The 62,145-nt window shown below is 51.3% G+C and overlaps 2 protein-coding genes across 5 annotated transcripts; both read left to right on the top strand.

Moving 5' to 3' along the window:
* Nucleotides 1-2,864: 2,864 nt before the first annotated feature.
* Nucleotides 2,865-27,047, top strand: LOC138821962 (FAD-dependent oxidoreductase domain-containing protein 2). 3 transcript variants are annotated; one of them, XM_070014431.1, is made up of 8 exons: nt 2,866-3,703; nt 5,740-5,991; nt 7,260-7,529; nt 8,784-8,950; nt 10,010-10,175; nt 12,299-12,540; nt 13,561-13,731; nt 26,094-27,047. In XM_070014431.1, exons 1-8 carry the CDS (start codon nt 3,165-3,167, stop codon nt 26,141-26,143), a joined length of 1,857 nt encoding a protein of 618 aa, XP_069870532.1. In that variant the 5' UTR covers nt 2,866-3,164; the 3' UTR covers nt 26,144-27,047. The 3 variants fall into 3 exon arrangements, with proteins under 3 accessions (XP_069870531.1, XP_069870532.1, XP_069870530.1); XM_070014429.1 differs by lacking the exon at nt 26,094-27,047 and adding an exon at nt 19,293-21,509; XM_070014430.1 differs by lacking the exons at nt 13,561-13,731; nt 26,094-27,047 and having other exon boundaries at nt 2,865-3,703; nt 11,510-12,332.
* A 6,767-nt stretch (nt 27,048-33,814) lies between these two features.
* LOC138821963 (thioredoxin, mitochondrial) lies at nt 33,815-44,297 on the top strand. Of its 2 annotated transcripts, XM_070014433.1 has the most exons (5): nt 33,815-33,912; nt 34,524-34,783; nt 37,337-37,460; nt 43,509-43,625; nt 43,840-44,297. In XM_070014433.1, exons 2-4 carry the CDS (start codon nt 34,524-34,526, stop codon nt 43,620-43,622), a joined length of 498 nt encoding a protein of 165 aa, XP_069870534.1. In that variant the 5' UTR covers nt 33,815-33,912; the 3' UTR covers nt 43,623-43,625; nt 43,840-44,297. The 2 variants fall into 2 exon arrangements, with proteins under 2 accessions (XP_069870534.1, XP_069870533.1); XM_070014432.1 differs by having other exon boundaries at nt 43,509-44,297.
* The last annotated feature ends 17,848 nt before the right edge of the window (nt 44,298-62,145 follow it).

Genomic DNA, 62,145 nt, shown 5'->3' with positions numbered 1-62,145 from the left:
GTGGTTTTGTTGTTTTTTTTCCAGTCCTGGGGCTTGAACACAGCCTGGGCACTGTCCTTGAGCTTCTTTTGCTCAAGACTAGCATTCTATCCCTTGAGCCACAGCACCACTTCTGGCTTTTTATGCTTATGTGGTACTGAGGAATCAAACCCAGGGCTCCATGCATGCTAGGCAAGCGCTCAACCACTAAGCCATATTTCCAGCCCAGTAGTGTCAAGTTTGAAGTAACTTACAGAGGTCCCCACAAGGAGTCCACTTGCACAAGCACAAAGGTACCCCAAGACCTGGCTGTTTCCTGGGGGTGTTCACTATGAGAAACACAGGCACAAGTCTCAGAAAATCAGCTACTCAGAAGATGGATTTTGCAGATGAGGTTCAAAGCCAGCCAAGGCAGAAAAACCCATGAAACACTATCTCCAATTGAACAGCAAAATGATAGTCTTGTGGTTCAAGTGGGAGGGTGCCAGCCAAGTAAGAGCTTGAGGAACTGAGTTTAAGGCCTGGTGCTGGCATAGAAATGAAGTAGGAAAGGCAGGTGCAAACCCAGGAGGCTGAAATCTAAGGATCTCCAATTAACCACAAGAAAACCAGAAGTGTAACTAGCTCAAAATGGTAGGCACAAATCTAGAGCAAAGAGCACAGGAACAGTGCCCAGGCCCTGAATTCAAGCCCCACGATTTGGGGGGGAAAAAATGTAGGAGGGTGAGTGTGGTTCTAATCCCAATTAGGACCAGAAGGTTGTGGTTTAAAACCAACTCAGGCAAAAAGTGTTGGGGTATAGTTCACATGGTGGAGAACCTACCTAGCAAATGCAAGGCTCTGAATTCAAGCCCCAGTACTGGGACAAAAAGGCTTGAAGCTGGACCCTGTATTTCATTCCTGTAATCCTAGCTACTTGTGTTGAGTTATAAGGATCACGGTTCAAAGCCAGCCAGGAAAGGAAAGTCTGTGAAGCCTACCTCCAATTAACCGCCAAAAATCAGAAGTGGTGCCATGGCTCAAAGTCATAGAGTTGCTAGCCTCGAGCAAAAGAGCTCAGGGACAACATCCAGACCCTGAGTTCAAGCCCTACCACCAACAAAACAAAAAGGCATGGATGGGGAAGGATTACTGCCCTTGAAGCCACTTCAGAAGGGTTTGGTGTATGTTCATCAGGGAGGTGTTTGTAATGGTTTTTAAGCTTGGATTGAGCTGGTGACAAAGTCCCAAACTACCCCCCAACAAAGGTGTCACAGCTGTGCTGTTGTGGACACTGGATCAATCCCCTGCCACATAAATCACTAAGCTTCCTGAGCCTTCTACAAATTATTGCCAGTGTATAGTCAACAGACTCAGCTATGCAATTGAGTTCCTAGTCATTTAAATAAGCCGCAGAGCAAGCAAAAGTTTACTGAACTTTGTCAGGGTATTAAGATTGAGCAAAAAGGTGCTTAATGAGTTTTCAATGTGGAGCACAAAACCTAGACCTTTAAATGTGACGTGCCATTGGGGGCCAGAATTCAGATCACTTCTTGCCAGCCAGTCCAACAGCATTAGCTGAAGCAGGCAAGTAGAAATGACTGTTAACATGCTTTCTCTACTTTGTTCTGTGTGAAAACTACTCAAACCCTTAGCAACATTCACCTGCAGCCTAGTTTGGGGGCCTGGCCACCTGTTTCCCATGTCTTACCCTGTAAGATCAGCAACTGTTTTAGCTTCTTCCCAGCAACCAGTCACCACAACCACTGAGAAAGGCATTTTGACCTTCCTTTTGGGGGAGCATTTTGCGGGGTCTGACTGGCTCCAAACAAGTGCTCGCTGCTGCTGTGTGCCAGATGCCAGAGGAAGCAGTGAGTGGCTTCGTTTCTGCTCCCGTGGGGCTTTCCCGAGGTTGACAGGAAGACTGACATTTAGCATTGGGTACTTTTGGCCTAAGAGGTAAAGGCTTTTTCTACAGAGGGAAGCCTCCAGCCATGGAAAAGGCCGGCGCCCCGCGGAGTTTGGTCTTTGCAGGCTGCCTCCCCACAAGAGCTCAGCTCCTTTGAGTATGCGGTGCCCTTCCAAGGTGAGATCTTCCCTCGCACAGGGGCGGCCTGCCACCCTGGGAGGCACCTCCTGATCATGGCAGTCACATGCCGTGGGTTTCGATGCCAGCGTCTTCAGCACGCGGCATCACCCCCGAGGCGGACACCGGCCGTTCGGCCCTGAAGGACACCGCATCCTCGCCCGCCTCACCTGGCGGCGGGAGGTCGAGTTGGCGCTCCCCGGCGCTCACTCAGCACACAGCGCACCGAGTCTCGGTCCCGGCCCGGCTTCCAGCTCCACCGACCGGCTGTACTGAGTCCGGCGTGGGCCGCTCCTCCCCACGCACGTGGAGAGCTGCACCTGACAAGCGAGAGCCGGCTCTGCCTCCGCCGCTCCCGCCCGCCGGGGCGCCGGGCTCCCGGGCTCCAGGCCTGCAGCCCTCGGCCCCGCCGTGGTGCCGAGCGCGCGGCCTGTGCGCGCCACCGACCCAGCGTGCCGCGCGCGCCACGCACGTGATTCCGCCCCCTGCTATTGGCCGGGGGGGGGGTGGATGGTGAGGTGGGGAGCCGCGCCGCGCCGCGGGATCCCCACAGGCCTCGCTCACGACAGCCTTCGGTCGGGTCAGCCCCGAGGTCTGAGCGACGCCGGGCTGTACTCTGGCTGCGTGACGGGAACGGCGGCCTGGGCACTGCGCACGCGCAGACCGCTGCTTCCGGAAGCGCGCGGTTGCGGCAGGTGTGCTGGGCATCCCTCTCACGTGATCCACTGGAGGGGCGGGGCTCTGCGTGGCACGCCCCCTCCTGGCTCTGGCCCGAGGGTGGGGGCGCGGCCGGGGAGGTTAGTGCCTTCGGCGCGGCCGGCCCGGTCAGCTCCACCTGGGGAGCGGCTCCTGTCCTTCCCCGGGTCGCGATTGCCGTGGCATCCAGGGGGCTGTTCCCCCACGGGAAAGGAGCCCCCGAGGATGAGATGTAGGGGTTCCGAACTCCTGCGCGCCCCAGATGCCGTCCCGAAAAGACAGAGTCGGGGCCGATGAGCTGTCCCGTGCCGGGGTTCCAGCCCTGGTTCTGCCCGCGGAGCTGTGAGGCCCGCGCGCCGCGCCTCCCCCGCGCCGCGGTCCCTCGCACCTCCCGAGGCGCGCGGCGTCCCCCCGGGCCCTCGGCATGGCCGGCGAGACGCGCCTCGCCGCCGCGGCCACGCTCTGGGCGCCCCTGGGGCTGCTCCTGACGCTGGCCCCGCACCCGGCCCGGGGCGCCCGTCCGCACCGCGACTACTGCGTGCTGGGCGCGGGGCCCGCGGGCCTGCAGATGGCCTCCTTCCTGCAGCGCGCCGGCAGGGACTACGCCGTGTTCGAGCGGGCGCCCGCGCCCGGCAGCTTCTTCACGCGCTACCCGCGGCACCGCAAGCTCATCAGCATCAACAAGCGCTTCACCGGCAAGGCCAACGCCGAGTTCAACCTCCGCCACGACTGGAACTCCCTGCTCAGCCACGACCCCCGGCTGCTCTTCAGACACTACTCGCGGGCCTACTTCCCCGATGCCGGCGACATGGTGCGCTACCTGCGCGACTTTGCCGACCTGCTGGGGCTCCACGTGCTGTACAACACCACCATTGCCCACGTCACCCTGGACAAGGACTCCCGGGCCTGGAATGGCCACTACTTCATCCTGACCGACCAGAAGGGCCAAGCATATCAGTGCAGGTAAAAAAGAATCGGGCCGGGCAAACCCACTGAAGCTGGGCAAGATCCCAAGAAGACACCCCTCCATTGGCAGGGAAAGGGAAGAGGGGTGGGGGGACGAGAGAAAAGGGCCACTAAGGCCACTCCTCACTCCTACTAGAAATTCAGTGCTAAGAGGTTCAACTCAGTCCCCGTTTTCTCAGGTGTCTCAGAAAGTTGAGGCTGTGTAGCTCCAGAAGATACTATCCATTTCTTTCCTCCACGATTTATGTCTTTAGTCATATTCGCTCTGCTGCTTTGATGTCTAGTACCGGGCATAAGCACCGCTTATGTGCCCACCAAACTCTTCTAGAACACCTCTTGAACTGGTGTTTTCCAAAGTACCTGCTGGGAAATGCTGGGTCAGGTAGCCAGTGGGCCTTAGACAGTCCAGTGGGACTGACCAGAGCTGGAGGCCCAAGAGATAGCATCTCCAGTGACCAGTGTTGACTTGCTTTGCCTTCAGAGACAGCTTCAGCTTCTGTGCACTTCAAACATGTTCAGTCTTCTCAAGGACCCTAAAGGGGAGGTTCCTGATCCCCATTTGGCAGGTGAAGAACCTGAGTTTCAGAGAACTTGAATATGCAGAAGATACTTGGTAGAGATGCTACTTAAGCTTGTGTGTTTCTGGTCATCTTTATGCTACAGCAGACTGCCTCTTCCCTCCTTGTCCTTAACCTCAGATCTGGCTCCAGGAAGGTGCTTGGCAAGCCAGGGTTCATCTCCTGTAATGGAGGTACAGCATGGCTTCTTGCCTCTTAGAGCCCATGGCAAAAGGGTCAGGCTGAATTGCACTCCTGGATGTTAGGTGGCTGTGATAGTATGGAGAGCATTCATGTAGGACCTGAGCAGGCAAAGGTCAGAAAGGATCTGTGTGTGCCCTTTTATAGGCCAATGGGTTCCACTTAGAAACCACCTTGCGGTCAGCCCAGGATCTCACCAGTGGATTGTAGTCCCTACCAGGCTAAAGAGCAGGTCTTTAGAATCAGACTCCTCTATGCTCAGATCTGGTTCTGTTTCCATCCATTGCTCTGGGACTACTCTGGCTCCTCACATGTAAAGTGGCCATGGAACACCTAATTCAAGGTTGCTTTGGGGCAGTAATTAAGATGACACACAGCCAGGCACCTTTGGCTCAGACCTATAATCATAGCTATTCAGGAGGCTGAGACCTAAAGGTCTAGATTTGAAGAAGCCAGCCCAGGCAACAAACTCCATGAGACTCTTAGTTTCAATAAGTCAACAAAATGCCAGAAATGGAATTGTGCTCAAGCACTTTCCTTGACTGAAAAAGCTAAGCAACAGCTCCCAGATCCTGAATTCAAGCTGTAGCGCGCGCGCGCGCGCGCGTGCGCGCGCGCGCGCGCACACACACACACACACACACACACACACACACACACACACACACACACACACACACACACACACACACACACACACACACACACACACACACACACACACACACACACACACACACACACAGGTACACAGACATACTAGCCCAGGGCCTGGTACCCAAGTATTACTCACAGATTGGTCCACATGGAAAGCAAGTCAGAAAAAGATAGAAAGGCACCAGGCTCTCTTCGTATCACTGAGGTGTTTAATGGCCACATTTGGTAGAATGTGTGGTGAAATGTGAAGGAAAGTGTATCTACGGGACTGCGCCTTGGGTATACTGGGCAAGGCCAGTAAATAGATGAGTGAAAGGGCTGGGAAGTTGGCTGGGGTAGAGCAATTGTCTCGCATGCATGAGGCCCTGGGTTCAATTCCTCAGCACCACATAAGCAGAAAAAAGCTGGAAGTGGCGTTGTGGCTCAAGTGGTAGAGCACTAGCCTTGAGCTGAATTGCTGAGGGACAGCGCCCAGGCTAAGAGTTCAGTCCCCACGACCAACTCCCCCCCCTCAAAAAAAATATGAGTGAAGGAATGAATGAATGAATGGTGTTTTCTTTCCGAAGGGATTTTTACAGCTGAGAGACTGAGCCGTTTTTCCTCTGTGTCCTCCTGCAGTGTCCTCCTTGTAGCCACGGGGTTGTCAGTTCCCAACCAGGTGGACTTCCCTGGCTCTGAACTCGTGGAAGGTTATGAGTCCGTGTCCACAGACCCTGAGGACTTTGTGGGTCAGAACGTGCTGATCCTGGGCCACGGGAACTCCGCCTTCGAGACAGCAGAGAACATCTTGGGTGTCACAAACTTTGTCCACATGCTGAGCCGCTCCCGGGTGCGGCTCTCCTGGGCCACCCACTATGTTGGAGATGTCAGGTATGCTACATCCCTGCTTGTGCGTGCTGTGCCATCAGCTCTGTAGAGTTTGTTTTCTGTTACCCTAAGAAAATGCCTGAGACCAGGTAACGTAAAAAGAAAGCAGGTTTATTAACACACAGTTTCAGAAGCTGAGAAGTCCATGGTACTGGCTTGAGTAAGCACCCCCTGCCCATATTACTTCATGGCAGATGTCACCACAGTCCGTCCCGGTGACAACAGCGCATGTCAGGGGACTGGTCACATGGCAAGACAGGAAGCTAAAACAAGAGGGGAGATTAGACACCCTTCTTTCATGGCACCCCTCTAGCTAGAACTAATCAGGGGTCTCAGAACAGCGATGTGCTTTAATTGCTTCCAAGGGTCATGACTCTCCCACTAGATTTCAGTTTTGTTTCTGTTTTTGTTTTTTTTCAGTTTGGGGCATAAACTCAGGGTCTGGGCACTGTCCCTGAGCTTTTTCACTCAAGGCAAGCATTCTACCACTTTGAACTACAGCTCTACTTGCAGTTTTCTGGTGGATAATTAGAGTTAAGAGTCTCACGGACTTTCCTACCCAGGCTAACTTTGAACTGTGATCCTCAGATCTTGGCCTCCTGGGTAGCTAGGATTACAGGCATGAGTCACCAGCACCCGACCTTTTTTGTGTGTGTGCCAGTCCTGAGACTTGAACTCAGAGCCTGGGCATTGTTCCCGAGCTTTTATGCTCAAAGCTAGCACTCTACCACTTGAGCCATAGCTCTACTTCCAGTTCTCTGGTCGTTAATTGGAGATAAGACTCTGCCTGGACTGACTTTGAACTGTGATCCTCAGCCCTTAGCCTCCTGAGTAACTAGGATTACAGGCATGAGCCACCAGTGCCCAGCATAGGCTGTACCTCTTAAAGATCCATTTCCAGGGACTGGGAAGGTGGCTCAGTGGTAGAGCGCTTGCCTTGAATGCATGAGGCCCTGGGTTCCATTCCTCAGCACCACATAAGCAGGAAAAAAAAAAAAGCCGGAATGGCACTATGGCTCAAGTGGTAGAGCGCTAGCCTTGAGCTGAAGAGCTGAGGGACAGCACCCAGGCCCAGAGTTCAGGCCCACAACCGGACCCAAAAAAAAAAATCCATTTCCACCCTGGAGACCAGGCTTTCAGCACACTGATGAAGATACCATGTCCAAACCCAAGCCAGCTACGCCTCCTCTAATGCCTTTCTAGATGTTTCCCGCTGGACTCACCAGCCCTGCTCTGCCCCCCTCTCCCTCTCTGTGCTCTTGGGAACCCAGGGCCATCAATAATGGCCTGCTGGACACCTACCAGCTGAAATCCCTGGACGGGCTTCTCGAGTCAGACCTGACGGACCTGGCCTTTGTGAAGGACCGCCAGGGAAAGTTCCACATCACCCTGAAGTTCTTCCTGGAGGAAGCCAATGCCAGCCAGAGTGCCGACTCCATCACCCTCCCCCAGGACGACAACGACAACTTCGCCATGCGTGTGGCCTACGACCGAGTCATCCGCTGCCTGGGCTGGAAATTTGACTTCTCCATTTTCAACCAGTGAGTCGAGGAGGTGGGGTGGGGGAGCAGGGTTTCCTAGCAAACCCCTTCTGGCCCTCCCTGGGGGTCAGGGCAGCCCTTTGGCTTTCAGGTCAACACCCAAAGAAGTGCTGCTGCCTGGCCTTCCTCCCGGGACAGGAATTCCCCATCCACGTCAGGTCCCAGCTGGTCCTGTGCAGCTGAAGTTGCTCTAAGGCTGACTGGCTACCACAGGCTCCAGGGCACCTCAGAGTCTGGGGACACCAAATCCATGAGCTATGGAAGGTTCCTCTCCATGCTAGGCTGACTTCTGCATCTCTGCTGTGGAAATAATTGTTCCTTTCTCGTGTGATTATTGTAAGAACTGATAGAAGAAACTTGGAGGGCTGGGGTGTAGCTGAGGTGGTAGAGGGCCTGCCCAGCAGACACAGAACCCCAAGTTCAACCCCTAGTGCTGGGGGGCAGGGGAAGTGCCTGTGGCTCACACCTGTAATCCTAGCTACTCAGGAGACAGATCTGAGGATCAAACTTCAAAGCTAGCCTGGGCAGGAAAGTCCATGAGACTCTTAACTCCCGTTAACCACCAAAAAGCTGGAAGTGGAGCTGTGACTCAAGTGGTAGAGTACCAGCCTTGAGCAAAAAAAGCCAAACAAGAGCATAAGGCTCTTGAGTTCAAGCTCCAGTATTGGCACACACACAAAAAAAAAAGAAGAAGAAGAAGAAGAAGAAAGTGCTTGGCACATACTTATGCACAATAAAACATTAATTGCTAAAATTATTTGTAACTGTATTTAGCATGTAAGCAATTTTGGTGACACTTGTTTTTGAACTTGGAGTCTCATGTTTGCTAGATGTTCTACCACTTGAGCTGTGCACGCTTCCACCTCCTTATTTCTGTTTTGAAGAGCATCTTTGTGGAGCCGGTCTTTGATATTGTTGCCTAGTTCCACGCAAAGCTGAGGATAAGAACCTTTGTCCGGTCTCTCGTGTGCTTTCTGGCCAGGGAGGAGGAAGAAGAGCCTCCTTTCCCAGCATGTGACAGCAGGTCCCAGACTTAGTCCACAGCGCAGCCTTGGGTCAAGCTTGAATCCCAGCTCTGTCCCTGACTTTCCGGTCTTTAACCTAAGCCTCAGTTACTTGGCCTATTCAGTAGAGATCGGTCTCCCCTCTTTCTGGGGTCAGAGATGAGGAGTGTAAAGCATTTATACCATGCCAGGCTTGGACCGAGGGCCTCACCCACAGCACCTGCTCCTCCTAACAGCCTTTCCATCCCAGGTCCCTCAGACTCTCCTCCGGTAGTGAGTTTGGCAAGAAGTACCCATTGATCAGAGCCAGCTACGAGTCCAAAGGAAGCCGAGGTCTCTTTATCCTGGGGACTGCCAGCCACTCAGTGGACTACCGGAAATCTGCGGGGGGCTTCATCCATGGATTCCGATACACAGGTGAGCCCAGCTGAGAGTGATGCTGTCCCCAGGGAGAACCACCAATAGTCATAAATTGCCTGTCTGGAGCAAATGACCAGGATTTTTGGGAGTTTTTTGTTTTTTCATTTTGGGGGGGCGGTCATGGGGCTTGAACTCTAGATCTGGGCACTGTCCCTGTGCTCTTCAGCTCAAGGCTAGCACTCTACCAACTGGAGCCACGGCTCCACTTCCGGTTTTCTGGTTGTTAATTGGAGATAAGAATCTCACAGACTAAGCCGGGCGATGGTGGCTCACGCCTGTAATCCTAACTACTCAGGAGGCTGAGATCTGAGGATCGCGGTTCAAAGCCAGCCCGGGCAGGAGAGACCGTGAGACTCCTATCTCCAATAAAACCACCAGAAAACCGGAAGTGGCGCTGTAGCTCAAGTGGTAGAGCGCTCGCCTTGAGCTGAAGAGCTAAGGGACAACGCCCAGGCCCAGAGTTCAAGCCCCACGACCGACAAAAAAAAAAAAAAGAATCTCACAGACTTCTCACAGACTTTGCTGTTCAGGCTGGCTTTGAACCATGATCCTCAGATCTCAGCCTCCTGAGTAGCTAGGATTATAGGCGAGAGCTCCAGCAGATGACCAGGTTTTCATAGTCTGTGGATAGGTCTAGAAAAGTAGTAGATAGAGGCTGGAGACATAGCTCAAGTGCAAAGCTCTGAGTTCAAATCCCAGTTTAGGAAACAAGGAAAAGAAGGAAGAGAAGGAAGGAGGAAGGGAAGGAAAGAAGGGAGGGAGGGAAAAAAAGACAGGAAGAAGGAAAGGGGGGGTGAACAGAGTCACAGTTCACACTGTCATCATAGCAGACCCATGCATGGGATAGCTCCTGCAGCATCTTTAACCTGAGGGACAATGGACTAGAGCTGTGTCCCTGTGTAGCTGTATAGCGTATGGCCATAAACAGGACATGCACTACTTGTTCCTTTATGCACAACTTTTGCTGAGCTTTGCTCTCAAGACCGGGCCTCCCCTGCTTGATGAGCAATGACAGCATCTAAGTGCTGCGGCCCTGCCTCCCTCTGGCCATTGCAGTGCGTGCTGTCCATCGGCTCCTGGAGCATCGCCACCATAGTGTGGCCTGGCCATCCACCAAGTACCCTATCACGCAGCTGACCAGCTCCATCATCCGGCGCATCAACGAGGCTTCTGGGTTGTACCAGATGTTTGGTGTGCTGGCTGACATCATCCTGCTGAACGAGTGAGTAGCCTGTCACCCACCCCCTCACACCCATACACCCTGCACTGCCCCTCTCTCCCCAGTCCTCGGTGCCCAGTAGCCTGGTTCTTCCTTTGCACAAGGCCACAGGCGAGGCAGGATCTATCCTGGGGGGTAAAGGTCAGTGAAATCCATAAGCTCTGCAGACAGGACAGTCCAGGTAAACCCTAGGTTTACACCTCTTTCTTGCTGTGTGCATCAGTTAAGATGGTTGCCTCTCTGACCACTTCTCCCCTTCTCTCCAGAATGATAGCTTAGCAGTATTGAAGGAAGGTGTTGATAGACAGCTTTGGCCCTAAGTAAGTGAGCAGTAGCAAGAGTTCAGTCCTCAGCAGGAAGGACCAGAGCCCCACAGGCTGGACCACCTGGTCTCAGGCCTTCCTTTTCCATCAGACAATAAGCAGCCAGTCACAGAGGACACAGTGTGCTTAAGAAGGACTGGATGGGGCTGGGAATGTGGCTTAGTGGTAGAGTGCTTGCCTAGAATGAGTGAAGCCCTGGGTTCTGATTTCTCAGGGCCACATAAACAGAAAAGGCTGGAAGTAGCTCTGTGGCTCAAGTGGTAGAGTGCTAACCTTGAGCAAAAGAAGCTCAGGGACAGTGCCCAGGCCTTGAGCTCAAGCTCCATCACTGGCCCCCAAAGGACAGGATGCAGGGAAGGCTTGCTGAGGACTGGGGCAGGCTCATCCCAGAGCACCCAATCCATGCGCTCAGCCCACCACACCTCAATTTACCCATGACACCTGCTCTTTCTCAGTGACACCCAACTGTGGGCCAACCGCCAGCTCTGCCTTCAGCCATGTCTAGATCTACCAGCTCTCGCCAGGCCCCTCTGGGTCCATATCCCGGCACCTCCCACCACATCTGTGGGTTCCTCAGCACAGCCGCCCGAGTGGCCCCTTTAGAGGGCAGTCACATGCTGTCGCGTCTGCCCTTCTCTGCAGGACCCAGGGCTCCCTTCCCAGCCCATGAAGCCAAGGTCTCCCCAGGTGACTCTCCCTGACCTGGCACCCTCCCTCACCCAGTGATCTCCACTGCAGCCTCCCTCCCTTAACACAGCAGGGGTCTGCCCTCCCCGGGGCCCTGAGCCTGATGCTGCTTCCCCCCAAGAGGCCCCTCCAGGCTGCACAGAGCTTTCTGGAATCTGTCCTATGTGTGAGAGTAAGCGCAGATGTCAAACCCAAACCTTGTAGAGCCAACTTGCCAGCTCCTGAAGCTGCTTGGTTGACGCTGGGGGAGAACTAAATGCTCCCCAATCTTGCTCCTCTCCCCTCTGCCCTGCACCTCTCCCCTCCGCCCTTCTCCCCTCCCCTCAGCCCTGCTCTCCTTCTCTCCGCCCTGTACCTCTCCCCTCAGCCCTGCACCTCTCTCCTCCACCCTGCACCTCTCCCCTCAGCCCTGCACCTCTCCCCTCAGCCCTGCTCCTCCCCCCTCAGTCCTGCTCCCCTTCCCTCTGCCCTGCTCCTCCCCCCTCAGCCCTGTACCTCTCCCCTCAGCCCTGCTCCTCCCCCCTCAGCCCTGTACCTCCCCCCTCAGCCCTGCACCTCTCCCCTCAGCCCTGCTCCTCCCCCCTCAGCCCTGTACTTCCCCCCTCAGTCCTGCTCCCCTTCCTTCAGCCCTGCACCTCTCCCCTCAGCCCTGCACCTCTCCCCTCAGCCCTGCCCCTCTCCCCTCCGCCCTGCTCCTCTCCCCTCAGCCCTGCTCCCCTTTCCTCTGCCCTGCACCTCTCCCCTCAGCCCTGCTCCCCTTCCCTCCGCCCTGCACCTCCCCCCTCAGCCCCTGCTCCTCCCCCCTCCACCCTGCATCTCTCCCCTCAGCCCTACACCTCTCCCCTCAGCCCTGTACCTCTCCCCTCTGCCCTGCATCTCTCTCCTCTGCCCTGCATCTCTCCCCTCAGCCCTACACCTCTCCCCTCAGCCCTGCTCCTCTCCCCTCAGCCCTGCTCCTCTCCCCTCAGCCCTACACCTCTCCGCTTAGCCCTGCTCCTCTCCCCTCAGCCCTGCTCCTCTCCCCTCAGCCCTGCACCTCTCCCGTCTGCCTTGCACCTCTGCCCTGCTCCTCTTTTCCCGCCTGCCCCCCCACTCAGCCCCATGCCCTTCCCACAGGAACGCCACAGCATTTGAGTACCTGGAGGAGTTCCCTGTGCAGATGCTAGCCCAGCTGGAGACCCTCACAGGGAGGAAGGCACAGCATGGGCTCTTCGTCATCAATATGGAGTATGGCAAAAACTTCTCTGGGCCCGATAAGGATGTCTTCTTCTATGACCGATCCGTGGGGCACATAGAGGATGCCTGGCAGTCTAACTTCCTCCACCCAGTCCTCTATTACTACAGACACCTCCCCACTGGTGAGTGGCCCAGCCTCCCCCAGCACAGCCTCTTGGAGGTGGCATTCCTGGGACCCCACCATCAAACCTCACAGAACCCCTTCAGCTGACAGAAGGGGGAACCCAGGAGACTCTTCCCAGAGATCAGATAGAGACAGAAGGTCTGAGAAGGCTCTGCGATACGCCCTGATTCTTGCCTGAACTATAATCTGCATAGACAGCCCTGACACTCTTGAATTCCAAGTACCATATGGTAAGAGGAATGCTCTATGTCCCAAGGAGGCTGAGAACAGGGCCAAGGGGCTGCAGATGCAGTATTTTAGAAAGAGTAGGGCAAGGAACTCGGACCAGCTAGCACAGTACAGGAAAGAGGCAAAATTCCCAGCCTATCCTTTCAGGGCTGTGTGATGTTGGGCTGTTACCCTCTCTGAGCCTCACTTTCTGGAGATCACAATATCGATTTCCTATAGCCTTGGTAAAGGAAAATCTAACAGCTCAGGTCCGGTTGCTCCCAATAAGTGCACAGCCTGGGAACGGGACTTACGCTTCAAAGCTGTGAGGACACAGGCAGAGGAGGCGGGTCCTGAGAGGGGATGTTCTCCAGGGAAGAGGTGGTCTCAGCTGGCAGAAAGGACAGAGATCCAGATCTGCATTCAGTAAAGAAGCTGGCCACCCCCTAGAGTCTGGTTCCCAGTACAGAGATGGTCAGGCGTGGGTGCATGCGTCCTCAGCCTAGGTACCAGTCAGGCGCTCACGCCGCTCCTTGGCAGCTTAAAGCAGCCACAGGGACCTTGATTAGAAAATCACCACAACCACTGGACTCAGCACTGGCTCTGAAACCACAAGCCACAGGGCTGGTTCCTCTTCCTCATGTCAGCACTGGCTGATACGTGGAGTCGGTAGGCTGACCACAGACAGCTCTGGCCAATGTGCATCAGGACCAGGGCAGCAGAGGGGAGACGCCAGCCAGAGCAGAACACACAGCACTGCCTTGCGGCACGGGCCGCGGCCTGCCGTCAGCAAGCTCTCCCTCTCCCACAGAGCAGGACGTGCGCTTCCGCCCGGCGCACTGGCCCCTGCCCCGGCCAGCAGCCATCCACCACGTCGTGGAGGACTTCCTCACTGACTGGACAGCGCCGGTTGGACACATCCTCCCCCTGAGACGCTTCCTGGAAAACTGTCTGAACACCGATTTGCGGAGCTTCTATGCAGGTAACGTGACTTCCCAAAAAGGCAGGCAACTGGGCCGGAGGCCCCAGGACGGACAGAGAGAACCCCAGAATCTAACTGTGGAAATCCAAACCCCCAGGCTCCTAGATCTAACCGCCATAGGCTAGATGCTCATCAGAATCCCTCCCAGTACAGCACACCTAAAAAGACCAATTTTTTTTTTCTTCAAACAAATGGCAAGAAAAATGAGGGAACCCCCGCAGAGCAGTGCTGGGCCTGGCTGCTGATCATCAGCCCAGGGCCTGCATCTGCACTGACTACACCTTGAGATGGCCAGGTGGGGTGGAACGGGATGGAAGGCCTGTTTACAGATCCTCAAATAAATTTGGCTCTCAGTGGGTCAATCAATGCAAAAAGAGAAGAAGGGGGAGGAGGAAGGGGAAGGAAAAGGAGGAGGAGGAAATGCTTTGTACCCTGGGTACAGTGAGGGAAGTGAGGAATCTCTTAAACACCCCTCCTTCCCTTAGTAAAGTTAGAGGTTAACCTCATGCCATCATTGTGGTTCAGAAATCACAGAAGCATATGCAAACCCTGGGAGATATGATTTAAAAGCTTTCCCAGATTTCCCACAGATGAAATTTGATCAAAATCATTGAAAACATGACAGAGAAACCACTGTGAGGGGGTTTTAGCAGAACCGGAGACTATAGGATCAAACCCACAGACTAAAGGTACTGGGAAGGCTAGATAGAAAATACAACAAGGGGGGCTGGGAAGTTGGCTCAGTGGTAGAGTGCTTGCCTTTCATGCATGAGGCCCTGGGTGCGATTCCTCAGCACCACATAAGCAGAATAAAGCCAGAAGTGGCACTGTGGCTCAAGTGGTAGGGCACTGGCCTTGAACTGAAGAGCTGAGGGACAGTGCCTAGACCCAGAGTTCAGCCCCCACCACCGAACAAAAAGAAAAGAAAAGAAAATACAACAAGGGGGCTGGGAAGGTGGCTCAGTGGTAGAGTGCTTGCCTTGCATGTATGAGACCCTGGGTTGGGTTCCTTTGCACCACATTAAGCAGAAAAGGTCAGAAGTGGCGCTGTGGCTCAAGTGGTAGAGCACTAGCCTTGAGCTGAAGAGCTCAGAGACAGTGCCCAGGCCCAGAGTTCAGCCCCCACCACCGACAAAAAAAAAAAGAAAGAAAGAAAGAAAACACAACAAGGTATGTTTAATATATCTGGAGAAATTTTTTTTCTGGTCCTTTTGCTTGAATTCTGGGCGATGTCCCTGAGCAATTTTGCTCAAGGCTAGCACTCTACCACTTGAACCACAGTACCCCTTCCAACTTTTTTATGATTAATTGGAGCTAAGAGCCTCATGGGGTGGGGGGTGGGAAGGGATGGGAAGGGGAAACAGGAGGAGGCAACAATGCTTGATAAAAAAATGTATTCATTGGGCTGGGAAGGTGGCTCAGTGGTAGAGCACTTGCCTTACATCCATGAGGCCCTGAGTTCGATTCCTCAGCACCACATAAGCAGAAAAAAAAGCCGGAAGTGGTGCTATGGCTCAAGTGGTAGCGTGCTAGCCTTGAGCTGAAGAGCTGAGGGACAGCGCCCAGGCCCAGAGTTCAAGCCCCACGACCGGACCTAAAAATAAAAAAAATTTACTCATTATCTTGCCCATGTAATTGTAACCCCTCTGTATGGTATTTTTAAAAAAAAAAAAAAAAGAGTCTCATAGGCTTCTTGTCTGAGCTGGCTTTGAACCGTGATCCTCAGATCTCAACCTCCTAAGTAGCTAGGATTATAGGCATGAGCCACCAGCACCCAGCCTAGAAAAAAAAATTTAATGATTATTGACAGTATATTGAAGGAAGAAAAATGTATTTACATTTTGGCTGGGTGTGTAGCTCAGTGGCAGAGCACTTGCCTAGCACACACAAGGCCCAGGGTTCCATCCTCAGTATTGCAAACAATTAAAAAAAAAACCTCGCTGAGCAGAGTGCTGATGGCTCACAGCTTAGGAGGCTGAGATCTAAGAGGATCACGGTTCAAAGAAGGCTGGGCAGCAAAGTCTGTGGACACTTATCTCACTAAAACTACCAAAAAAACGGAATGAAGCTGTAGCTCAAGTGGTAGAACACTAGCCTTGAGCACAAAAGCTCAAGAACAGCTCCCGGACCCAAAGTTAAAGCGCCAGGACCAACAAAAAGTAAATTTAAAAATTCTGACAGCCAAACCTAAAGAGGAACTGAGAAGTAAAAAGATCGGAGGGGGGAGGGGGAAGGCTAATGCTAAAAATAAGTAAATAAAAATAAAAGACCCAAAAAGTAATTGATATAAAGCTAAATCTTTGTCTTTTGATCCCTTAAATGTCTACAATATCCATTCCTTTTCTCTATGGAGAAAGCATCTGCTAATCACCTGCTATGTGGTATGTTGGGCACTGATCATGTTGAGTTAGAGACCAACTCTGGCCTAGTCAGAGAGCCAGTGTCCTGGGCTCCTTAAGTCTGCTTTGAAACAATGCTGTGTCCATTATGGGAGATGGTTTGAAGGTATAGCGTACAGTGACCTATCTACACAAGCTAAGCTGTCTGCCTTGATCAGACACTGACTGGTCTGTGAAGGGATGTTACAGAGTTACAGGTAAACCGTCAGCTCCAAAATGCCCACCTCAGGGTTTGAGGAGGCCACAGTGCCAGTGTGGGCACATTCCCATCCAAGGTGCCTCCTATCGCGCAAACCACGGGGTGTGGCTGGCCCCAGCTGGGAAGAGCCCTGTTAGCAGACGGCCGGCCGGCAGGGCAGCGAAACAGCCCCCTTGAATTGCTGCTTTCCTCCTGCACATCTGCTGTCTTCTCTGTCCTGCCAGAGCCCCTGTAGTGGGAGTGAAATAAGCAGGAATGGGTATTTGGGGGAGCCCTTCCCAGGTTATTAGTCCCTGGAATCCTCACAACATCCTTCTGTCTATGCCCTGTGTGTGGATTTGTGTGCTGGTTTGAACTCAGGGCCTTTGCACTGTTCCTGAACTTTTTTTAAGGCTAGCACTCTACCTGGACTTGAGCCACAGCTCCACTTCCAGCTTTTTCAGTAGTTAACTGGAGTTAAGAGTCTCACTGGGGCTGGGAATGTGGCTTAGTGGTAGAGTGCTTGCCTACCATGCATGAAGCCCTGAATTCTATTCCTCAGTACCACATAAACAGAAAAGGCCAGAAGTAGCACTGTAGCTCAAGAGGTAGAGTGCTAGCCTTAAGCAAAAGAACTAAAGGACAGCGCCCAGGCCCTGAATTTACGCCCTGGGACTGGGAGAGGGGAAAAAAGAGTCTCACTCCTGAATTGTGATCCTCAGATCTCAGCCTCCTGAGTAGCTAAGATTATAGGTATGAGCCACCATGCTATACCCTTTTTTTCTTCCTTTCTTTTTTTTTCTTTTACATCAGATAAAGGAACTTGGGGGGACTGGGAAGGTGGCTCAGTGGTAGAGCGCTTGCCTTGCATGCATGAGGCCCTGGGTTCGATTCCTCAGCACCACATAAGCAGAAAAAAAAGCCAGAAGTGGCTCTGTGGTTCAAGTGGTAGAGTGCTATCCTTGAGCTGAAGAGCTGAGGGACAGCACCCAGGCCCAGAGTTCAGGCCCCACAACTGGACCAAAAAAAAAAAAGGAACTTGGGGTGGTGAAAAAGTTTTCCTAAACCAGGCACAGGTGGCTCATGCCTGTAATCCTAGCTACTCTGGAGGCTGAGGTCTGAGGACTGAAGTTCAAAGCTAGTATGGACAAGAAAGTCTGTAAGACTCAGGCTGGAACGTAGCTCAGTGGCAAAGCGCTTGCCTAGCAAGTGCAACATCCTGGGTTCGATCCCCAGTACCAAAAAAGAAAAGACAAAAAAAATACAGTTAAAAAACAAAAACAAAAACAAAAAAACAGAAAGTCTGTAAGATTCTTTTTTTCCCTCCCATCCTGGGGCTTGAATTCAGGTCCTGGGCACTGTCCTCAAGCTCCTTTTTACTCAAGATTAGTGCTCTATCATTTGAGCTACAGCACCAATTCTGACTTTTTCTTAAGTTTATTGGAGATAAGAGTCTCACAGACTTCCTTGCCTGGGCTGGCTTTAAACCACAATGTCAAGCCTCCTAAGTAGCTAGGATTACGGGTGTAAGCCACTGGTACCAGCTCCATGAGACTTATCTCCACTATACTACCAAAACAAGTCAGAAGTTGGAGCTGTAGTTCAAGTGGTCAAGTGGTAGGCTTGAGTTTAGTAGTCTTGCTAGTTTTGAGTGAAAACAGCTGAGGGATAGCACCCAGACCCTGAGTTCAAGCCCCAAGGCTCCCACAAAGTTGCTAAAGGATTCTGGCCAGGTTTTGGTATACTGCCTTCCCATCTTGTCTCTAACTTCCTCAACAAGACTGAGCCCAAGCTAGGCTTAGTGGTACATTCCTGTAACTACCAGCTCTCAGGAGGCAGAAGCAGGATTGTGAGTCTGAGGCCAGCCTGGGCAACATGGGGAGTTAGTTGGAGGCAAACCTGGGCTATATAAAGAGATCCTGACTTTAAACAAAAGACCTGAGGGCTGGGAAGGTGGCTCAGTGGTAGAGTTCTTGTCTTGCATGCATGAGGCCCTAGGTTCCATTCCTCAGCACCACATAAGGAGAAAAAAGCTGTAAGTGGCACTGTCGCTCAAGTGGTAGAGTGCTAGCCTTGAGCTGAAGAGCTGAGGGACAGCGTCCAGGCCCAGAGTTCAGGCCCCACGATTGGACCAAAAAAAAAAAGACTTGAGTCTAGGACTAAAGCTTATATACAGCCCTTGGTTTGGGGTCACTCATGTCAGGAAATAATAGACCCCATGATTACAACATGTTGCTGTTAGTCAGAGCACCTTTTATTTCTTCCACCATAAATGCAATCCTCTACAGCCCAGCAGGCACCATGTCTGTAACTTACATAGTATTACATACTGCAGAAAACCCAACCTGGGTTTCTTTTCCATGTCTTCAGTTTCACAGACACAGATGCATCTTTCCATAGAGGCTTCTTCTTTCCTTACTGAGACTAGACCTGACCCCTTTTCAGTTTAAGGAGTCACTTTATGACAGCTTTGGCATATCCAAGTTGCCCACATCACTGCTCCCAGGCAGAGTTCCCCAGCAAAAGCACGGGGTAACAAAGGCTTGGCTGAGTCATAACCAGTGGCCAGGTAGCCTATGGGTAGACTTGCTGGTGAAGGGCTGAGCCATACATAATCCTGGGCGTGTGTAGCAGGAAGGTACCAATACCATCTCCCTATCAGAATAGCCCACAGTGTGAAACTTACACCTGCTTCATTTGGGGAGCTTCTCCTTTCATATTTTCAGACAATGGGCAATTGTAGATCGCTGAAGCCATGGAAACCAAACTGGATCCAGTGGTGATCACTGGCTAAAAGGCTTACTCCTACCTTCCCCGTGCCATCGTCCAGCCCCAGCAGGAACTACTTGTAGCCCTTGGGGGTCTCAGCCTCTTCATTACTGATCGAATCTGTCCTGAAGGATTTATGCGTTTTATCCTTTTTTCTTTTCCTGCACTTCTCCCTCTTCTCCAAGCCTGATTCCTCCTCTTTTGCCTTTGTGTAGAATCCTGTTTCCTGTTCAGCCTAACGCGCCAGAAGCTGCCCCCCTTCTGCCAGCTCGGGTATCTGAGCATGCAGGGGCTGGCAAGCACCGAAAGCCTCCGGCAGCACGGTGTGGACAGCAGGCTCCTGCAGGACTATGCCGCCATGGGCCAGCACCGGGAGGGCAGCAGCCAACCGCCTGGCAGCCGTGGGCCCAACAGTCACCCCCTGGTTCCAGGGCCTCTGGTCCAGTCCCTTGACAGCAACAAGGAGGAACTCTGACTGTCCCCTCCGGGTGTGGCAGCCTCGAGTCCACCCACCACAGGTGGGACCCGAGACCACTCAGCTCCCAACTGGGACTGCACCAGAGCTAAATGGCAGGGCATGTAAGGCTGGGGTGTGGCCATGCACCATTCCCTTTTGTCCTCATTGGGGGGGGGGGGGCAGCAGAAGGGCATGTTCTGCCAGGTACGAGCTGCCTTTCATAGCTGGCTGGACAGGTCGGTCACTGAGCACCAGGCTGCCTCGTTCTGTCCCCTCCCAGATCCACCCGCTCTTTCCACCTGTCTGCTTTCAGATGAGCCTGGACACTGCTGTGGAGTAGCTGAAACCTACCATCATCCACACAGGGTTTGCAGCAACAGAGGTTCAGTCCCCATCGTGTGACTCACGCGAGAGACAGGGGCCCTAGGACTCACTGCCCAGACCCTCCCTAGGTGCTCCACCTGCACACTCCACTCCCCACTCCACCTCGCCCTCCTCGGTCTGGCCACCAACCCTGTGGCCTGGCTTATAATCCCCACCTGGAGGGCTGACTTGATGGTGGAGTGGAGACCAGAATCCTTGGGCCTGGCCACCTCAGTCCTCCCTAAAGTACCCCTTGTTTAGAGAACCTGCTGAGGTGTGTAATGGCTGGGGAATTCAGTTTCTGCCTCTATCACCTGGAGCCTCCACTCTCCCCTCAGGATGTGACTATCTGTGCCTAGGCCCTGGGGAAGTATTATAATTGACAGAAGTGACAAGGTTTCTTGACAGCCCCAATGCTCACTTCCCCCAGGGAGCGTGCACCTCCAATTCATGGATGCACTCAATTCCAGGGACACTGGCTTTCAGGACTGGAAGCCTCTTAGGATATCCCCTTCCCTCTGGCTAGGTCCGCATCCCCTGACCACGAGCCTGACTCTTCACCTCCCCGTGCTATCCCCTCCAGTAGCTCACTCTGTTTTTTCCATGCACACACACACACTACTCCTGGGGTTTGAAATTAGGGATTCAGTGCCATCCCTGATCTTTTCTCCACTTCTGGCTTTTTGGTTAATTGGAGATAAGAGACTCACAGATTTTCTTGCCAAAGCTGGCTTTGAATCATGATCCTTAGCTCAGTCTCAGCCTCCTGAGGATGACAGGCAAGAACCATTGGCACCTGACTTTGAAGCATTTTAATGAATCTTAATTAGGTCTGTGCCACAATATTGAATCCTGTTCCACACGCATCACCCACTAGTTTCCGAGGCTGGTGCAGCCACTTGTTCCAATTAAAATTCAAAGCTGGTAACAAGTAGCTGATTTTAATATAGAGAATTCCATTCGTGCAGTTGATTAGAGATGTCACCCTTTGTTCCATTTTATAAGAGTTGGTTCCAAACAGTGACCATCGTGGCTTCATTTGCCAAGTCTCCATCTGCACAGCCCCTCCTAGCTGTTCCCCTCCCTTGAGCAACCCTCATCTCTGGCCCCCATTGCTTTGGGCTCACCACCTCTGGGGGCTGCCACACCCGGTCTGTTGTACTGGGTTCACATTTGCACTTGATTGTCTTGTTTCCTTTTTTGGGAGTCTGCACACCCGGTAGCAGAGCCAGTCCCTTCCAGCTGGGCCCAGTTCCTCATTCCTCTCAGCTGAGCCATGGCTTCAGTCATTCCTTCTTTTTTTTCTTTTTCATATTATAAAGTTATTGGTGCACAGTACACAAGTCAGCCTGGCCACTGGCCAGAAGGGGACCCCATTGTAAGTGCAAAGGCAGTGATTTTAGAGGGAAACACAGGGCTGGGGTGCAGCTCTGTGGCAGAGGACTTACCCAGCATGTGTGAAGTGCCGGATTTCATCCCCAGCAGCCTCCAGTCCTCCAGAGACTGCAGAATTAGGCCATAAATAGTGGGAGACATCTTGGAAGAAATTTTAGAAATTCTTTTTTCATTCTCAGATCCCTAATTCAAAAATAAAGGTGAGCTTTTGAAGCCATATGTGTGTATGTGTGTGTGTGTGTATAACATAATGAGAAAGGACTTTAATCAAAGGTACTATAATCAGAAAGGCACTATAATCAGAAAAAGGACTTTCCAATGAATAGAATAGTTCTCCACAGGAAAAGAATTTTGTCGAGGGGTGGGGGGGGTTGTATGTGTGGTTGGTCCTGGGGCTTGAACTCAGGGCCTTGGTGCTGTCCCTGAGCTTTTTTGCTCAAATTTATCATGCTACCACTTGAACCCTAGCTTCACTTCTGGCATTCTGTTTGTTTGTTTGTTTTTTGGGTCCAGTTGTGGGGCCTGAACTCTGGGCCTAGGCATTGTCCCTGAGCTCTTCAGTTCAAGGCTACTGCTCTACCACTTGAGCCACAGCGCCACTTCCGGCTTTTTTCTTTTTGCTTATGTGGTGCTGAGGAATCGAACCCAGGGCCTCAGGCATGCAAGGCAAGCACTCTACCACTGAGCCACCTTCCCAGCCCCTGGCATTCTTCTGTTTGGTTAGAGATAAGACTCTCACGTACTATCCTGCCCAGGCTGGCTTTGAACTGCAATCCTCAGATCTCAGCCTCCTGAGTAGCTAGGATTACAGGCATGAGCTACCAATGCCCAAGCTTTCCACTGGAAGTTTTATCAGCTGTAAGGACTCTCATCCAGCCTCTACTAATTATGTGAAAGAAAAAGGAAGGAAAAACAGCCTCAGCCGGGTGCTGGTAGCTCACGCCTGTAATCCTAGCTACTCAGGAGGCTGAAATCATGGTTTGAAGCCAGCCCAAGCAGGAAAATCCAAAAGACTCTTTATTTCCAGTTAACTACCAGAAAACCGGAAGTGGCGCTGTGGCTCAAGTGATAGAGCGCTTGCCTTGAGCTAAAGAGCTCAGGGACAGTGCTCAGGCCCAGAGTTCAAGCCCTACAACTGACAAAAAAACAAAAACAAAAAAAAAAACAGCCTGGGCAAAAAGGACCATAGTGGAATACAATGTGGAGAAAGGAAATGTACTTATTGTATAAAGAACTGAATGAAATGAGAACTATGAAGAACAGTTAACATCACCACAGGGCCTGCTTGCAGCTCTTACAAGGAGAAGTGCTAAGGCAGTGAACAAGAAAGATGCAGGATAGGAAATCTGAGCCCACCCCTGGAACCTTGTAAATAGAAAAGGAACCAGAATGGCAGCCGTGGTTCCCTTGGGATTCTGGGATGAGTTCTTTCTCTTTTTTTTTTCCCTTCCTTTGCCCATATGTGGGATTATATATTTCTTTTTTTTCTTTTTTTCTTTTTGTCAGTCGTGGGGCCTGAACTCGGCCTGTCAGCTCTTTAGCTCAAGGCTAGGGCTCTACCACTTGAGCCATAGCACCACTTCCAGCTTTTTCTGCTTATGTGGTGCTGAGGAATCGAACCCAGGGCCTCATGCATGCCAGGCAAGCGCTCTACCACTGAGCCACCTTCCCAGCCCCCATGGGATTATTTTCTAGTGAAACAAATAACTAGCTTTTGAAATTGAGGATGGCTGGCAGCCCCTGCAGGACTTATTCTGCTTCCTTGGCCTCAGGATCCCCTCAGATGGAGGCACTTTCTGCTCCCCAGCAAGTGTAGGGGTGGAAACACTCAGCTAATGATGCCGTTGTGTGTGTGTGTGTGTGTGTGTGTGTGACCATGCACTCTGCTGGCAGACTTGGTCAGTGCAAGGATCTTCCAGCTTTTGTGAGGACCTTCTGGAGTCTCCAAGACATTTCAGAGCTCCAAATTCCTTTTGCCTAATAAGTGGGAGTGAGAATCCCTACGGTCTGCTTGGAAGCCAACTCACCCAGAAGTGAATGTGTGTTGGCATGGTGGTACTCACCTGCTACCCCAGCACTCAGGAGGAGAGGACAGGAGGATGAGTTTAAGGTCTGACTGGGCTAAGAGCAAGACCTCATTTCCAAAAATGAAAATAAAGTCTTTTGATCGGAAGTACCGAGAATCCTTTTGTATATGTTTAAAAGCTATTCCCACCAATTCTTCTCTATGCTGTTTTGGTCTGTTTTCTGTGGCTATTACAAAATACCTGAGGCTGAGTTCTTCATAAAGAAAAATTATGTTTGGAGCACTAAGGGCTGCTTTAGCCATGGGGCAGGTGAATGGCGTCATAGGAGCCCATGTGAGAGGGAGAGATTGCATGATATGGTAGGGCACCAGGGAGCCACAGGGGCTCTTTTATTACAGTGCTCTCTGTGAGAACAACCAGACTCCTACAGAACTCTTCAGTGCCTGATGAGTGCATCCCCCAGTGACCCAGCCACCCCCTCTCTTAAATCAGATCCCATGTCACCTTCCAGTAGCTCCACGGTGGCTATCAAGACCCCAACACAGGAGTCCTGAGGGACACACCACGACATCCAAAGAGGAGGAGCCTAAACCCTGCCTACTGAGTGTGGGCCAGACTTAGTGATGCACATCCAGCATGGCTTTTCCAAGATTAGGTGATAAAAGGACTTGCATTTGCCCAGAGAGCCTTCCCACCCCCACCCCAGCTCTGTCTTTTTCTCCTTCCTTCCCTCTCTCTTCCCCCTCCCCTCCTTTTCCTCTCCCTCCAACTCCACACTTGCTTACTCCCTTTTTCCCTCCTTCTCTCTCTCCAGTCATTCACTCTGAGGAAGGCCATGCAGCCTGTCACAAGGACTTCTGGGAAGCCCATAAAAAGGCCTGTGTGTCACAAAACAAGCCTACCAACAACCACAAAGGATCCTGGCTGTACTACAGCCAAACCCTATGCCTGTAACCCCAGTCACCACCCTCAACTCAACCACATGAGAGGCTCTGAGCAGAGCCAGTGCAGACTCCTGTCTCCTTCGAGCCACCAAACAGGCAATACCAGTCCACTCACAGTGCCTGGCTGCTCATCACCCTCCCTGTGACCTTCCTCCCTATGGACTCTGACAAATGAGAAGTAAAGGGAAGCTGGGCACCAGTGGTCTTGCCTGTAATCGTAGCTACTCAGAAGGCTGAAATCTGAAGATCTTGCTTCAAAGCCAGCCCGGGCAGGAAAGTCCATGTGACTCTCAGCTCCAATTAAGCACTTTCCTTGAGCTGAAGAGCTCAGGGACAGTGCCCAGGCTCAGAGTACAAGCCTCATAACCAAAAAAAAAAAAAAAAAAAAGGGATCCCCAAACAATTCCTGGTATGCATGAGGTTCCCATAGGAAGGCGGAGAAGTGGAAATGTAGATTATCCCACAGGTGTCCTCCAAAAGAGAATTAGAGCTGGAGGCTGGAGGCATGGTTCTAGTGGTAGAGTGCCATCTAAGCGAGCAAGCCACACCAGTGTGGGAACCTGCGTTCAATCCCGAGTGAGAGAGAGAAAGAGAAAGAGAATCCCCGTACCATGGAGGAAGCTGTGACAGAGGCAGGATAGCCATGTGGATGTGGGAAGGAGCCGGCCCTAGAGGGTGGGCATCAGTCTCGTGGTCTGCAGCGCTGTACTCAATTAAAGCATCAGCCCCCAAAGCCAAATTGGATTCTTCACCCAAAAAAATCAACCATAGGCTGCCTCATTTCACCGCAGATGCTTATTTTTAAAATGTGATGAAAATGCTGACTGTATAAAGATTTTTGTCAGACTGCAGGCTTTAAAAAAGCATTTAATTCAATCTGGCATCCCAGAGAGAATGTAAATCTGCTACAAAGTGAGGTTGATGGGCAAATGAGAGGTGCTTCTGCCCAAGCTCTCAGCCAAGTGCATCTCAAGACCAGGCCATCAGATGTGAAGTGTAAAAAAAAAAAAAAGCACGCAACAGATATACTTAGGTAAGAAACAACGGGCTCCCCTGGCTCACTCCTTTATCTGGTCTGCATAAACAGGACAGACTTGCCTGAATTTGTGGGAAAGCCCTGAGCAACGTGCTCCCCACAAAACCTTCCAAACGTCTGTCACCTGCTTCCTCGCTCACTGTGAGATGCTACCATGTCAGACCCAGTCTCAAGGTGTTCCAAGTGACTGCAAAAAATAATCAGATGCAGACAAATCCTACCAAGGATGACAGGGAAGACAGATGACAAGGAAATAGCTCAAAGCATTCAGTGTGTTAGCATCTGGCACTGTAGTTTAGAAATAAAGCAACTACTAAGATGTATGAAAGATTCCTGAACCCCATCAAAGAAGAAGTCCCCATTATGGGGCACTGTGGGAGATTAAAGGTAGTGCAAACTTCCACAACAACTTGAGATGTGTGATCCATGTCTCCTCTCCTTGAATCAAGGTAGGCTTTGGACTGTTTGGACCAAAAAAAAAAAAGGCAGGAGTGCCATGTGCTGATAGCTCACACCTGTAATCCTAGCTATCCAGGGGGCTGAGAGCTAAGGATTACAGTTCAAAGCCAGACCAGGCAGGAAAGTCTATGAGTCTCTCAGTTAACCACCAGAAAGCCAGAAGTGATGCTGTGGCTCGAAGTGGTAGAGCACTGGCATTGAGCAAAAAGCTCAGGGACAGCACCCAGGCCCTGAGTTAAAGGCACACAGCTGACAAGAAAGAAAAAGAAAATGGCAGGAGTGATGCCATGCCAGTTTGGGGACCTGATCCTAACAATTTATACCACCTGTCCTAGGAGCCCTGACACGAAGCAGCATGGAGAATGTAACTATGGCAGCCAGATGAGCTACCAGCCATGAGCCAACGCTACCGCAGCCCTGACTGAGCCACACAGACTCCCTGGCAGACACCATGGGGAGAAGAAGTAAGCTGTAATTGCCAAGAACTACCCAAACTTCAGATGTAGGGGCAGATAAATGATGGCTGTCCTAAGCCAGTAAGTTTGTTAAAGCAGATAGTAAGGACAGGCATTGTGGGGCTAATACAGAGGTGGCCACAGGGACAGTAAAAACAAAATGCTTGTGTTCAGCAATGCTAATAATGAGGCAGTGACAGACAACAGTACAACATACAGGGTTAAGACACCCAAAGTAAAAGATACACCACTGTGTTCTTGCCTCATTGGTACACCTACAACAGGGGATCAAATAAAAAGAACAGTGAAGCTGGGTGCTGGTAGCTCATAACTGTAATACCAGCTACTCAGGAGGCTGAGCTCTGAGGATCACAGGTAGAAAAGTCCCTTATCTCCAGTTAATCACTAGAAAACTAGAAGTGGAGCAGTGGCTCAAAGTGGTAGAGTGTTAGCCTTGGGCAAAAGAGCTGAGGGACAGAGCCCAGGCCCTGAGTTCAAGTCCCATGACCAACACCAACAATAACAACAAAGCTGGAAGTAGAGCTATAGCTCAAGTGGTAGAGTACCAGCCTTGAACGAAAAAGCTAGAAGCAACACCCAGGCACTGAGTTCAAGCACAAAAAAAGAATTATGAGTTTCATGGAACTCACACTCAAGGACAAAATGGAAAATAAATTCATAATTGATAAATCTCAATACAGAAATAAATATTTTGAGTAGAATCAAATGGAAACTTTAGGACAGAAAAAAATATAGGCTGAAATTAAAATTTTAGTAGCTGCATTTAACAGCACATGGGAGATGACAGAAGACTGATCAACAGGAATGATCCAATCTGAAAAATATAGAAGGAAATCAAAGAGCTTCATGATCTGTTGGACTCTATTTTTAAGACCATTATGTATATAACTGCAGTTCCAGAAAAAAAGGGAACAGAGGAAAGGGACTTTTCATTACTTTATTTTTATTTATTTTTTTGTAAGTTGTTAGGCTTAAACTCAGGGCCTGGGCGCTGTTCCTGACCTCTTTTGCTCAAGGCTAGTGCTCTACCATTTTGAGCCACAGCACCACTTCTGGTTTTCTGGTGGTTTGTTGAAGACAGGGGTCTCACAGACTTTCCTGCTGGGATGGCTTTGAACTGTGATCCTCAGATCTTGGACTCCTGAGTAGCTAAGAGTACAAACATGAGCCGCCAGCACCAAGCATAGGTCTTACATTTTACATGCATAGTATTACCTCTTGACTGTGGAACATTGAGCTATATACACACACACACATACACACACACACACACACACACACACACACATACCCCTTATATTTTACATGCATAGTATTACCTCTTGACTGTGGAACATTGAGCTATACACACACACACACACAAACACACACACACAATACTATACACACACACACACACACACACACACACACACACACACACACACACACACAATATCCCTGGAGTCAAAAATGCAGTGAATGCTGGGTGCCGGTGGCTCACACTTGTAATCCTAGCTACTCAAGAGGCTGAGATCTGAGGATCACGGTTCAAAGCCAGCCCGGGCAAGAAAGTCCACGAAAATCTTATCTCCATTTAACCACTAGAAAACCGGAAGTGGCACCATGGCTCAAGTGGTAGAGTACTAGCCTTGCACTGAAGAGCTGAGGGACAGCACCCAGGCTCAGAGTTAAGTCCCATGACCAAACCAAACCAAACCAAACAAACACACAAATGCAGTGAGTACCTAAAATATAATGGATCAACTACATTTTCATGTATTTATGCTGATACTGGGACTTCAACTCAGGGCCCTGCCCTCTCACTTGAGTTTTTCACTCAAGGCTGGTACTCTACCACTTGAGCCATGCCTCCACTTCCAGATTTTTGTTGATTCGGTGGACATAAGACTCTGGATTTATTGGCCCAGAACCTTGATCCTCAGATCTCAGCCTCCAGAGTAGCTAGGATTACAAGAGTGGGATATTTTTATTCCCTGTTACTTCTGCCAGTGACATTTGAGCCAATTAAACAAGGCATGATCACCCTTGGACACCCCTCCTCCACCCCTACCATCCTGGTCAGTCAGTAGAAAAATGCAGAACTTAATGTTCCCAAGACCTGAATTCCCGGGAGGTTGCCCAGGCCTCCAGCTAGCTGTGTTCCCTTGGTAAATGGTGCCTGAGGTACATAATGCCAACCCTACCTCATGGACCAGAGAGAGATTGCCTCAAGCGGGTTCACATCATAAGGCTTGTAAGGAACAGAGCTGCCGTTTACATCCACTCCAGCTTCATTTGACTCCAAACCCCACATTTACGTCTAAGTCCTAATCTTTCATAACGGGTCTGGATAATGTACCTGAGAAGAAGCTTATTATATATAATAAGATCCAACACTTACAGCAAAGGGAAGCTTTTCAGAGCTGTGTGCACACAAACTTTTGTTTACAGGTAGTTGATGACATGGTTGTTAAGCATACCCTTTATAGCCAAAGTCCCTATTCTGCCTTGATTCATAATCAAGAGCGCTCTCAGCCCTCATATTCTCACAGGTATTAAAATGAGACTGAAGCAGGGTGCCGGTGGCTCATGTCTGTAATCCTAGCTACTCAAGAGGCTGAGATCTGAGGACTGTGATTCAAAGCCAGCCTGGGCAGGAAAGTCCATTCTGTGAGACTCTTACCTCAAATTAACCAGCAAAAAAACTGGAAGTGGAACTGTGGCTCGAGTGATAACGTGCCAAAAAAAGCAAAGGGAAAAAGCCCATGCACACACAGAGAGAGGAAGAGAGGCTGAAAATAGTACTTTACTTATTATAAGAATAAAGTGAGTTAAAAATGCCAGGTGCTGGTGGCCCACACCTATAATCCTAGCTACTCAGGAAGCCGATATCTGAGGATTGAGGTTTAAAGCCAGTGTAGGCAGACAAACCTCCAAATAGAACTCATTTCCAATTAATTAGCAGAGGGGGCAAAAGGGAAGGCATGGTAGCTCAAAGCAGTAGAATGGCAGCTGTGAGCAAAAAAGCCAAGTGAGTTCTCAAGGCCCTGAGTTCAAGCCCCAGTACTGACCCTTCCCCCCCCCCCCCCCCCCGCACCCAAGTTAAAGTAGGTTAAGTAGAAAGGCTATGCTAAGGACTATAGACACCCAGGCCATTATCTGGTTACTCTGTAGGGCCCCACCTGTCTGAACAGTCAGCATTGCTAAAGTGTGTTGGACTCACCCAGGGTCACCCAGTGGGACAGGGCAAAGCATGGGGAAGAAGTGGTTCCAAGTCAAGCCCAAGGCTCATCTCTCTGTCCTGGGCTGCCTCCTACTGAAGGACAAAGAAGCAGCATCAAAGGGTGAGAGGCAACATCTGGAGGGCTGGTGCCTCCTTCCTCAACCTCTGCCCAGCAAAATGTGAGACAGCTCTGGCCCAGGAAACCACACGGAGCCACACCCCACAGCCAGTGGCAGTCCACACTGCAGGCGCCCACGGAGGGCACTCGCCTTTTGGATCCAGGAGAGTGGGTGTGTGCCCACCTACACCGTGGCCATGCCATTCAAGGGGACATTGTGCAGTAGCTGGAAACAGGACAGAACATGAATCACATCTGAACACAAAGTGGGTTTCTGGGACTTGAAACGTGAGTCACCATGTGAACTGTTTCGTAACAACATAAAAGTCACAAAATTGCCATCAAAATGGACTCAGAAAACAAAAGGTCCTTTAGGGACATCCCTTAAGCGTGGCCAGCCACCCCCTCTCTGTGGTTCTTTCTCACGGCGCCTCACTCTAGCCATGATGATGCCTGGGGACACACAGACACTAAGCTTCCACTGCCCTGCCAGTCAGTCCCCAGGGATCCAGGCCTGCAGGCCTAAGGGGGCCTGGGCTCCCACCTCCCGCAGAGGCAGCAGTGAGAACCATGAGCCACACCGCCATCGTGTGGCTGCTTGTGCAGCTGCGGCTGCCCGCCCCAACCACCAGCAGCATCCTGGAGGCTTGAGCATGGCGCCTGTCCTCTCACGTGCTACACTGCCTGGCTGGTTCCCAGGAGGCTGTGAGGGAGGCAGCAGGCTAGAGAGGAGACAGAATCCTTCCAGCGCTGCATAGCACCCTCCAGATTCTACTTCCTCCTCTCTGGTGACCTACACGAGCTCCTCAAGCTCTGTGTGCCAGGTGTACTCTGTGAGGTGGAGAGAGGCTGCTCCCACAGTGCTGGAGGATATTCGGTGAGTTGACCCACATAGACGCTGACAATGACACCGCGTATCTGGCAATGCTTTAGGACATTAGGAGCTTCCAAGCCTTTGACCGTGATCCACAGGAAGATAACACAACCAAGGTCCCTCAGACATGTAGACAGACAGCAACAATTGTCTCATAACCAACAACACATGGCACACACTCTGATCTTATGAACTCTATTGTCTAAAAACAAAAACAAGGGCTGGGAAGGTGGCTCAGTGGTAGAGCATTTGCCTTGCATGCCTGGGCCCTGGGTTCGACTCCTCAGCACTACATAAGCAAAAAGAAAAAAGCCGGAAGTGGCGCTGTGGCTCAAGTGGTAGAGCGCTAGCCTTGAGCTGAAGAGCTGAGGGACAGCGCCCAGGCCCAGAGTTCAGGCCCCACAACCGGACCCAAAAAAACAAAAAACAAAAAAACAGAACAAAACAGATTACAGCCAGGCACTGGGGGCTCACATCAGTACTCCTGGCTATTCAGGAGGCTGAGGCTAAGATCTGAGGATCGAGATTCAAAGCTAGTCCAGGCAAGCTAGTCCCCAAGACTCCTATATCTAGTTAACCAGCAAAAAGCCAGATGTGGAGGGTGGCTCAAGTGGTAGAACACCAGCCTTAAACAGGAAAAAAAAAAAGCCACACAAGAGCACAGGTTCTTACTTCAAACACCAGTACTGGATTATAACCCATTAAACTGATTTCACATATCAACCTATGGCTCACATTCCACAATCCAAAACACTTCAATAGGCTTAGTCCAGCTTTTCCTCCTCAGGCCCCAAAGCCCTTGGGCTTCTTCACCTAGGCCTCATGCCTGCCTGGTGACTGAGCCATGCCCACGCCAGGACAGGAGTTACCATGTCACTGAGGGGCCCTTGGCTGAGAGTCCAGCCTGCCCTGTGTGTCCCAGGCTCTCTCCCTGCAGGGGGAGAGAGGACCCCAGGGGACATCAGAACTGACACTGAGCTGGCCTCTGTGTTCAGTACTCTCCACATTCTCTCAGCCCCTCTATGGGGTATTCTTCCCATCTGACAGGTGAAAAACCAGAGGCCAATTGAGGTAAAGACACTATGGAATAAGAATAAGCAGGACAGGTCCTGCTTTGGAATTCAGAATGTGAACTGAGCAAGGAAATGGGCTCTCTAGAAACTGCTGTGAAAATGCTGAGTAGGACAGACAGGTGGCTGGAGAAGAGAAAGTGCTGGAGACTTTAAAAAAAAAAAAAAAGCAGATATGAAAATGGCCAGGATAGGAGCATCCTTGCCAGATGGTGGCTGGCATGATCAGGAGCAGCTGCAGGGAGAGAGTCTGACCTCAGGAGGAGCTAGGGGATCTGGAGTCTGATTTTATCGTGGGTTTTTGTCCTGGGTGAGCCCAAAGGCCCAGGCAATGTCAGAGAACATGGACAGAAACCATGCCTGCGAAGACCTGACCTAGTGAACAAGACACCACTAAATAGGGTTGCCATGGCAACTGCTGGCCAGGGCAAGTGGACCTGTTCCAAGGAAGTCCCTCCCCCTAGCCAGGAGTAACACACCTGGGCAGCACTGGACCTGGCAGATGGACTGAGGACAAATAATAATAGCACAATGTGACCAAGATGAGCTGGAAGAAAGCATGGCAGTCATTTTAGATAGGGCTGGTGTAATGGGATGAGGGAAATGGGGTTTGGAACCAGAAAAGTTGTTTTGGGTAAAAGCTCTTTGCTCATGGGAACAGTCACTGAATAACTCCAATGATGTGTCAAGCCCTGAAGGAAGCTATGGAGACATTGACAGTAGAGTGAGGAGGAACCAAAAAAGAAACAGACAGTAAGCTGGGGCTTGAACTCAGGAACTGGAGCTCTTCCTTAGCTTTTTCCCTTGCAGTTGGCATTCTAACCCCTGAACCACACATCCACTTGTGGCTTTTTGCTGGTCAATTAGAAGTGAGAATTTCACTGACTAGTCTGCCTGGGCTGGATCCAGACCAGGAAGCTCAGATCTCAGCTTCCCAAGTAACTAGGATTACAGGGGTGAGCCTAGTATTAGCACTCAGCTTTGTCAACACTGAGTTTGAATTCTGGGCGTCACGCTTCCTATGCACATGCTCACTTCCTAGGCAAATGCTCAAGCACGTTAGCCAAGACACCAGCCTTTTTGTTATTTTTCAGATAAGGTCTGGTGCTTTTGCTCTGGCCAGCTTCAGACCACAATCCTCCTATCCATATCTCCCACATAGATAGGATTACACATATATACCACCCACTTAACTTCTTTGTTGCAATAGTCTCAAAAAGCTTTTCTTTTGGCTGGCCTCAAGTCTCAATCTTCTAATCTCTGCCTCTTAAGTGGCTGAGATTACAGGCGTGAGATGCCACGTCTGGATAATGAGCTTCTTGACCTGGACAAATGGCTTAACCCTTCTGCCTGTAAATCAAGCCCTGAGATACTTATCAACCGAATCCCCAATTGAGTTTATCTGAATCCCTGAGGGAGAAATTATCTAGTAATCACCTTCTGTTCATAATGCACTGTACCAGGTTGGCACTGACCATTCAGAGATGAAGAACCACATATCCCTGTTGGAAAAGTGACCCTGCAATGTGTTATGAAGGGTAGTGAATAAACCCCTGAAACGAGGAGGATGCAATTAATGCTGCTCAGAGATGTAAGGAGGGGTTCTACCGAGTGGAGAAAGAAACACCTCAAAATTAAGACAAGAAGCGGAAGAGGACATAGGCATCGTGTTCTTGGAACCGTGAGGCCTTGAAAGGTTGGCACATAGGTACAAGTAGGTAGCCTTGACACCAGCCTGGGACACACAGCGCCTAGGCCTCCGTTACTCTTGCAATGGGGGTGGGACTGGGGGAGGGAAGGGCCTAGGCCCTGACAGGTTTATGGTGCCTGCACTTTACCTAGGGACTCAAGCTCGAAGGGCCTGAAAGAACGCCCGGCTCAGCCCTTCATGCCACTTCGTGGGAACTCGATTGGCTCCACAACCCCCAGCCCGCTGCAGCGTGCGGGACACGGGAGACTTGGCTTCTTTCTTTGTAAGGTAAGGAAGACAACCTTGCAGCACCTGTGGGCAGCGGGGGGGGGGGGGGTGTTCGCTGGGCGACAAGATCAAGGGATGGATGGTGTAAAAGCAGCACAAAGTTACCAAACCTTGAACCCGGCCTTCGGGCAGCGGTTCTCTACCTCAGATTCCCTCGGGCGCTGGTCCCGCCCCTTCCCCCCCCCCTCTTCTCATTCGGTCCCTCCTCCAGATCTGCAAGTTCTTCCGGTTCCCACTGAGGCTCCACCCCGTAGCGAGTCCCTATTGGTGGAAAAAATCCGAGCCGCCTTTCAAGCTGTGGAGAAACGCCCACCCGGTAGCACTTTCCGGAAGTGACGCTAGAAAGGCCCTCCCCTGAGGAAGTGACGGCAGGAGGTGCCCTTGACAGGCGGGGAGGGCGGGCCGTGCATCCTTCCGCTCGCGCTGCTGGGAGGTAGGAGGCCGCGGGAGGCTCGGGGGCGGCTCGGGGCGGGCGGGAGCATATCGGGGGCGCGCTCCTCCGGGGCTGGCGGACGGAAGGGCGGGGAGCCCGGGTGAGGGCACCTTGCCCATCCGGAGAACCCGAGTCCCCGGTGGCATCCAAGCTCCGGGTGCCCTCCTTTTGGGTTCCTCCCGCAGACGTCTCTCTTTTCCTTTGGTTCCCCCTCGCTCCGGGCCCTGTGTTCTTGGAATAGCTTGCGTCCTTCAATAGATTCCCTTTCCCCTCTCCTAACTTAAAGGGAAAAAAATCAATAGAATAAAGGCTTTGCGGACGGGCCAGGGCTGGGTTCCAGCGTTGCCTGTCAATCTGTTTGTTTTATTTTATTTTTATTCCACCTACACCTTGATTTCTTCTTAGCTGTCAACTTTTTCAGTGCTGGTGTCCCTTCTTTCATTCTCATTCCCCTCTTTGACCCCAGAAGTCATACATTATTTCCTTACATTCTGCCTTTCCAGTTCTCCATGTTCTTGAGCTTCCTCCCCATACTCCCACTGTGTTCGTTTGTTTGCTTTATGGGACTCTGTTACTGTGTGTCCCAGCTCTCCCGCCTCTTTCCCTCACAGATGGCTCAACGATTTCTCCTGAGGAGGTGCCTGACCTCTGTCATCTCCAGGAAGCTCCCTCAGGGTCGGTGGGCTCTCCCCTCCGGAGCCCTGCAGAGCCCACAGTGCAGTCCTGGGGGCCTGACACTAACACCCAGCCCAGCCCAGACAATATCCACCACCAGAGTCTGTTTAACCACCTTCAATATCCAGGATGGACCTGACTTTCAGGACCGAGTCGTGAACAGTGAGACACCAGTGGTTGTGGATTTCCATGCACAGTGAGTAATGGGGTCTTATCTTAAAATTCTTGCCTACCCTGCCCTAGGTTCCCCTCTCATCAAACCACTCTCCTTTCTTTTTAAGTTAAGTTGATAAGATTAGGAGAAATGGGAGGGGCTCTCTAATTATTTCCACCCTTTTTGATGCCCTGACAAGGACTTAAACTCAATCTCAGGCTCTTACTCTGTTTGCTTACTCAATAGATGGTGCTCTACCACTTGAGCCATATCTCCAGTTCAGCATTTTACTGGTTATTTGCAGATGGTGTTTCACAGACTTTTCTATCTGGGCTGGCTTTGATTCTTAAATCCCAGCCTCTTGAGTAGCTAGGATTACAGATGTCAGGCAGTGGTACCTAGCTGGCCTTTTCCTTTTAAAGGTAAAACTCCATAAATTGACAGAGGCAGAAAGAATGAAAGGATTGTCTGGCGAAAGGAAGGACCTGAAGTGTTCTGGGTTTTGGGTGGACCTCATTACCCACCCAAAACCATTGTCTAAGGATTGGGAGTTGCTAGTTTGACATGATTACATTATTTTCTCCAGCTCAAAAAGCATAAAAGCTACAGTTAGGAGCCATCATTTTGAGTCTTTAACTCCCATTTCTTTCTTCTGTGGAAAACAGGAAATATTTCTCTTTTTATCTGTTTCTCCCTACTTTTAACTGTACTATGCTAAAATAAATCCTTGGTAAAACTTACAAAAAAATAATAAGTGTGTAGTTTGGTAGGAGACAGATCAGTGAAGTTTTCAAAACTGACTAGAATTAGTGTTAAAACATGTATCCTGTACTTGGCTTGCAGCATATACCAAGTAGTTCCAGGCCCTGCAGATGAGTTGATTTTTTTTTTTAAACATCACTAAAGCTGTGGGGAAAATGGGCAAAAAAATACTATCAATACTACCTTAGCATTGTCCATTGTCAATTGTACTGGATAGGCAAGAACAGTAGGTGTTTGTGAATGACTATGGCTTGATTTTTAGTCTGGCCTTCATTTGTAGACCTTTGGGGTCTGGCTAGATCTTATGTACAAAACAAAAAACAAATAGACACCCATTAGAATAGTATCTTCTGTGCAGAACCAAGGTCATCTGATAGACCTTGGGAAGTTTTCTGGGCCAGTCTCTGGCATACTGTTTGGTTTCCTTCTGGTTCTTTTTTTGACTCATTGTGTTGCCAGGGGCAGGCCGATGGTGTTCTTGAAGTGGGAGATAAGGTGTTACAGACTGGGCTTCTAGCTGTTGTAGATTCATTAATTGAAATCTCTGAATGGAAATTTGGTGTGGAGGGGTAGGGAGCAAGATCTCACTGTATAACCCAGGCTGGATCATAGGCAGGCAGCACCACACTTGGTTCATGGAAAGGATTTTTTAAAGGCTGAGAATAGCTGTGGCTCAAGTGGTAGAGCACTAGAACGATAGCCAGGAGAAGAAAAGCTCAAGGACAGCTCAAGTTCAAGCCTCAGGACCAGCACAAAAATAAAAGTAATAAAAAAATAAAGACTGAGAATAAAGTAGCACTTTTCAGCCAGAAGACAGAGGTATTCTGCCCTGTTTCAGAGGGATCATCTGTAACATGAGTGATGAGGTCTCATTTTCTTCGACTAGGAAGTCAGATAAAGGGCGTGAATTTATCCATTCATTACCAGGCATAGCCTTAGTGGCTAGTATGTAGAGATCACTGCAATGTGTTCTAGAAGAGTTATGTCCCCTTCCCCCCAACACTGCCAACAGGTTATGTGTGTGTGTGTGTGTGTGTGTGTGTGTGTGTGTGTGTGTGTGTGTGTGTGTGTGTGTGGGCATGGGTGTGTGGGCATGGGTGTGTGGGCATGGGTGTGTGGGCGGGTGCAGGGCAGTTAGAGTAATTGACATGGGCTTAGGGATTAGGGACTAAAGTCACCTAGGGATGGTAAGAGACACTGAACAACCTTTGGCTACAGTCCTGGTGGTTGGTTTGTTCCCCCCCCCCCCCCCGGTCCAGTTGTGGGCCTGAACTCTGGGCCTGGACACTGTCCCTCAGCTCTTCAGTTCAAGGCTAGTGCTCTACCACTTGAGCCACAGCGCCACTTCTGGCTTTTTTCTTTTTGCTTATGTGGTGCTGAGGAATCGAACCCAGGGCATCAAGCATGCAAGGCAAGCGCTTTACCACTGAGCCACCTTCCCAGCCCCTGATTGGTTATTTTTTAAACACAGGTGTCTCACTGTGTTGCCTAACAGGCCTCAAACTTGCAGTCATCCTGCTTCCTAAGTGCTAGGCTTTACAAGCTTAAACAACCAAGCCTGGCTTGTGCTGTGCTCTTACCAGCCTTGTCATCTGCATAAGTCTCCTAACTCATGTGGACCTGAGTTTCTTTGGAAGATGCCTTTTCTCAAGGTTCTCTGCCCAGTCTGAGCTGAGACGTTATCAGCAGGATGACTGATATATTGTAGGCACTCCTAGATTTTACCTTTCCTCCCTTAGTGCTGAGGTCAGGGGGAGCTTCTGGAGAGAAAATAAATGAAGTGGTGAGCGAGCACTCCTTGAACTGACTATGTGTCCTTTCTCACCTGCCAAGGTGGTGTGGCCCCTGCAAGATCCTGGGGCCCAGGTTAGAGAAGATGGTGGCCAAGCAGCACGGGAAGGTGGTGATGGCCAAGGTGGACATCGACGACCACACAGACCTTGCCATAGAGTATGAGGTATGGGCACACAGGGGGTTGCCACAGAGGCCAGCATGGGTGGGCACAGGGACTACCAGGTAGCCAGTAAAGGGCATGTCTGGGGGATTTTCTGGAGTTTTCAGGAGTCTGGAGTCCTTGTCTCTCCCACTTTTAGGAGGTGGCTAGTATGATCTGGAGCACCAGGCTGTTCTCTCTTAGCATTGGGACCTTGCTGCTTGCCTCCCTTCCCCCCTTTCCTTCCCCCCTTCCTTCCCCCTTCCCTTCCTCCTTCCCCTCACCTTCACTTAGCAGTTTGTGAGCCCCACCATGTGTCAGGCATGCAGGATTCTGACACAAACAAGGAGATCTGTCTCCACACGTTTCTCAGTCTGTTGCCACAGGACATTAGGTAGACAGGTTGCTTTGCACTGTGGGCTCAGAAGGGTAAGAGTCCTTCAGATGTCAGGCCCTGTTACTTGATGCCCAGGATCTAGCCATGCAGACACTGACAAAATCAACACTCAGGAGCCAACCAACTTTCTCCCTAACGGAGTAAGTGGGAGGAATGTGGACGCTGCAGGCCAGTGGCCTCTGCTGTGCCCTGGCTCTCCTCGCAGCCAGAGCAGCCATAGACCGGTCTGCAAAAACAGCAGGGTGTGGCTGAGCCAAGAGTGTGGCTTAAGTCGTAGAGTACGGGTCTAGCAGGCACGAGGCCTGCTGTTTAATTCCGAACACTGTGGAAGAGGGGATGGGGGCGTGGCATGGTCTGTCCCCTAAAACAGCATTTATAAAAACAGGCAGCAGCCAGGCTTTGGCCTGTGGGTCACAGGGTACAGATCCCTGTTTTAGGTTCAGGTGCTCAAAGAGTTGTAGATTTTAGCAGATTTGGATTAGGGATACTTAGCCAGTAAAGTCTCTATGTATGTATGTATGTATGTATGTATGTATGTATGTATCTATCTATCTATCTATCTATCTATCTATCTATTCCAGCAAAAAAGTCTGAAATCTGAAACATTTCCGAGGGTGGTAGGGGCTGGAGAGGATCTCACTGAGAAATGAACATAAGAGCAAAGAACTGAGGGGAGGGAGGGCTTTAAAAGAGCCACCAGACAGAGCAGACATCAAATTCCAAACCCATGAGCTAGCTGAGTGCCTGCAGCAGATGTCCTCTGGGCCCTAGAGACCATCTCCAATGGAGAAAAGGAACTCTGTGTGGCCAGGTGTCTGAGTGAATGGTGCAGTCTGGAATGAGAGGGCAGACAGCAGAGGAAGCAGACTATACCCACTCTGGGATGGGGATGGGAAGGTTGGTCAGACACCCTGGCTGAAGGTAGCCTTACAGAGCTAAGGTCACACCTGGCAGCCTATGGGCCAGTTCTGGCTCACAGACATTTTTGGTCTGGCTCTCACCATGTTTTAAAGAAAGAAGAGACAGAGTCCTTAGCTCCCATTTCCTGCTCTGGAAATGTCTCTCTCGCCTCCATTTCTCCCGGCTTTAACCCTTTGTACTAAAATAAATTCTTGCTAAAAAGAAAACAGGAACTTGCCAGACACTGGTGTCTCACACCTGTAATCCTAGCTCCTCAAGAGACTACGACATGAGGGCCATGGTTCAAAGCCGGCCCAGGCTGGCTCTTATCTCCACTAAACTACCAAAAGCTGAAAGTGGAGCTAGGACTCAAAGTAGTACAGTGCTAGCCTTAAGCAAAGAAGCTCCAGGAAAGCACTCAGGCCCTGGGTTCAAGATCCATGGCTGACCTAACACGCACACACAGAACTCTGTATTAGCATTTATGGGATCCAGGCATGGAGCACTAATCCCCGGATTGAAGCTGAAGGATGGCAAGTTGAACTTGGTTTGCACAGCAAGGCTCTGTCTCAAATTTGGAGAGAGAAAAGAAAATGTATTTGTACCCATTCCAGACTTGTGGTATTTTGAAATAGCTTTCAGTTTGCTGGCCCAGGCTCAACTCCCACCAGACCATCTGAAGGAGAGGTACTTATCTTCCAGCCAACCCCTCCTGGCCCACCCTTACCTCTGCCTCAGGAAATGAGGCAGGGGCAGCACGAGAACCCTGACAGTTTCCCCTTCAGTGAGAGCAGGGGAGGTAGATGCTGGGTAGGCAAAACCACAGATAGCCCTGGCTTCTGGCCACTGACCCAAGGCTGTCCTTGGACTTGTCAGCCAAGGCAGCTAACAAGGGCTCTGGGGGAGGGATGAGGGGTGGCTGTTATTTAAGAAACTTCCATTGATGGCTCAGTCAGATGGGGCCTTCGACCTTTGGGATTCCCCTGGCTTGCCTGCTTGCCTGTCCCTGACCCTGGACCTCTAGTAGCTGCCAGCATGGGGGTGCAACCTTCTGGCAGGAACCCAGGGCCAGAGGTCCTGGGGCCTCCACAGGTTCCGCTGTTGTTGGTTTTTTGTTTTTTGCCAGTCCTGGGGCTTGAACTCAGGGCCTGGGCTCTGTCTCTGAACTTCTTTTGCTCAAGGCTAGCGCTCTACCACTCAAGCCACAGTGCCACTTCCAGCCTTTTCTGTTTATGTGGTGCTGAGGAATCAAACCCAGGGCTTCATGCATGCTAGGCAAACACTCTACCAGTAAGCCTCATTCCCAGCCCACAGACCGGCTTACTTGGAGCCTCAGGGACTTTCCTGCTTAGGCTGGCTTTGAACCTTGATCCTCAGAGCTCAGCTTTCTGAGTGGGATTGTGGGTGTGAGTTACCTCCAAGTCCTGGACCGGTGGCATGGCAGGCTCCTCCTACCCTCTCTCTCCTTCCTTCACACCTGTGCTATATGAACAGTCTTAAGCAATGAACAAAAAGTTGCCACTAAGCCCTAGTACCCTTTGGACACTGCAAGAAAATAATTCAAGGATAGTGCCCAGGCTCTGCGTTCAAGCCCCAAGATTACCCCCACCCCACCCCACCCCCCAAAAAAAGCTCCCTGAGTGACAGGGTTTTTGCCTTAGTGTCTCGCCTGCAGGTAGCAGCTGCTCATGTCATAGTGTCCTAGCCGAGTTATCAAGGGTGACTAGGGGAGAAAACCTGGCAAGGACCTTGAGCTCAGTGGCCTTGCAGGGTTGCTGATACACACATATGCAGACATGCCTGCCCTGAGTTCTCCACAGACACAGCACATTTCAGCACATCTTCTCACCAGCCCCTCAGTTCCCTTGACCCAGCCAGAACTGAGACTGAAACTGTCTTTTGTTGTTTGAGATAGTGTCTCAATATGTGGTCTAAGCTAGTGTCAAACTCTGGATTCTCCTCTCTCTGCCCCCCTAGTGCTAGGATTATATGCATGGCCACCGTGCATGTCATAAACTTGCTCTGTTACTGCTTCTCTCCTACCAGTGTTCCAGGACAGTATGCCAAGGACCTGGGCACTTACTGGCAGCGTGTTCACTGGCTCCAGCCAGGAGCAGCAAAGCCATTGCCTCCAGTCACAGCCCAGATAGCCTGTAGTGTTTTGGATGGAGCTCCTCTCCAAGCCACCCCATTGAGTGCAGAGTCCTCCTTAGAGGACACAAAAAAAGACCCTCTCCCCAGCTGGGCACCGATGCTTCACACCTATAATCCTAGGTACTCAGGAAGCTGAGATCTGAGGATCACTGTTAGAAGCCAGACAGTGCAAGGGTCCAGAAGAGTCCCCCTCTGTAGGGACTAGAGGTAGAGGTCTGGTAGAGTGCTAGCCATAAGCGAGAAAGACAAACGATTATAAGGCCCTCAATTCAAGCCCCAATTCCAGCACTAAATTCATTAGAAAGATTCTGTCCATTTTGTTTTGTTTTTATTTCCCAGTACTGAGGATGGAACATGCTAGGCAGGTTCTATGCACTGAAGTCCATTCCCAGCCCAAAGACCACACCATAAACCATGACATCAAGTAGCATTGTGAATTTTGGTATCTTTCTTAGTGTTTGTTATTGCTGGTTTGTTTGCTATTGAACTTAACTCTGAGTGTCTCTCCTGTCCAGCATTTCTGCTAACTAAAGGAAGTCAGAGACTTTTTTTGGCCCAGGCTGGCTTCAAACTGTGATCCTCCTGGTCTCAGCCTCCAGAGTAACTAGACTTACAGGCATGAGCCACCACCCCACCAGCACTCACCTATGTACTTCTTCTTTTTTTTTTTTTTTTTTTTGGTCGGTCGTGGGACTTGAACTCTGGGCCTGGGCGCTGTCCCTCAGCTCTTCAGCTCAAGGTTAGCGCTCTACCACTTGAGCTGCAGCACCACTTCCGGTTTTCTGGTGGTTTATTGGAGATAGGAGTCTTGCGGTCTTTCCTGCCCGGGCTGGCTTTGAACCGCGATCCTCAGATCTCAGCCTCCTGAGTAGCTAGGATTACAGGCATGAGCCACCAGCGCCCGGCCCTATGTACTTCTTCTTAATGACCATTGCTACATATAGAATAGGGTGGGCTTTCTTTTTTCTTTTTTTAGCCTGCATTGCAACAAACTCCACAGAGTATACAACGTGTCCTGATCAGTCTCACAGTCCTTCAGCAGGTTTCATTGCTCCAGTCTCATCCATGCAAACAGACTATGAAATGTTTTATTTTAGAGACAAGACAGGATATGTCTACCAGGTGCTAAGTTGGAAGCCTGCAGTAGAGTTTCTACTTCACCTGTGTTGTCCTCTTTGAGGGTCTGCTGCTCCTCTGCGAGCCACTAGAGGGCGCAGGAGGCCATCCAGTAGTGTGGTCTGGAGATGGATAAGCCTTGTGCAGGGCCTTCAGTCTTAATGTCACCACCCATACCAGGGTGTATAACCAGTCAGGAGCCAGCAGGGAAGCTCTGAGCAGGGACACCGTGGTCGGCCTCTGTTGGCACAAGCCCTCTGAGAAGTGTCAGCTGACACTCCGTGCCAGGATAGTCCTTAAAGGGGCCCAAGGGGCCTAACAAGGGCCAAGACCATCCTCCTGCCTGCTGGTGGTCCTCTGTGAGCCCATTAGGAGCGGTGCCCACAGAGGAACAAGGGCTGAGGGGTTGGGCAGCCGGACCTGCTTTCCACTCTCCTTGGTAACTTCTGAACACCGATGGAAAAATCTCACCTCCCAGGGGTAACCCTGGCTAGTCCAGCACTCAGGCTGGGCAAGGGCCCAGTGGGGTTGTGGATGCTCCCTCGTTGCTTCGTGACTAACCTATATGTAAAGAAAGTCCGGGTTTGTCTCATTCTGTTGACGTTTTCTCAGATGCCAGACAGCAGGGTCTGGCCTGGTCAGCATTCTGTGGAATCTCTAGGGGCCCAATCACAAACCAGGAAGACCTCTACCTTGCCATCTGCCTCCAGCTTAGCAGGCTTCAGGTTGTGTATAGCTGCGCCTTCCTCCCATACCACCCAGTACAATCGGAGGCTACAGTTGGAGCCCACGGTTCCGGGCCCTGCTGGGCAGTCACAGCAGTGTGTTGAAGTATTCCTCCTGGACCCCCTGTGCCACCATTTACTGAGTGCCCACTGTATGCCAGTCATACTGCCAGGTTCCGACACGCGTTGCCAGGTCCTGTGCAGAGGCTTGACCTGCAGTATGCTTGTACTCTTACCAGAAGTCTTGTGTCTTGGCTTGTGATGTGGATAGAGACTTCGTGTAGTGAAGTAGAGCAAGTCCACCAGCCCCAGAGCCCCAGGCCCAGTCCCTCAGCTTCCCACACAAATCTTTAGTCCCAGTCCCAAACACTAAAAGTAGACGTCATCATCCTGGGTTTATGGAGGAGCGCTGTGAGGCTGGGAAGCATGATGTGGCTGTGAGCCACACAGTGGGATTTGGGCTCCCCCAGGACCGCCCTGGCCTGCAGCTGCATTGGGTATTTTCAGCCCCTGGCATTCTGGCCAAACCACTGGGCCAGTGAGTCAGTCATGTGTGGTTGGGAAGGAGAGTTCTGTTGAGAGCTTGCTGTGGAACACATTTCCCCAGCGGGTGGCCCCCAGGCCCCGCACCAAGGGAAGATCCCCTCTCTCTCAGCCCCACCTTTGGCCTCAGCTGTCCCTGATCAGGATGTGCCAAGCCTTCCCCACAAAAGCTTGGAAATGACGCTAGAGATGCGTTCATCTGCCGGTGACTTGAACTCCGTCTTCTCCCCCATCCAGGTGTCAGCTGTGCCCACCGTGCTAGCCATCAAGAACGGGGATGTGGTGGACAAGTTTGTGGGCATCAAGGATGAGGACCAACTGGAGGCCTTCCTGAAGAAGCTGATTGGCTGACAGGCAGGGCAGAGTCCTGACCGCCCTAGCCCACCTGGGACCCTGTCCCAGGGAGGAGCCCAGTAGAACTCAGCCCTGCTGCCAGCCCCTCCCCTCTGGCCCCTGTGGACCAGTGGTCCCAAGCTGGCCAGCTGCCAGGGCAGTTGCAGAGGAGGGGTGCTGCTGCAGATGCGGGGCGTCGTCTTCCTGCCCATCTCCTTTTGTCTGCTCCCTCTAGGGCCTGCTGCGGTTCCCCAGGAAGCCCGAGAGCCCAGGCAGCCTGCAGCCGACGGTCCAGGCAGAGGCAGCTCAGTCCTCCTTCCCCTCGGTCCTGATCCAAATACCCAGCTGGGCTCATCTGCCTCTGCCTTTTCCTCTCCTGCTGCTGTTTTGTGAAAATAAGAAGGAAACAAGAAGCCACATGAATGAGAGTACGATACAGTTCTCTCATTTCTTGTAGGTCTGTAATAAAGAACTTTATATGACCCCCTTCGAACCTTCTACTGTGAAAGGCAGACCCTGAGCCCCACGCTTGTCCCCCTGCAGCCACCCTGCTCCCCTCCCTGCCTTCCAGGCACAGGGCAGAGAGGGGGGCATGGGGCTACAGGCTCCCTCATTAGCCAGCCCTTTGGTTCTCAGGGCAGGAGGCCCGACTGTGAACAAACTAGACCAATAAAACCAGGGTTCGTACTGCCAGCCGCTTGTGTTGTCAGGCTACTGTGCACCGCTGCCTGTCCACTTCCCTGGGTGGCCTGTCCTGATAGTGCTTTGTCCCCAGTGCCTGCAGTGCTGGAGCTGCCCACCTGTCCTGCCCTCCTGAGGCAGTGTCCCCACTGCCCAGACATGACGTCATGGGACTGAGGTGGGTTTCCACATGGACATGTTCTATATTCTGGACCAACAGGGTCTACCACACTTGCATGTGTGGAGAATGTCCTAAGTTTGGGGGCCAGATTTCACCCATCCTATCCTAGTTCCCTGGACATGGAGTGTGTCAGGCCAGCCAGGCTTGTCTGCCAAGAAAGCCAACTTCCCTTCCATCTCCCTGTGCCGAACTGCTGCTCTAGCTCAGTGGCCTGTTCCTCACAAGATTGGGTACTTCGAGGGATGCAGGCTGCGGGTCCCTGGATGACCCCCAGGGCCAGATCTGGCAGCAGCTGGCAGTAGTGGAGAAAGAAACCCAGGCATGTTCAGGAGGCGGCCCTGAGGGGAGTGTTAGGGTTTTATGCTCCTGCTCCACACAAGTCCCGTGTTGGTGTTGGTGTGTGTACACATGTATGCACGCACCGTCACTGAGGCTGGAACTCAGGGTCTGGGCACTGTTAAGGCTGATATTCTACCACTTTTTTTTTTTAAGTCGGTCATAAGGCTTGAACTCTGGGCCTAGGCACTGTCTCTGAGCTCTTCAGCTCAAGGCTAGCATTCTACCACTTGAGCCACAGCTCCACTTCCTGTTTTCTAGTGGTTTAATGGGGATAAGAGTCTCAGACTTTCCTGCCTGGGCTGGCTTTGAACTGTGATCCTCAGATCTCGGCCTATTGAGTAGCTAATGTAGGTGTGAGCCACCGGTGCCTGGCTTTCTACCACTTTTTTGTTTAAGTGGGTTTTTTTGTTTTGTTGTTGTGTGTGTGTATATGTCTGCCAGTCCTGGGGCTTGAACTCAGGGCCTGGGCACTGTCCCTGAGCTGCTTTTACTCAAGGCTAGCACTCTACCACTTGAGCTACAACACCACTTCCGTCTTTTTCTGTTTTCCGTCTTTTTCTGGTACTGAGGAATCAAACCCAGGGCTTTGCACGCTAGGCGAGCACTCTGCCACTGAGCCACATTCCCAGCCTATTCTTCCACACACAAGCTCCACTTCTGGCTTTTTGCTGGTTAATTGGAGATTAGAAACTCATGGATTTATCTACATGGGCTGACTTTGAACTGAGATCTTCATATCTCAGCCTCCTGAGGAGCTAGCATTACAGGCGTGAACCACAGGTTACCCTGTTTATGGCCCAGGTCCTGTGGCTCATGATGGCCTACCAGGGATTTCAAACCAAAGTATCTTCCCTGGATCATCTTGTGCCGAGCCATATCTCCTAAACCATCAGGGCTGTTTACACAGCCAGGGTTGAGTAATCTCACCCAATGAGCAGGGGGTGGGGCTTCCTGCTCTACCTCTGCTACTCCTTAAAAGGTGCCCTTCACCCAGAACTTTCTACACACATTACCTCATCTAATTCCACTCTTGTGAGGCAAGCATTATTTCCATGTTGTAGGTGAAATAACCGTCCAGAAAAATTGACTTGCCCAAGGTCTAGTCTCAAAAGGAATGTTGACAAATGGGCACCTGGCCTGTCTGAGTGGGAAAGGTGAGCTGGGCGAGGCCAGCAATGCCACCTCCTCCCCATGGCTTCACCATGCAAGGCAAGCCTCTGGCCTGCTGGTTAACTGGGGTGGCTGTGAGTCACCGGCTGTGAGCAGAAGCCTTTCTCAGGGTGAGCTTGTCTAATTCCAGGTGCTGACCTCAGGCATAGGCCGCGGGGCACTTGCAGCCCCAGTGTGGTCTCTGGATCTCCCCTTGGCCCCAGGGCCAGGAAGCAGCAGGGAGGAGTTTAGCTGCTGCCAACTTCCACCACCAGCTAGCGGGGCACAGGAAAGGTAGCATGTGGTGACAAAGTCACCAACTGTGAGTGCCTGTCTTTTTTTTTTTCCAGTCTTAGAGCTTGAACTCAGGGTCTGGGCACTGTCCTTGGGCTTCTTTTTGCTCAAGGCTAGCACTGTAGCACAGCGCCACTTCCAGCTTTTTCTGTGTGTGTGGTACTACTGATGAATCAAACTCAGGGCTTCATGCCTGCTAGGCAAGCACTCCACCACTGAGCCACCTTCCCAGCCCTGAGTGCCTGTCTATTCTCCTCTGTAGAGTCTCTCCAGCTGGCCTCCCAGTCACAAAAGAGACAGAGCAGGGAGAAGCAAGGCTGAGGCTGAGTTCCCATTCCAGATGGAGCAGCTCCCCATCAAGAGTGATTTGCAGGCTGGGAATGTGGCTCAGTGGTAAAGTGCTTGCCTAGCATACATGAAGCCCTGGGTTTGATTCCTTAATACCACATAAACAGAAAATGCCCGAAGTGGCACTGTGGTTCAAGTGGTAGAGTGCTAGACTTGAGCAAAAGCAGCTCAGGGATTGTGCCTAGTCCCTGAGTTCAAGCCCCAAGACTGGCAAAAAAAAAAAAAAAAAAGATTTGCATTTAGGAGTGGTTGGAATAGAAAATCTTTGGTAAAGCATCTGACCATGCCCATAAATGAACTTAGCTTCAAAGACCCCAGGCTGGTGGCAGGAGATTCAGATGAGGGCTCAGGAAAGGGAGACTTGGCATGCCCTTGGGTAGGGCTAGGATTGGCTCCCCAGCTCTCCAAAACAGTGAAGCCCCACCCTTTCTCCTTGGGCTACAGGAGATGAGTAGGAGGGGCTGTGTCTCTGAGGAGGTAGGCACCAGGTCCAGATCAAAAGGACACTGCCAATGCCATCATCATGGCCCTTCCAAGCAGACCTGGCCTAACCAGGGGCCAAGGGGTCAGCTTGGCCCCCTTCCCTGCCACCTGGGGAAAGCTTTTCCAGAAAGTGAAGGCAGTTCTGGCCAGGCTGCGGAAATCCCTAATGTGCGGCCCTGGGCTGGGTAGGGCCTAGAAAACAATGCCATGGCTGCAATCTCGGTAGACAGGATGCTGGCAGCCACCATGGCTTCCTCCCCACTGCCTGGAACACTGCGGCAAGCATGACCTTGAACCCTGACCCCAGAGTCTCTGGGAAATCAGGGCCTTTGGTTGGCAGGAGCTTCACCTCTCCAGTTTTTGGAAGCTAAGGGTATGAGTAGGGTGGGAAGAATCTGATCTGAGTTCAAGTCCTCTTGGCTGGATGCTGGTAGTTCATGTCTGTAATCCTAGAGATCTAAGTAAGAATCGTGGTTCAAAGCCAGGTGCTGGTGGCTCACACCTGTAATCCTAGCTACTCAAGAGGCTGAGATCTGAAGGTTGCAGTTTGAAGCCAGCCTGGGCAGGAAAGTCTGTGGGATTCTTTATCCCCAATTAGCTACCAAAAAAAAGCCAAAAATGTGGCTCAAGTGGTAGAGTGATAGGGTTGAGCAAAATGAAATTCAATGACAGTGCCCAGGCCCTGTGTTCAAGCCCCAGGACCACACACACACACACACACACACACACACACACACACACACACACACACACACACACACACACACACACACACACACACACACACACACACACACACACACACACACACACACACACACACACACACACACACACACACACACACACACACACACACACACACACACACACACCAGCTAAGCCAGAACACACACACACACACACCAGCTAAGCCAGAAAAGTCTATGAGACTTTTATTTTTAATTATTGAACAAAAAGCCAGAAGCTCAAGTCCCAGTACACACACATACACACCTCCTGCCCTTGCACCTGCTAGCTATGGGACCTTGTGCAAGTCACCATTTGAGGCTGTTGTACATAAGTAAAATGGGGGTCAGTGCACGTCACCCCAACACCTGAATCCTCACAACAAGCTCCAGAGGCAGACAATTACTGCTGCCATTTTACAGATGAGGAAAATTGAAGCTCAGTGTGCATAAGTCATGTCTCATGGACAGATGTCTGAGCTGAGATTCCAACTCATACCTGTGTGATTGCAAAGTTGATGCTCTTACCCTCTCGCTAGTCTGCTTTTCCCCTGGGCAAGGTGTTCACTATAATGGGCCCCCACTGCACCCCTGCAGTTGGGCCTCATGAGGTCCTGGGGGGGAATCAAGTGTCACAGTAGATGGAAGCACTTCAGGGCAAGGAGGAGCTCAGCAGTGTTAGTGGCTCTTCCTCCTCCTTGGCCCCCCCTTCCTCTAAGCTGCAGCCCCTGAAGGGAGCGTCCAAGATCAAGCTCTCAGCCCCCCATGAGAAGGTCAGCCCTGTCCCAGCTGAGGACCTTGCATGGGGCCCTGCATCTCCCCTGATCCCTACTACCGGCCAGTCTTGCTCTAGGTCAGACAGCCCTGGGGAGCTACAGTGGCTGACCTCACCCCTGGAGAATGCCCAGTGGAATTTGCCCTGAATCAGTCTCCCCACCTCAGCCATTATGACTGCCCTTCCGGGGAGCTAAGACACCCCTGCTATACCGCTGTGCTTACTAACTGGGGCTGAGCTGGGGCCCATCTGCAGCCAACTATAGAGAATGCTGGGAGGTCGCTGTCTCTCACCCATCCTTGCCTTCCCCTGCCTCCTTATGGAGAAGAAACAGTCCCTTTCTAGCTCCCCTAAGTTCTCACAGACCTTCCTTCCCTGGCTGGCTTCAAACCTCAGATCCTCAGATCTCAGCCTCCTCCTAGGTAGCTAGGATTACAGGAGGGAGCCACCCATGCTGGGAAATGTCCACATTTTAACAGTCACTCTCTCAAAGTACTGTCACCAAATACATTCCTATTCTGAGGGGGGGGGGGCTTCCCCTTCCCCAAATTGAACAATGAAGGCTTGCTAGAAACTTCTAACCATGCCCAGGGTGTTTGTAAGCTACATTTTCTGGCTTTCTTTCTTTCTTTCTTTCTTTCTTTCTTTCTTTCTTTCTTTCTTTCTTTCTTTCTTTCTTTCTTTCTTTCTTCCTTTCTTCCTTTCTTTGTATTTTATTGGAGAGAAGAGTCTCACAGACTTTCCTGCCCAGGCTGGCTTCAAACTGCAACCTTCAGATCTCAGCCTCCTGAGTAGCTAGGGTTACAGATGTGAGCCACCAGCACCTGGCTTTGAACCATGATTGTTACTTAGATCTCTAGGATTACAGGCATGAACTACCAGCATCCAGCCAAGAGGACTTGAACTCAGATCAGATTCTTCCCACCCTACTCGTACCACTGTGGTGGTGATGGACCTCCACTTGGGCTCTGGTCAGCAGAGGAGGCCACTTTCTCCCAGAGGGCAGAGGGTTGTGGTCCCAGGGTATAGAGCAAGGAGGGGGCAGAGCATGATTAAAAGCCAACAGTCTAGCCAGGCTCTGGTGACTCACACGAGTAATCAATCCTAGCTACTCAGGAAGCTGAGATCTGAGGGTCACAGTTCAAAGCCAGCCCAGGCAGAAAAGTCTGTGAGAGTCTTATCTCTAATTAACCACAAGAAAACCGGAAGTGGAGTTTTGGCTCTAAGTGGTAGAGCACTAGCCTTGAGCAAAAGAGCTCAAGGACAGCACCCAGGCCCCAGAGATCAAGCCCCAGGACTGACAAGGAAAAAAAGAAAGAAAGAAAAAAGAAAGCTAGCAGTCTGTACCTGCAGGACACAGGGGCCCCTGCTCTTTCCCATGCCTCTGCCCAAGCCCTGCGCCGGGGCCTGCTTCCCTCCAACTGCCCTGCAGTGGGGCTTGCACTGTTCTGCTAGGGTTTTATTGTTAGTCTTGAACCTATTGTTACAGGTTTAGGTATTGCCAGTTAATTACTTTTCCACCATAAACGAGGTGGAACAAACATGTTTGGACATTAGAGCTGTTTTTCTTTTCCTTTTTGATTTTTATAGAAAGGGAGTTTCAGGGCAAAGGGAGCGTGTTATTGTCCTTAGGCCTGACAGGAGCATTCCCAAGCCCAACTGGCAACCGGAGCTGGGCTCCACCTGCACCTGGTTTACTTTGGGGGAGGGGAGGCAGCCTGTAACATTCATCTCTGCCTGGCCCCACCCACAGCCGCCTTTTCCTTCTCTAGGCTTTTGCAGCCTCCAGTTAGGAGTCAAAGTCCATATAAGGATCAGGTCTCTGGTTTGGAGTCTGGAGTAAGGCCTGAGAATATAATTTCCATGCTAGGAGCCCTGGATGGCACCCAGAGGCCCCAGCCTCTGCCAGCCTGGCCTGGTGCACCTGTCCCTTTGGGCGCCTTTCATGTCTCCATCCTGCCCACCCGGCAGGGCCGCCTCAGTCTGTAAGATGGCCCAGTGAATGGAGTGAGCGACCTCACCAGGAGTCCCCTTGTGCCAAGTATGGGGTCTGCCTGTGCCTCAGTGCCTCTGACACTTTAGACGTTACATCCTGTTTGTGCCAGACATATTAGTAGTTTCCTCTGTAAGTGCATGAGTGTGCATGCACATGTGGTGTAAGCTAGTACTGGAATTTGGACTGAGTACCTCAAAGTCTTGCTAAGCTTCTTCACTCAAAGTTGGTGCTGTACCACTTGTGCCACAGCTCCGCTTCTGGCTGTGTGTGTGTGTGTGTGTGTGTGTGTGTGTGTGTGTAGTTTATTGAAGGTAAGAGTCTCGTGGACTTTCCTGCCTGGGTTGGCTCTGAACCCTGATCCTCAGATCTCAGTCTCCTGAGTAGCTAGGATTACAGGAATGAGCGAGCCCCCAGCACCCAACCTCTTCTGGCTTTTTGATGGTTAATTGGAGATAAGAGTCTCGGGATTACAGGTATGAGCCACCAACATCAGCAGATCCCACATTGTGGGATCCCTGTGCTACTGAGAAAGGAAGGCTGGGAACAAAGCCACCGAGCATGGACCAGGAAAAAGAAAGCCCAGAGAGGGTAGGGACCTTGCCTGAGTCACCCAGCACCCAAGAGGAGCATCCAGAGTGGTTCTGAGCATCCACCCCCAGTCTTGGGGGCTATTCTTTTTTTTTCCTTTTTTCTTTTTCTTTTTTTTTTGGTCATGGGCTTTGAGCTCTAGACCTGGGCACTGTCCCTGGGCTCTTCAGCTCAAGGTGAGTGCTCTACCACTTGAGCCACAGCACCACTTCTGGTTTTTTGATGGTTTATTGGAGATAAGCGTCTCACAGACTTTATTGCCCTCCCTGGCTTTGAACCGTGGTCCTCACACCTGAGTAGCTAGGATGACAGGTGTGAGCCACCAGCGCCCGGCCTTGGGGTTGTTCTTGACTAAGGCTGTCAGGGAAGTTGGAGGTGCCCGTGCCTGCCAAGTCCCACGTTAAGGCCCTCTGTTCCTGGGAATGACTTTACAGTGGCTGCGGGCCCTGGATGTCAGAGGTCATGGTGTTTGCCTTCATATTCCATCTTTAAATACATAAAAAGTTTGAGCCTAAGCCGGGCGCTGGTGGCTCACGCCTGTAATCCTAGCTACTCAGGAGGCTGAGATCTGAGGATCGCGGTTCAAAGCCAGCCCGGGCAGGAGAGACCGTGAGACTCCTATCTCCAATAAATCACCAGAAAACCGGAAGTGGCGCTGTAGCTCAAGTGGTAGAGCGCTCGCCTTGAGCTGAAGAGCTGAGGGACAGCGCCCAGGCCCAGAGTTCAAGCCCCACGACCGACAAAAAAAAAAAAAAAAAAAAAAAAAAAAAAAAAAAAAAAAGTTTGAGCCTAGAGGGGAGAGGCAGATCCTTCAGTGTTGGCTTAGTACCTGGCCCTGACTACTGGGCCACAGTCAAGCATGGCTGTGGGTCTCAGGCCTTAGGAACAGGAATCTCCTCTCTCAGTAAAGGGGAGGAAAGGAGGTTCTGCCTAGGCCCCGGGCTCCCTGGACAGTGACCCGGGAGGAGGCAGCCGGCCAGCAGTCGTGGGGTGGCTCAGATGAGGCTGTTTGTGTGAAGGTCCCCGCTGCTCCCAACCCCTCAGGCCAGCTCAGCCTCCGAGCCCTCCCTAGGGGCTGTGTTTCCCAGAACCCAGCTCCCCGGGTCATGAACCTCAGAGCAGGAGGCCTTCAGAGATCAGCGCCTACTCCACCGAGGAAGCCCGGGCCCAGCGAGGGGAGGAGACGGGCCGATGAGAGGCCGGGTCAAGGAGGGGTGCCTTAGCCAAGCCTTCCTTTCTCTAGTGGCCCATGAAACAGCCCAGGCATTTCGTGCAGACATCGGTCCCCACCAGACTGCAGGTCCCAAGGAAGATAGCTGCTTCCTTCTTTCGACCACTAGGGCTGGGCAGAGGGGCCTGGCAAAGGACAGGCCCATGGGTCTCTATGATAGCAGAGCTCCTCCCAACCTGGGCGGAGACTATACTTTCCTTGTCACTCCTTTACCCTGTATTTTGGAAACTCTGAGATCATGTGATTTCCCAATTGACTAGGCCTTCACAATAGGCGGGCATGAAGAACAGTGATGGGGGTGGGGGGGGAAGGAGAGGACAGTCCTCAATTCCAATCTAGGCTGGCCAGACATCCTAGTTTGTAACTAGAGGAATTACTGGGGCATGGTAACACTGGTCACCTGGTGTTGATCCTGCCATTTATGAGTGACTGTAGGTAAGTAACTTTACCTCCTGACTCATCCAGCTTCTCCATAATTGAGGTTCATAGCTACTCTCTGCCCATACCATTTGCCAGAAAGCTCTGGGAAACTATGGAGGAGAGCTAAGCTGGGCTTTGGCCCAGAGGATGTGAGGACTGATGGTTATCACAGTGAGGAACCTCCTTTCTCTCCCCATCCCTATAGCCTGAAATTCATTCTCTCACTCACAGATACCAGGTCACCACCTGCTATGCATCAGACCCCCAGAAGGCATAGCCAGAAAAGGAGTGCTGGCCTGCTGGATCTCACAACACCTGCAGGGGGGAGTGGAAAACAGTAAGATGCATTTGTTCAACAACTGATTTTTCACAAGCAGCTACTACATGCTAAGTGCTGTCTTAGCATTTTACATTGGCTCTTCACCAAAACACAATGAGGTAGGTATTATTTTACTCCTATTTTGAAGATGAAATAATCAGGCAAGTACAGTGGTACACAGCTATAGTTCCAGCTACTTGGAAGGAAGAGCACTGATTGAGTCTAAATTGGGGCTGTAGTGTGCCACGTCCACCAGGTGTCCATATGAAGTTTGACATCAATATGGTAAGGTCCTAGGAACAGAAAACGCCAGGTTACTTAAGGAGGAGTGAATCAGCCTGGGTCAGAAACAGAGCAGATCAAAAACTCCTGTGCTGATCAGAAAGGTGAATCAGTAGGACAGGAAGAGGACACTAACAAGGATCCTTTCGGAGGATGTCCGCGTGTCAAAGTGTGTGCAAGAGAAGGGCTTTCTGGTGCGAGCATCAGGTGCAAAGTGGGCAACACAAAACAGCATGGCACATCCAGGGAACAGTAGGTTACCAGAGGCCTGTCAGCACCCAGGAGGTGACATTGAGACTGTGAAGGGTTTGAAGGAGTAGAGTGAAGGTAGCAGGGTAGCAACTGGACCAGTCTCCTTCCTTCCTTCCTTCCTTCCTTCCTTCCTTCTTTCCTTCCTTCCTTCCTTCCTTTCTCTCTCTCTCTCTCTCTCTCTCTCTCTCTCTCTCTCTCTCTCTCTCTCTCTCTTTCTTTCTTTCCTTTTCTTTTTTGTGTCAGTCCTGGGGCTTGAACTCAGGGCCAAGCTGCTGTTCCTGAGCTTTTTTGCTCACTTAAACCACAGATTCACTTCCAGCTTTTGTGGCGCTTCATTGAATAGGAACATGGACTTTCCTGCCCAGGCTGTCTTCAAACCAAGGTCCTCAGATTTCAGCCTCCTCAGCATCTGAGATTGCGGGTGTGAGTTACCAAAAGACACAGATCTGGATTTTTCAGGACCTGGGCTGCAAGGAAAGCCTGAACACGGGAGGCCGGGGACGGTGCGTTTCCTCCTGAGGGACCTCTTCCTATGATTAAAATCTTGCCCCATGGAGAGGAGGCATTAGGCGTTGGGTTAGGCAAATGCTTCCGATGAACCAAGGGTAAGGTTAGCAAGGTCCTAAGCTTGCCCTGGGGTCACAGACTTACTTGTATCAGTTAGAAAAAGACCCCCGTGGGGAGCAACGAGGTTAGGGAAGGCTCACCCTTTCACCAGGCGCGCTCCAGGGCGGGGTCCCCCTAAAGATCTCCCCCTCTAGCGGGCTGAAGGATAAACGCACCCCAGTCTCAAGAGGGCCCTCGACAGGAAGGTAGATCCCCAGTTTCTACAAATTGGGCCCAGTCTGAAGACACTGGAGAAGTGGAGAGCCCTCCCCAGGGGTGGGCGGGGCAGGAGGTGGGGCCTGGCGAGACGCCACGCCCCCGTCCAGGCCCGCCTCCTCGCGCCGCGCCTGTCCAAATACGGCAAACACCGCGGCACCTCCCGCTCCTCCCGCGGCTCCTCCCATCTGCTCCCGGCACCCCGCCTGCAGACCGGAAGTGCTGCCCCGCCCGCCGACCGTGTGTTGGCGCCCTGGGGTACCGCTCCGGCCTGGGCGCGCCCCGCCCACCGCCCTGCGCACCTGCGTATCCGCGCCCCGCCCCGCCCACAGTCCTGCGCACCTGCGCCCCGCCCCGCCCACAGTCCTGCGCGCCTGCGCACCTGCGCCGCTGCGTCTGGTCCCGGGGTGAGCGAATCTGAAGCCCGCGCCATCCGCGGGATGCTGGGAGTGAAGCTGGGAGGAAAGTCAGCATTCCCTACCAGTTTCTCCACCGACGTTCCTCCGTGCCAGCCCTGTGGTTCATTCAGTAAATATTTGTTGTTTGTTTGTTCTGGGGCTTGAATCTGGGGCCTGGGCGCTGCCCCTGAGCCTTCGTGTTCAAGGCTAGCGCTCGACCCCGTTAAGCCCCAGGCTTCAACTTCCAGCCGATTTGTAGTTCTTTGTCTCACAGGCTTTCCTGCCTGGGCTGACTTAGATCTGCGATCCTCAGGCCTCGGCCTCCCGAGTAGTCAGGATTATAGGTGTGAGCCACCGATGCCCGGCCAATTTATTTTTTATTATCTTTAAATGGCTGTACAAAGGAGTTTGTCTTTTTTATATAATTTATTGTGATTGTAGAGGTCATGTAGAGAGAGGGATTACAATTACATGAGTCAGGTAACGAGTACATTTCCTTTTGTACACTTGTACAAAGAACTTTTAATTCAGCATGGCGATTTATGAGAACAATGTAACTTGTCACTCCTCTCATCACCCCCACCTCCCCCCTCGGTAAATACTTAATTGGTAAGATGCCATCCCAGAGTATCAGGCTCTGGAGGAAGGCCCATGGCCTCCCCTGGAATCCACAACTTGGTGGAGAAGTTTCATCCAGAAGGGATTTTAAAAATCAAATACAAAGTTGGTCCCATTGGCTCACGCCTGTAATCCTAGCTACTCCGGAAGCTGAGATCTGAGGATCACAATTTGAGGCGAACCCTGTCAGGAATGTCCATGAGACTCTTATCTCCAGTTAACTCCTAGAAAACTGGAAATGGTGCTGTGGCTCAAAGTGGTAGAGCACTAACCTTGAGGGGAAAAAAATCTCAGGGTCAGTGCCTGGGCCCTGTGTTCAAGCTTCACAATTGAGAAAAATAAAATACAAATGGTCTCTCTCTCGCAATACAAATGGTCTCTGTCTCTCTCTTTCTCCTCTCTTCCCCTCTCCTCTTTTCCCCTCCTCTCTCTCTCTCTCATCCTGGGGCTAGAACCCAGTGCTTGGATACTGTCCCTGGGCTTTTTCACTCAGGCTAATGCTGTGCCACTTGAGCCAGAGCTCCACCTCTTGCTTTGTTTGGGTAGTTAACTGAATAGTAGAGTATCATGGACTTTCCTGCCAGGGCTTTCTTCAAACTATGATCCTTATATCTCAGCATCCTGAGTAGCTGGGATTACAGGCATGAGCTACTGGTGTCAGCATGAGCCACTTTTTTTTGTGAAAGACCTACCCATTACCACAAGAGTTTATGGCTTTTGCTTCTTCTTTTTTTTTTTTTTTTTGGGTCCGGTCATGGGGCCTGAACTCTGGGCCTGGGCGCTGTCCCTCAGCTCTTCAGCTCAAGGCTAGCACTCTACCACTTGAGCCACAGCGCCACTTCCGGCTTTTTTCTTTTTGCTTATGTGGTGCTGAGGAATCGAACCCAGGGCCTTGAGCATGCAAGACGAGTGCTCTACCACTGAGCCACCTTCCCAGCCCTGGCTTTTGCTTCTTGCCTGTGACTATTATCTGCCTCTTAGATGCCTCTGTGGTGCCATCAGCTCCACCACCACCCTAAAGGCATGCATGCCTTTATTGGGGCGCTTAACACAGTCAATAGTGATTGACTGTGTCTCCTACACCTGACCATAAGCTCAAGGAAAGAGGCCTTCCTCTGGTGGTCCGCTGCCTGCAGGAGCTGTCAATGGCCGACTGTTTGTTAAGCAAGCTTGGACATCAGTCCCTCAGATGCATTCAGCCTCCAAGCCATAGTTCATTCATGTTCTTCAGCCATAAATCCGAGTAGCCAACCCTGACTCCAAACACCATGTTTTGGTATGGGCCAGTCTATTGACAGAGCCCTGTGAGCCCTGTACTGGGGCAGATCTGCCCACAACAAAAGGGCCATCCTGCCTGCATCCCTGGGGGAAGAGGATGAGTGCCACCATTGGACAAATGACTTCACTCCTTGGATGACAGCAGAGTTGGCCTAAGGCTGAGAGAAAGAGGAGTTAGAAGGAAACTGGCAGGTGTGCAGAGCTGAGGGGGCGAGCAAGTATGTGGGCACGTTGCCCAGGAAGGGGTACTGCACCCACTTCTGCTGGTGAACAAAGGGCCCAGACGTATGGTATAAGCCAGAGGCTTTTCAGGGGTTTGTTACTGTGACAGTAGTAAGAAATACATTGTGCTGGACACTGGTGACTCACACCCATAATCCTACCTACTAAGGAGGCTGAGATCTGAGGATGGCAGTTTAAAGCCAGCTGGGGCAGAAAACTGAGTGAGACTCTTATCTTCAATTAACCACCAAGAAACTGGAAGTGCAACTGTGGCTTAGTGGTAGAGAGCTAGCCTTGAAGCTTAAAAGCTGAGATACCACTGTACCAAGGCCCTGAGTTCAAGCCCCATGACTGACAAAAAACAAAAGCAAGCAAACAAACCCCAACACTGTAAAATCCTTTATATGGGGCTGGGATTGTGGCTTAGTGTTGGAGTGTTTACCTAGCATGCATGAAGCCCTGGGTTGGATTCCTCAGTACCACATAAACAGAAAAGGCCAGAAGTGGTGCTGTGGCTCAAGTGGTAGAATGCTAACTTTGAGCAAAGAAAGTTCAGGGACAGTGCCCAGGCCCTGAGTTCAAGTCCTAGACCTGGCACCCGCACGTGCGCACACACACTTTTATAAAACTACTTAATAATAGCAATAAAGTAAAAATGAATACATCACATCAGTCAGTTATTGGTGGCTCACACATATAATCCTAGCAACTCAGAAAGCTGATATCTGAGGACTGCAGCTCAAAGCCAGAGCAGGCAGACAAATCTTTCAGTTAACTCCAGGTAACTAGGAAAATGCCAGAAGCAGAGGTGTGGCTCAAGTGATAGAGTGCCACACTTCAGCTGAAAAGCCAAGTGAGAGTGAGACCCTGAGTTCCAGGTCCAGCTCAGCACTGGACAGAAAATCAAAACATTTCATTACACTGTTGATTCCTAAAACTACTCAGAAAAAGCCAGAAGTGGCGCTGTGGCTCAAGTGGTAGAGCACTATCCTTGAACACAATGAGGCTCAGGGACAGTGCCCAGGCCTTCAGTTCAAGTCCCAGGGCCTGCAAAAAAGGGGAGGGGGTGTGTGGCAGGGAGGAATTAATTGCACGGTTTTCCAGTGAGCCATAATCTGCAATTTAAAAACATTGATGGGAACATCCATGCAGTAAACCCAGAGATTTCTTTTAGGATGTTGGGGTGGCCCTTCCCTCCGTACATATTAATACAGTAGCCTACAAGGGTGGGATGGGCTCACCAGACCCCCCTAAATGAACACTTTCCACTTTACCTCTCTTTACCAGATGACACCCCTGTAACCCACTGTGGGCTTGGTTCCCAGTGGGTTGGGAAGAGGTCAACTCAGGACATATTTTTTTTCTTTTGGTCAGTTGTGGGGTTTGAATTCAGGGCCTGGGCACTTGAGCTTTCTTGCTCAAGGCTAGTACTCTACCACTTGGAGCCACAGCTCCACTTCAGGTTTTCTGCCCAGGCTGGCTTTGAACTGTGATCCTCAGCACTCAGCATCCTGAGTAGCTAGGATAGTAGTGTGAGCCACCGGCGCACCACTTTCAGGACAATGCTTCTACCTTGTTTCTCCCTGCTGTCTACCACCCCAGTACCACAAAGCTTCCATTCTACACCAGTCCTCTGCCAGGCTGGCTGGGAAGGCACAGGCCCTGAGAGTGGGGGGTGGGGTGGAAGAGGTTGAAGCCCAGCTGTATTTTGGGGTCTGGCCCATTCCCAGGGGCCATTCCTCCCTGAAGAGGGGCTGGCTCTGGCCTGTACTAGCTACCTCACTTGCAGGCCTGGTGTCTTGGCTTAGCAGAGGGTGCATACAGGGGTCAGAGTCCCTACCCTCACCACATCCAATCCAGGTCCAGATTTTCCTTCTATCAGGGTTGGAGGTTCCTGGAGAGATTGGGGTGGGAGGATGGGACCGGTCCATGACCTTTGCTTCTCCAGACTTGGAAAGGGAGCTAAGAAATGGATCCAGCTTCCCCACGTTGTTGTCATGGAAACTGAGGTCCTGAGGGGGAAAGAAGTCCCCCAGATTACCCAGAACACATTGGCGCCCTGGGTCTCTTGGTTATAAACCCACTGTTCCCTTCCTCCTTTTTTCTTTCTTTCCCAAGTACTGTGATTTGAACTCAGGGTCTCATGCTTGCCTGGCTGGTCCTATTCCACTTGAGCCACACCTCTACCTGGCTTTTTGCAGTCATGTTATTTTATTTTATTTTATTTTATCTTTGCCAGTTGTGGGACCTGAACTCTGGGCCTGGGTGCTTCAGCTCTTCAGCTCAAGGCTAGCACTTTACCACTTGAGCCAGAGCGCCACTTCCAGTCTTTTCTGCTTATGTGGTGCTGAGGAATCATACCCAGGGCCTCATGCATGCAAGGCAAGCACTCTACCACTGAGCCACCTTCCTAGCCCCTGAAGTCATTTTAGAGGTAGATCCTAGCAAATTTTTCTGCCTGAGCTAACCTCAAACCTCAATCCTTCAGATCTCAGCCTCCAGAGTTGCCAGGATTACAGGTACAAGCCACCAGTGTCTGGCTCAGCACTTCCCCCTCTCCCTCTGCTTTCCTGTTCTGTGGAAGGGGAGACTGGAGGGGATGGGGCGTGGGCAGCTAAGAAACTGGCTTAGAGAAATGTCCTGCCTGAGAGAAACAAGGTGTTGTGATTACCCCCATTCTGGGAAGCCTGTACCCCATCTGTACTCTTCCCCCCTCTTTCCCTTTTCCAGGTCCATTTAGACTATAGAAGCAGATGTTGGCAGTGGCCTCTGGAGCCCTTCGGCTCTGAGGCTGGTCCCTCCCCTCCTGAAAGATGGACAGGAGGAAGATGAGAACTGTGGGAACCTCTTTCTCCTGCTGCCTCCCCAGGACCTTGGAATTAGGATGGTTGCTTCCAGCCCTCTCTTTCTGGAGACACCAGATACACAGGGCCTGACAGCCAGGCCCTCCCTCTCTCCAGAGCTGCGCTGGATGCCTGGGACCCTGTGGCACTCTGCCTTCTCAATCCGATTTCCTGTCTGTGATGGTGTGTGTCCCCATCTGGACTGATGCTACTTAGGGCAGAAGCCTGTGTTTGGAGTCAGGGAGCCACCAATGGAGAGGAAACCGAGTCCCGGGTTGATCTGTTCTGAGATCTTTCTCTACTTCCTTCCCTCCCACACTCCTTCTTCTTTTTCCCTCCCCCTTCTATTATGTTCAGGCAGGCTCTCATAACGTACCCCAGGCTGGCCTTTCCTCCTAAATGCTTGGATTACAGGCGTGTACCACCACGCCCAGCTAAGAACTGCAGTGTCTGTGGAGTAACTGTTGGTGTGCTGGGGACCTTGGGAATGGCTTGCTGCACGGCTCTGTGTGCTTGGAGTTCTCTTCTGTGCAGGGAAGGTCAATTGCCAGCCAGGGACTGGTGCCTCAGGCCTGTAATCCTAGCTACTCAGGAGGCTGAGATCTGAGGATCTAGGTTCAAAGGCAGCCCCAGCAGACAAATCCAAGAGACGCTTATCTCCAGCTAACCAACAAAAGGCCTTTGAGGCATGGCTCAAATGGTCAGTGTTGCAAAAAACTAAGCAAGTGCGCCAGACCCTGGTTCGAGCCTCAGTGTTCTGCGCAGGCATGCCCTCCTCCATCAGTTGTCAGCAATTTGAACATTAAATGAGGGAGTATATGGAGTGCTCGAGTGCTATGGTGGCATGCAGCAGGCCCCGGTGACTGGTCCCGCCAAGATCTATTAAATCTGGTTTTCTTCCACATGGTGTGTGCAGCCCAGAGGAGGAAGAAGTCCCATTCTTCTGTCTGGAACTGTGCTAAATACCTTCCCTATATTACCTGAAGGTGCCTTGCAGGATCTCTGTTTCACAGACAAGACGGTGCGGCCCAGCGTGAAAGAACTGACTGGGACCGCACAGCCAGAGAAGAGGGAAACAAATTCAGGCCTCCGTGTTCACAAGGTCCTTGACTCTCCCTCCATTCCCTACCAGGTAGGCCATCCCAGCTAAGTAGATTCTGTGAACTTACCCAGCGCTGCAGCCGACCTGCGCTTCCTGCTTGTGATAGGTGTTGTGTTGTATCAATGTGGGCATTTGGTGGTTTTCAGCTTTGGAAATTGACTCTGAATATTTAATCCAAATAAAAGTGGAGGCAAGGGACTGGGAAGGTGGCTCAGTGGTAGAGTGCTTGCCTCTCATGTATGAGGCCCTGGGTTTGAATCCTCAGCATCACATAAACAGAAAAAGCTGGAAGTGGTGCTGTGGCTCAAGTGGCAGAACACTGGCTTGACCTGAAGAGTTGAGGGACAGTGCCCAGATCCAGAGTTCAGATCCAGGACCAAAAAAAAAAAAAAAAGTGGAGGCAAGCCAGGCACCAGTGGCTCATGACTTTTTTTTTTTTCTTTTTGCTTATGTGGTGCTGAGGAATTAAACTCAGGGCCTCAGGCATGCAAGGCAAGCGCTCTACCACTGAGCCACCTTCCCAGCCCTGTGGCTCATGTCTTTAATTCTAGCTCCTCAGGAAGCTCAGATGGAAGGATCAGGGTTCAAAACAAGCTTGGGCAGGAAAATCTGTGAGACTCTTTTTGTTGTTGGTGGTGGTGGTTATGTGCCCCGGACTCAGGGCCTGAGCAGGGTTCCTGAGCTCTTTTGCTCAAGGCTAGTCCTTTACCACTTTGAGCCACAGCACCACTTCTGCTTTTCTGGGGTTAATTGGATATAGGGGTCTCATGGAGTTTCTTCCTGGGATGGCTTCAAACTGTGATCCTCAGATTTCAGCCTCCTGAGTAGCAAGGATTACAGGCATGAGCCGCCGCCACCACCCAGCCAAAATCCTGGAGGACTTTATGTGTGTGTGTGTGTGTGTGTGTGTGTGTGTGTGTGTGTGTGTGTTGGTCATGGGACTTGAACTAAAGGCTGGGGTATGTGTGTGTGTGTGTGTGTGTGTGTGTGTGTTGGTCATGGGACTTGAACTAAGGGCTGGGGCCCTGTCCCTGAGCTCTTTTGCTCAAGTATAGCACTCTATCACTTTGAGCCACAGCACTACTGCTGTCTAGTTTATCTCTAATAAACTACCAAAAAAGCTGGGGAAGTAAAGCTGTGACTCAAGTAGTTGTAGAGTGCCAGCCTTGAGCAAAAGAAGCTCAGGGTCAAA

Source organism: Dipodomys merriami, unplaced genomic scaffold (genome assembly GCF_024711535.1).
Source record: "Dipodomys merriami isolate MVZ:Mamm:240054 unplaced genomic scaffold, mDipMer1.0.p SCAF_97, whole genome shotgun sequence".
In the NCBI taxonomy this organism is placed as follows: Eukaryota; Metazoa; Chordata; class Mammalia; order Rodentia; family Heteromyidae; genus Dipodomys; species Dipodomys merriami.
Note: the sequence above shows the minus strand (reverse complement) of the source record. Positions and strands in the feature narration are given on the sequence as shown.

What these genes read in the sequence shown, in the direction of transcription:
- LOC138821962 (XM_070014429.1), top strand. Translation starts at nt 3,165, where the DNA reads ATGGCCGGCGAGACGCGCCTCGCCGCCGCGGCCACGCTCTGGGCGCCC. An exon ending in GGCCAAGCATATCAGTGCAG is followed by an intron (nt 3,704 to 5,739) that starts GTAAAAAAGAAT and finishes GTCCTCCTGCAG; the next exon opens with TGTCCTCCTTGTAGCCACGG. An exon ending in GACTTCTCCATTTTCAACCA is followed by an intron (nt 7,530 to 8,783) that starts GTGAGTCGAGGA and finishes TTTCCATCCCAG; the next exon opens with GTCCCTCAGACTCTCCTCCG.
- LOC138821963 (XM_070014433.1), top strand. Translation starts at nt 34,524, where the DNA reads ATGGCTCAACGATTTCTCCTGAGGAGGTGCCTGACCTCTGTCATCTCC. An exon ending in GTTGTGGATTTCCATGCACA is followed by an intron (nt 34,784 to 37,336) that starts GTGAGTAATGGG and finishes TCACCTGCCAAG; the next exon opens with GTGGTGTGGCCCCTGCAAGA. An exon ending in ACCTTGCCATAGAGTATGAG is followed by an intron (nt 37,461 to 43,508) that starts GTATGGGCACAC and finishes TCCCCCATCCAG; the next exon opens with GTGTCAGCTGTGCCCACCGT.